This window comes from Alnus glutinosa, chromosome 3 (assembly GCF_958979055.1).
Source record: "Alnus glutinosa chromosome 3, dhAlnGlut1.1, whole genome shotgun sequence".
Lineage (NCBI taxonomy): Eukaryota > Viridiplantae > Streptophyta > Magnoliopsida > Fagales > Betulaceae > Alnus > Alnus glutinosa.
The window spans coordinates 1580522-1652610 of NC_084888.1; the positions used below are offsets into that span (position 1 = coordinate 1580522).

The 72089-nt window shown below is 36.9% G+C and overlaps 6 protein-coding genes across 7 annotated transcripts; 2 read left to right on the top strand and 4 right to left on the bottom strand.

Moving 5' to 3' along the window:
- Positions 1–3997: 3997 nt before the first annotated feature.
- Positions 3998–8617, bottom strand: LOC133864486 (serine/threonine-protein kinase STY13-like). Its single transcript, XM_062300834.1, has 6 exons — positions 8312–8617; positions 6241–6373; positions 5698–5893; positions 5033–5154; positions 4794–4949; positions 3998–4536 (listed from the first exon to the last, which is right to left on the bottom strand). The coding sequence occupies exons 1-6, from the start codon at positions 8572–8574 to the stop codon at positions 4237–4239; spliced, it is 1170 nt and encodes a 389-aa protein (XP_062156818.1). The 5' UTR covers positions 8575–8617; the 3' UTR covers positions 3998–4236.
- A 3283-nt stretch (positions 8618–11900) lies between these two features.
- LOC133863707 (probable NAD(P)H dehydrogenase (quinone) FQR1-like 2) lies at positions 11901–15247 on the top strand. Its single transcript, XM_062299762.1, has 2 exons — positions 11901–12620; positions 14809–15247. The coding sequence occupies exons 1-2, from the start codon at positions 12073–12075 to the stop codon at positions 15035–15037; spliced, it is 777 nt and encodes a 258-aa protein (XP_062155746.1). The 5' UTR covers positions 11901–12072; the 3' UTR covers positions 15038–15247.
- A 1177-nt stretch (positions 15248–16424) lies between these two features.
- Positions 16425–27152, top strand: LOC133863511 (aminopeptidase P1). 2 transcript variants are annotated; one of them, XM_062299474.1, is made up of 16 exons: positions 16425–16656; positions 16937–17000; positions 17365–17504; positions 17818–18102; positions 18256–18378; positions 18643–18942; positions 19851–19937; positions 20091–20158; positions 20805–20895; positions 21982–22116; positions 22280–22360; positions 24353–24407; positions 24550–24654; positions 24745–24816; positions 25340–25464; positions 26871–27152. In XM_062299474.1, exons 1-16 carry the CDS (start codon positions 16564–16566, stop codon positions 27030–27032), a joined length of 1986 nt encoding a protein of 661 aa, XP_062155458.1. In that variant the 5' UTR covers positions 16425–16563; the 3' UTR covers positions 27033–27152. The 2 variants fall into 2 exon arrangements, with proteins under 2 accessions (XP_062155458.1, XP_062155459.1); XM_062299475.1 differs by having other exon boundaries at positions 16426–16656; positions 20829–20895.
- Positions 27153–27490: 338 nt separating this feature from the next.
- On the bottom strand, positions 27491–29398 carry LOC133863512 (anthocyanidin 3-O-glucosyltransferase 5-like). Its single transcript, XM_062299476.1, has one exon. It carries the CDS (start codon positions 29228–29230, stop codon positions 27830–27832), a length of 1401 nt encoding a protein of 466 aa, XP_062155460.1. The 5' UTR covers positions 29231–29398; the 3' UTR covers positions 27491–27829.
- Positions 29399–41989: 12591 nt separating this feature from the next.
- LOC133862451 (anthocyanidin 3-O-glucosyltransferase 5-like) lies at positions 41990–43918 on the bottom strand. The gene has a single exon (XM_062298270.1). It carries the CDS (start codon positions 43805–43807, stop codon positions 42377–42379), a length of 1431 nt encoding a protein of 476 aa, XP_062154254.1. The 5' UTR covers positions 43808–43918; the 3' UTR covers positions 41990–42376.
- A 22199-nt stretch (positions 43919–66117) lies between these two features.
- Positions 66118–68566, bottom strand: LOC133862646 (anthocyanidin 3-O-glucosyltransferase 5-like). The gene has a single exon (XM_062298493.1). The coding sequence runs from the start codon at positions 67723–67725 to the stop codon at positions 66283–66285; it is 1443 nt and encodes a 480-aa protein (XP_062154477.1). The 5' UTR covers positions 67726–68566; the 3' UTR covers positions 66118–66282.
- Between the last annotated feature and the right edge of the window lie 3523 nt (positions 68567–72089).

A 72089-nucleotide genomic window follows, 5' to 3' on the forward strand; every position in this document is an offset into this window, starting at 1 on the left:
TTTTTATTTTTTATGAACAATATTACGTGGATTTACTAAAATAAAGGGGTCATAATTTTTTTTTTTTTAAAAAAAAACAAAGATGTATAAACAAATAGGTTTTTTTATTTTATTTTTTATGGAACAGTTACGTGGCTTTACTAAAATAAAAGGGCCAGTACTTTTGACTTTTGAATACATAGAAAAATAAAAAATAAAAACGTGTGCGCTGGGATTTAATTAAATTTGTTTTTTTTATAACAAAGCAAATTTAAAATTTGATTGATAGTGTCACCTTAATAAGGTGAGATAGAGAGAGAAACTCTTATTTCCTCAAGAGAGAAAGTTCTTTTTTGGTTTGATGTTCACCCTACGCCTCCATTTCCTCCTGGTGGTGTCTCTTAGCTTTCTAGGGCTGTGGAGTATTTTGTTCCTTCATGGTGTGTACCAATGGAGGTAGATTTCTCCTAGTCATTAGAGCTGTAGAGCTTTTGTTTTTCCGAGTCTTTACTAGGCTCTAGAGTTTGTGTTGGTTTTTCTTCTTCTTCTTCTTCTTGTTTCTCTGATAGGAGGTTCATCTTAAGTCGTCCGGTGGGGAGATATTGTTATCGTTCGTGTCGTTGGTGGAGCGTTTCTGGACTTTATTTGTTTTAGCTAATTTTGATGCTAGATCTACACTTATCCATCGACTTCTAAGAGACACGCACCACTCAGATGGGTCCACCGGTATTTTCTGGTTCTACCGTTGATTGCTTCAACTGTGTGGGTTACCGATGACCGGCGCGTGGCAATCACGCGCCAGGGAAATCTTATCTTTTAGTAGCCCATGACGATCACGCTCCGCCTCTTTTCGTTGTGCAAAGGTGACGCCTGGACGCAGGGAAGCCGATCTGTTGTTTGGTAACTCCGGGAGAGGCGTGTGCCGTACACGCGCCGGACTTCGGCGATGACAGTGCCCCTTTCCGCCGACTTGGGTTAATTTTTCTGTTTGATGTGTTTGTATATTCCTTAATTTCTATGTACAGTTTGTTTATGTATGGCTCAAATTTTATTGAAATTTTCATTGTAAGGGGGAGCTTAATTGTAATTTTAGTAAAATTTGAGATTCTGCATAGGTAGCTGTTTTTTAAGTTAGATCCTTCTGGCTTAAGAGTGTGGGGGGTCTGTCCCTCATTTCTCAAGACGTAAGCCTTTGAGCTTTTATAATTTATAATAGCACATGCTATTAGTTAAAAAAATAATAATAATAAGGTAAGATAATTAATGATGAAATAAAAGTATAATTTTTAAAATTGATTAACAAGTAATTTTAATAGTACATTAAGTGTTCATTAAAAAATAATATAACTTTTAAAATTACTATTTAATCAAAATTATTATTTGATCAACCACATGTTCAATGGTGATTTTAAAAATCACATCATTCTTTAATGGACATTTGATGAATATTTAATGTGCACGTAGAATTACTCCTTATTAACACTACCACACTAATAAAGTAAATAATAAGGTAAAAGTGTTATTTCGAACATAAATCTCTAATTAATTAAGATAGAATTCCTTTCAATCTGATTACATGCCAAGACAAAGTAATCAAGATTTGTCAATCAAACATACAAGCAAAACGTAGTGAAGGCTAAACCTTAACCAACACAATAGCTTTGATCCCTCTCTTTGCATCTTTTATTTTCTTTTTGATAGGCGTATGTGCTTTGTTCTAATTGAATTTTTGTATCAAATTTTGGGCATATATAACTTATATAATTATTTGTGATAGGCCCGAACCTGGAAGCCTGATGCTCAGATAGGATGATAAGGCTCAAATCGAAAGTTCTAGCAGACCATGAATATCAACCCAAGGGAATAAAACAAAAAATAAGCGACAAAAATAAACCAAAGCAGAAAACTTAAACTACCCAACCGGACATGTCAGCATAACAATTACTTGAAGGATATCAAGATTGTAGCTTTAAGAAGAACTATTCCACTCGTGATTTCAAGTACAGAGCTTGACTGAGGCCATAACCTGCCGAGTGCCGACTATCTCCACTTATTTTGCAAGTATCCATCGACCGAACTGAGCCGTTCAATCAAACTGCATTATCAACGTGTGTGATAATTGTGCATTGATTCCTACATATAATTGTTTTGTGCACGAAATCTACGGTCTATTGTGTGACTTAGCTTATCAATTCCCATGTAATAATGGCACCGCGAGTGTAAAGCAGATTGGAAGTGGAGGGTGGAAAAAGACTGGAAAAAAGGCTAACCCATTCCTCCAAAGTCCAACCACGCCCACGGTATCAAGCTAATTTTCTTGACAAATTTTCCACCATGTATGCCAAATTGCCTTTTAATCCCACCAACTCTCCAAGCTATGTACCCAGTGCACTTGAATCCATTAGGTAGACTGTTACCATCTTTTACCTCTTCTATATAATTTAAGTGTAATCTTAATTATGAACATATAAGATCTTGTATATTTTTTTGTATCTTTCTGGTAAGCCAGACTTTAAGAATGAATTTTACATAAAATTTATCTCATTTGGTATCAGAGTCAGCCACCACATTAAATATGGAATCGAACGCAGCTCATCGAACATACAATTAAATAAGTTGCAACTTTGTGATTAAGTTACGGAAAGGATAACCTATAAATTGAATTAAAATATATTATTAAGTCATTAAATACTAATAAATAAGTAGAGTTTTAGTATAAAAATAATAATAATAATAAAATCGAGTTGTAGTCTATCCAATCCCTCGTGCATGTCACTTCCATACAATGACGTTTCAACGATTTTAGCATAATGTTCGCGTAGTGCCCAACAAAAAAGGCAGTGCGGAGCTACTCAGGAGGTTGGAGTGCCATCCTTATTCCTTTCTGATCCATTTATGGAGTAGAGATAGAAAATAAATCCTTCTAGTGATGTGATGTTTAACCAACAATCTCAAGCCTTATGGTTTCGGTCGGTAAGGAGATATAGCAAGAATTCAACTTATCCCTCTATTGATACGGAAATAAATAATTAAGGCTCATCAATTAAAATGCTATAAAAGTCTAGAGCCATCTGCCCATTAGACTGCTAAATATTGAATTAAATATTATTTAGTTTTATGAACTAAAAGTTGTTTGTGATGTAGCATCATGAATTGACAACTCACATGATATGGTCTTCTAAACTACCAATTTGAGATGATTTAGACATTCCGTTAGGAGATTTTATCTTTTTAGACGGAAGACTGGTCACGCGGGTAGCATGTGACAAATTTGATCAAATTCCACCCAAAACGGGGTCAAGGGAGGTACGTGGCCACCCTCGTGTGCTAGGGGTGGTTGCGAGTCACCCAGAGATGGCTTGCCACATATGGGGGTAGCCCACAGGCCACCTCCAACCCCCTTGCTTTTATTTTTATTTTTAAAAAATAAAAATAAAATTAGCTTTTAATTTTTAGTTTTCCTATATTATATTTTTAATATGTTAATATATTTTTTTATTAAGAGTGACACATATCATCATTATATTGGTAATGACGAGATACACTAACAGAATCCGTTAAGTGTTTTCATTGATATTGACTACAGGGACTAAATTGTTATTTTGGCCTACCCCGATAACATTGAAATTATTTTTTATACCTCAAGAAGTTATTTGTAATTTATGCCAACTACAAATATTGATTTTGCATTTATCTCAAAAATTAATTTTTTAATTCGTTAAGTTTTTAATTTTTTATTTTTTATTAAAAAAAAAAGTGACGTGCCATTATTCTATCGGTGACGACACGTTGTGTTTAATGACAGTGGACTATGACCTGTATGTTTTTGGTTGCTGTAATTCTTTTTGTTGTTTGGTTTATGTAAGTTAAGGCAACTTTGTAATTGTATTTTTTTTTTTGGTTTCTGTAAGTTTATGTAATTAACTGTCTGCAAATTAAGAATATCTCACAATTTGTAACATACTAGGATAGTGATTGCAATCCCAATTTAATGATATCATCATATTACTAACATTAATTTGATCAAAAGCTTTATATTACTAATCCCCTTTTCTTTAATTTCCTATTTCTCTTTGTATCCTGAGTTCTGTACAATGTTTGACCCAAAATGGCAGTTCTGTTGAGAATCCATCTGGCTTTGAAGGTGTACAATACAAAGGAGACAGATATAATCAAACCATGCACATCCATTCCAAGCCTGAGCCGAGTCCCTCAGACCTTACAAAAACCCAGAACAGGATTCATCACGCCATTCAGTCAATCAGAAAAGCAATCTTCAAAGCAAGGGAAAAGGCTGGGCAACAAACTCTTACGCTTATTGCCCTTTTCTTCATACTTCTTTATCGAATGGCCAGTGCTTGCAGGCTCTACCTTCTTGCTGCTCTTGCGATCTTCAATCTCAACCACCTTGGGAGGCTTGGCTAGCGTCAAGCAAAAGCTGTGGAGGAAGTCTGTGATTTCCATGAATTCCGGCCGGCATTTCGGGTCTTCTGCCCAACAAGACTCTAAGAGGGGGATAAGAGCTTTTGGAACGTCCTGCACGCTAGGCCTTTCATTCTGAGAGTAAGAGTCAAAGTCAATCAAATGTCGTAACATAGTCAAGCAATCAACAGATATTTGCTTCAATAGCAAAGCATAAATGACTCCAAAACATTATTTTCATGTTATACTTGGACAGTCCGGAAACAAGAGCAGTTTCTATTAGTCCAGAAATTTTGGCATATTACATGGAATTCCACTGTAATAATTCATGGAGGTTGGCAGAAGTTTAAGAAAGAAATAGCATGTGAATGGGCAAAAAATTTATGACATACATTTGCTGTCGCATATGCAACCATTACGTTATTCCTTCCCTTGAATGGAGTTTTGTTTGTGAGCAACTCCCAGAGAACTATTGAGAAGCTGTACACATCTACCTTGTGATCATAGTGTTTCATTGCTCCACTTGGAAGAGGGTCTAGGCTGAATAGCTGTTTCAGAAAAAGGAAAACCTAGACGTAATTGGATATTTTGTGGCAACAGAAATTGCTGAACCAGGGAAAAAAAAAATTACCTCAGGAGCCATCCATCTAAAGGTACCAGCCTCAATAGTCATTTTGCCGGATATCTCCTCTCTAGCTACCCCAAAGTCAGCCAGCTTAATTTGTTTCTTGTCCTCAGTGAGAAGTAGATTGCCTGGAGTAAACATAAAGAGTTTCTATGAGGAGTAAATTTTCTGTAATAAACACAGAAAAAAATAAAAAAAAATCTGTAATAAACAATGTTTGAACCATTTCGACAATTGCTGAACGACTAAAATTGAGGTTGTCAAGCATATAGTAATAACAACAACAACAAGAACAACATTTTTGATAAGTAACAACAAGAACAACATTGGCGACAGTACAATAGTAACAAAAACATCATAAACAGAATGAAACTACGATTATGTCCTAGTAAATGTTGGAAATCAACAATTGTAAAATCCTTAATTACATTCATTCATGAGCTAATTACTTTAAATAAAATGTTACAAAGTCCCTCTCATTCACAAATTTTCAGCTACTTTTGCTTAGCCTTACAGGATAAGGACACAAGAGCGTCATCCAAACAGCAAGTATATTTTGTTTCCATGAACAGAAAGGGTATCTTTTAAAACCAAATTGGTTTCCCTGCCTGACCAGATTGCTTCTCATTGAAATGCACCAAAACCATTTGAATGAGAAGAAAATAAATTACTGGGCTTCAGATCACGGTGGATGATGCCATTTGCATGCAAGTATTCCATCGCTCGTGATATATCCAGTGCGAAACTCATAGAAAGCTTCAGATCAAGAATATTTGGACGGATGCTCAACAAGTACTTGTGAAGAGTACCACCTCTCATAAGCTCAGTAATAATTACCATAGAAGGTTCCACAGAGGCCCCAATAAACTGTTTCAACAAAGCAGCTTATATCAGCATCAGAATTAGGTGCATGGACATAAATAAATATTTATATGGTGTGTCAACTCTTAGAGAATTATAAGGAGCTAAGTATTTTTAAAATGAGCGTAAAAAAAATGTAGATTAATTTGTCTGAGGTCAAAATAACCAAAATGAACGTAGGTGAGATTAAAAGGTGAACAAGCACATTAATAAACTACATAATTTAGAAGTCAAGCAAACAAAAAAAAAAAAAAAAATCTTTCCTTGATATATAATTCTTGTAATTCACTGTCATCACCATAAAAATCCAACCATTATTGTCCGGCTGTATAAGAGAAAATAAAGTAGATCACCTTCACAATATTTTCATGTTTCACCCTTGATAGCAAGGTAACCTCTCTCTGAAATTTTTCCTTAGACTCAGGACTTGCATCTGATGTTCTGCTTGGCTGTATAACCTTTACAGCTACGACCTTCGATTTGTACCTAAATTAAATTACCATCATTATTAAAACAGCCAGATCCGTAATTCCTAGTTGCAGCATGGAATAACAGTCAATATTTAAACAAAAAGCCCTATAAAATGTATACGTAATGAAAAGTAAAACATAAATTTGAACAATTAGAACCCATTGATCATTTTCAAACAGGAATTGAATTGTAATTCCTCAATACATATCAATTCCCCCCCACCACACACACACACACACACACCAAACTTTTTTTTTAAAAAAAAAAAAAAATATCAAGCACCCCGACAAAATGATAGAGCAGTACCTCCTAATTAAGATAGGTTATATGTGTACCATATATAACCCGCAGTATCCTATTTAAAATCTACCATATAGGAGCACAAGGTTTTCAAGCCCAACTATTTTGCAAATTGATTAGTGTTTAATAATTTAAGCTGGTAGAATTAGTCATAGAGATATCTACCTTAAAAAACCAGACAAGCTGTTTGTCTTCACATCTTTTGTACTGAGAATTTTCAAGAAGCAGGACTTTTGGAATGACATTTCCATATAAATTTTGTCACTTGAGATCGAATTACTTGTCAAAAAACTAAAAAGACATCTTTGTCTTGTGGTTGTGAATTCTTATAGACAATTTATCACTGCAAAGTGCAGAATACTGCAAACCCCCTATTATCATGCTAGAAGGTGCTCTCTTCTTTACTCCTAGACAGTGGGGGGGGGGGGGGGGGGGGGGGGGGGGGGGGTGGGGTGCCCTTTGTTGACCTTTTTCAGAAGCATAAGTAACAATGACAGGAACAAACCAAGCTTACAAACGACTTGCTATATTTCCAGTTTGCCGGAAAAGATATTAATTAATTCTTGCCTGCTAGTGATAATCACTTTCAAATTTGGAATGACTAGCTTTAGGACTCTTTCTTTCATCCTCCAAATTGGATCGGGGACCTAAAAGCCCCATAAATTCCTCCCATTAGATAACTATAACCAATGTTGTTTCTTATGTGTCCTCTAGTGCACAAATATAGATTTTAATCCCACCCACAGTGACATATTGACATTATACCACGTGTGAGCAGGCACATGCAGAAACAGACAAGCACTCACATTAGAAATTCATTTAATCCAAGTTCCATGGAGGTTTAAAAGCCTTTTTTTTATTATAAGAAAGTGAGATTCCTCGGGTACACACGAAGTATACAAGATAAAATACCTAATTAGTAGGAGCAAAAAGAACAAAGAAATCATGATAATTAATCACCAACGGAGAAACAAGAGCAGCTGTCCAAACATACAAGGTATTGAAAAATAAAGACTTAATCTCTTTCAATATCTCCTCACCGTCTTTAAAACTTTTGTCATTCATTTCCTTCTATAGACACCACAAAACTTTTGTCGTTTCAAAGCAATAAGTTGCATACAAAAAGTTTAGTCTGTGCAACACAGCAAATTGTCCCTGCTTCTTTCTCTAATGCAAGAATCCAACAATTGTTTTCTTTTCAAACCAGAACAGATTGCACATCTAATTGTTCACTATTAAATATATTATAATAGACCCAAAAAGCAGGGCACATTGTTCTTGAAAATTAATTAGCACTAAAATCAATACGAAGCACCCGACAGGCTCCTAACTCAGAGAACCTACAAAGCATTATACACCACTTCAAGACGGAAATAAACAAAATTACACTAACCAATATTTAGCACCCCACACTCAAACCCTCATTAACCCATGAAGCATTGAAACCCACAAAGGGTTTTTCGTAAAGCAAAACCCACAAAATCCCAAGATTGAAATCAGTTCCAAATCATAGCAAAACATGATAATTCAAGAACATGCACACAATGTAAGCGACCTAATATAAAACAAAGACTAATAACCATAAAAATGAAAATATTAATAATAAATAAATAAAAAGGCAAAGTTTTTGAGTTGGCAAGAAGAGACACCCACAATCCTTCATAGACAATGGAGTAAGGCCCTTCACCGATCTCGCGGCCAAATGTTATTCCGCGTGGGTCAATGAGCAAACTGCGGTCGATCTCGAAGATAAATTCGTTGCCCGAGCCGTCGTTTTCCTCGTAGTTTGTGAGGCCAAAGTAAGCGTTTATGTGGGCCAGCGACAACTCGTTGCTTATGGGCACCACGTGCTCCGCCATTGCTGAAACTTCTTCTTCTTCTTCTTCTCCTCCTCCTTGGTATTGTATTTGTTGCATTGCACAAAAATATAGAGTTGGGTTTTAAGAAATAAAATTAAAAACAAAAAAAAAAAAAACTAAAGGAAATAAAATATCCTGGGTCAATAAGAGGGTTTTGGAAGCATTTAAAAATGAGAGAGTGAATGAGAATGAGAGGGAAAATAAATTAAGGAAACTTTTTCCGTACACTTTTGGAAATATTTCCTCCTCGAGTGAGGTTAGGATAAGCATTAAGAAATTGAGTAACGTTTAGTACTACAGTTAATCTCACTTTTACTTTACTTTGTTGACGTGGTAAAAAAATATATTTTACGGCTAAACTTTTGTTTTGTTACATCTAATAAGTACATGGTGTTGCTTTATTTAAAAATTAAGTGGAGTAATGTTTTTCTTACAATTATTTTTACAACTTTTAATATTTGTTGGCATGTAATTAGAGTTACGTTAATTACTAAAAAAAATAAAATTTTAATATCCTTCGATCAGACATTGATACATGTCAAAAATTGACAAAATAATTATAAGTCTACTTATTTTTTTTAAATGATATGACAATATCTTCATCGCACAATAACATATACTTCATTGAATCCATAAAATTTAATGTTTTTTTTTTGTTTGTTTTTTTTTGAACAAAGAAGCATGTGCTCCTTACAAATCTGAAAGCCTTGAGGCATTACAGAGATAGAATGAGAGGTACAAGACACCCCTACATCCAAAGTCAGAAACAAATCTGACAAAGCAGTTGTCTACAACAATACACAAATATTACATGAATATCTCTTAAAGCTCCACACTACAAATAAATTCAGAAAATATTTGTGCATTGCAAAGACACTGTGAAACACACAGACAACTAGGGAATATACAATCAGCACAGAAAACACTCAAGACAAACAGAGCCACCATCGGGGAGGAATTCCGTCGCCGGAGAGACGCCACGCGCCATCCCCGGAAATATCCTTGCTCAAACCGACCACCAGCGAACACCGGACAGCACCGAACGCAGCCTGAAAAACGGAAACGTGGCCCACACGCGCGGCCCAAGGAGGAAACCTCCCAGACACGTGCAAGCCACGCGCCGAGCATGGAGGACCAACACGGCCGAGGAAGGCGGCGACTGAACCATAAGAAGACTGGGAAACCAGTGGAAGGGCGCGTGTCGTATAGAACCCGGCAACAAGACGTAGATCTGACTAGGAACGCCGGAGACACAAGAAGGAATCTTCCCCAAAAGACAACTCGTGATGAGCTTTTCTGCCAAACAACAAACAAGAAGAAACAAAGAAAGACAAGAACCAAAGAAAGCTCCATAGTCCCAAGGGACTAGGAGAAGATCAGCTCCACTGGAGACAAAGCCAAGGAGAACAAAACTCCCCTGGATCAACCAGGAGAGAACAAAAAACCTCCATAGCCAGAAGGGCTAGGAGGAAAAAAAACGTCAGGGAGGAGGGAGGCGTGACGCCCCCCTCCTCCAACACTGTAAAACAAAGGTCTCTTCCCCTCTGGAGTAAGCTTCTCGAGAGTTTCTCTCTCTTCAGCAGAGAGAGATTTTGGAGTTACACGATTCCCATAAAATTTAATGTTGATCAAATAGAATGAAAAGATTTCCAAAATAATGGGGTTCACACTTCACAGTGCAACGTAATAGCGCCATGCTATGAAAAGTAAAAATTCAAAATTTACCACATTTTCAGACGGATTCCATTTAAACCATGGGTACAATACAATTTTACCGAGTTAAATCATTCATTATATATATAATGAATAATTATCGGTATGGCTGTTGTAAAAGTGAAAGAAACTGTGACCGTGTGATGGTCTAATAATAATAATTATTATTATCATCTTTTTTTCTTTCTTTCTTTCTCTTTTTTTCTTTTTTTTTTTTTTTTGTCTTTTTTAACCAAACACTGACTTTTTTAACATTTTAAAAACTGAAATTTGATATGAAAGATATTCACTCGACTAGCCTGAGCCGATCGAGCCCTGATACACGGGGTCAGAAACTGTCCCTCACTTCTCTCTTTTTATTAAACAAACATTTTTTAAATAAAAAGTATCATTTAATATCTTTTTATTAAACAAACAATTTTTAAAGAAAAAATGTCATTTAATATCATATTAAATGACATTTTTTCTTTAAAAATTGTTTGTTTAATAAAAAGAGGGAAGTGAGGGGCGGTTTTCCGTCCCTCACAAATCATTTTCCGAGTTGAGAATGCCGGGCGAGCTAGGTTGGTTGAGTCCAAACTAGGAGCCCTCATCATGGCATAAAAATAATTGCATAATTAAAAAGGTGCAAAAAATAATTTATCTCATGTCTACTCCAAGGGTTGTAAAAACTCGAAATTCTTGCCCATTAAGTGGCTATTCGTTAGTTACACAACTATGAACTATGTATTCAATATATGGCAAAAAAAAAAAAAAAAAAATAAAAGAAAAAATAAAAAATAAAAGAAACACCATTGACCATTAAGACCACCTCCAAATTTTATTTTGCGTAAAAGAGATCACAAAACTCTAGAAATAATATAACATAAAAGACCCTAAAACTCTAGGGAGATTAGTTCAATTTTTTTTATTTTTTTTAAAAAAATGAAATTATCAGACTTAACCATTCATGCATCATTCTAAAAAAAAAAAGTGTATGATATATATTACATACCAAACAAATTATCTTCAATATGCTGTTGTCGAGTAATTCTATACATTATGGCCATGTCTTTTTTGTGTCTCTTTAATAATGACGTGACTTTTATAATTACAATTTGATCAAATTTTAATAATGATCAATCATAAATTTAATGGTAATTTTAAAACCAAGACACATGAGGAATATAAATGTGATGTTTAAAATTATTCGTTGTTGTCTCTTTGTCCTTTTTTAATGATATTCACTAGACTTTTATGTCAAATAGCCTTTGATTTTTTTTTTTTTTAAAAAAAAAAGCAATAGCTGATTTAATGGATAATTAATTACAATGTCACATTAACAAAATAAAATAAAATAGTGATTTTTTTTTTTAATTTTTAATTTTTTTTTTTTCAGTTTTTGCTGAATTATAATGGGCTCATCTGGTAATATTAGCAAAAGATTTATTCTAAAGGAAAGAGAGACAGAGCCCAGACTTTGAACAAAGATAAGCCCATTGGACAAAATCAGGAGCCGCCCTGCCACATTACCTTTTGAACGCGTACTTTGTCCTCAGCTAAGGACTTCGCCGTCAAAATGATTCCGCTTTTGTAAAAGAGACCAGACGACGTCGTTCCCATTATCCGAGGCGCGTATCCAATTAGAGAATAATCCACTGACTCCGATATATTATTAATATATACACCAAAGAACCAGCCAGTCCTACTTGGAAGTTCGTCAAACTTGGATTCCACAATTCAGATCGCAAGCTCAACATCTCCAAACACGCAAACCTCATTCTTAATTTCTCCGAGAAATTGGATTGGAGTTGTCCACGTTTGGTTGTTATCTGTCCTCATTGAAGAATTCCTTAATTCTCGATGGGCAAAGGAGGCGGCTGTGTCCCAAGCAAGAAGAGAGTCCCCTCAACCGCCGCCGTTGAAGCCCAGCGCGGCGAGAAGAACGCGCCGATCCCTGTGGAAGACGAGTCCCACGTCGCGGAGCCAAACTCTGCATCTGAAACCACCACGCCCTTGCGTCCGGTGGCGAAGCTGAAAATCTTCGTGGTTTTCTACTCGATGTACGGACACGTGGAGGGCCTGGCGCGGAGGATGAAGAAGGGCGTGGACGGAGTGGAGGGGATGGAGGGATTTCTGTACAGGGTGCCGGAGACGCTACCGAGCGAGGTGTTGGAGCAGATGAATGCGCCGCCGAAGGAGGAAGGGATCCCGGAGATCAAGGCGGCGGATCTGGCGGAGGCGGACGGGTTGCTGTTCGGGTTCCCGACGAGGTACGGGTGTATGGCCGCGCAGATGAAGGCGTTCTTCGACTCCACGGGGCAGCTCTGGAGGGAGCAGAAGCTGGCGGGCAAGCCGGCCGGGTTTTTCGTCAGCACCGGCACCCAAGGAGGCGGTCAGGAAACCACTGCGTAAGCGTACTCTAACAAGTACTGGATGGTTGTGTTTGTGCCTATAACCTGTTTGAGGATCGCTCCCGTGGCGTGTGTCATTAATAAGCTACATAGTAATTGTTCTCTAACTCATAATGGGATGGTTCTGTGTTTATGTGACGAAATCTTTGTGTATGTGATGTTCGACGATGCTTCTAGTACAAAATGACTGTTAGTCATAGTACAATTGATAGCTAAAAGATTTTAGGAAAACAAAGAATGTGTGTCTGTGTCATAGTTCCAAGTGCGGGAAGTTGGTGGAGGATATGATACGAGAGAGGAAAATGGGAGAAGTCAGCTGACTGAGCTTATGGAAAATCCTTTAGAATGAGTTTGTTGATACGCTGTGGAAATGTGAAATCGTTTGCAGTGAACCTTGGGATTTAGATTTGCTGTCATGAAAATGAGGCTTGAAAAGCTGTCAAAGTAGATTAGCATGTTATGGGTATAGAATTTTACTTCTCTGTGAGAGAGCTACTACTCCCAGAAGTGGGCACTCGCATAACTCTTTCAGAAAGGTTTCCGGTTAGATTTAGAAGCAGGAAATTAGGAAGCACTTTTTCCATTGCAGGTGATTATCTAGTATGCGTGATTTGCTCCATGTAGTGGAATTATGAAATCTGTACGTAAGGAGACATGGGAGTGTGATTGATAGTGCTAAGAAAATGGATGTGTCCTATGAGGTTAACCCTGATATCTGCTCTTTGAATGTAGTGTGATTGTCTTTTCTAAAGAGATATGTTAAGCAAAAGGGAAATTACTTACATGATTAATTTTTGTATAATTAGGCTCAGTAAGATTGGCTATTTTTCGTTACGGAGATATAAACTGGTTTTTATTTATATGCTTAGTTTTTCTAGCCCACCTCCTGTGAAGAAGAGGTTAACCTGAATTTCCATCACACTAATGACATATGGGTTTAAGTAAAGCTTGGTAGACACTGTACAACATTTTGAATAAAATGCCTAACTTTCATCTTTGAGCCAGTAAGTGCCGTTCTGTTTTATGGCCCTAATCATACTGTTACTGGCTGGCGTAGAAATGCTAGAGAGCTGCAAACTTGATATATATCCACACGTGATATATATATATATATATATATATATATATATATATATATGTGGTCCATGCACGCATATGTCACATATATGTACTCATCTACATGCATAGACATGGGCTAAATCCATATCTTTTTGTGCATTTGTATGTCAACAACATTCTGTCACCTAGAGCATTCATTTCTTGTCTCATACCCATGTTGATACGGCATGGTATGGACAAGGGTATGGCTACCTTATAGGAAAAAGAAGGACCTAGCTAAACGTCCCTATTGCTGGAAAATCTTTGCAAAAAATACAAATCCAACAGAGCGTTACCGGCTCCTGACACCCTTAACCAAGTCCATCTAACACGGGGGACATGTACCTAAGAGAACTGTTTTATATAATGTCTTATATAATGTCTTGACAATAATTTTTCTTTCTTTCTTCAAATGGGTTTCTATTTTGGCCATCAATGATATTAGATGGATTGTGGCATTCATCATAAAGATGAAATTTCCTATGAGACCTCAAGTTTGAAAAACAAAAACTCCACGATCTTGAAAAATTTGGAGGGTATTTATTTGTCCTCATGTTTATTCTTGAGGTTTTGGAGGTTGGTGTATCAATTGTTTCTGCTTCACGTGAGGAGTGGATGGAAATTCATGCTAAATACAGGTAGTTGCAAACATTGAAGCTAACTAAAAACTGAAGTTCCTGCGAGGGCTATGCTTTCTCTTATTTAGCACACTTGGCAGCAGCTCTACTGGAGTCATTTAGACTCAGACCACCCAATCTTGAGGATTTTAGGTGGTGTTCTTTACAATATGGTTTGGTTTTGGTTTTTCCTTGACCGATTGTGTGCTTAAAGTTGTGGGTCATATATAAATTTTGCTTGTCAAAGTGTTTCTGCAGATAAAATTGAAAGATTGTTTCTGTGTTAATAATTGCATCTGTGCACACTCTCCTTACTTTTGATGATTGTTATAGACCAGCAGAAACAGTTTGAATGGAATGTGTAGAAAAAGATTGGATGTTTCTTTACAATGAGAAAATCAAAGATTGTATTAGTTTCTATCATTTGAAAGGATACATTTATATAGTCTCCATTCTGCTATTGGCTGCAGTTGGACAGCAATCACCCAGTTAGCGCACCATGGAATGCTGTTTGTTCCCATTGGGTACACCTTTGGAGCGGGTATGTTCAAGATGGACTCCATTCGAGGAGGTTCTCCATATGGTGCTGGAGTTTTTGCTGGGGATGGCTCAAGAGAGCCAAGTGACATGGAGCTGGCACTTGCAGAGCATCAAGGCAAGTACATGGCTGCAGTAGTCAAGAGGCTCAACGTAGCATGATGGTCCATACCACAATTCTTATGTATACATTAATTTCAGTTCATAAATGTTTGTTTTATGATTTGTCCTTGAAATTTCGCCTATTGCAGTCAGTTCTTTTTCCTACTTCTCCCCACCCTGTTCTCTCCGTTGATTCTACCCTTTAAAAGGTTGTACATGGATTGAAATTCTTCTGCTTGATTCATCAAATAATAATGTGAACTTGTGGGATGTCTTGTCATGTATACATTATTTCTGTGACATGTAATTGAAATGAGTAGCTTATTGCTAAAGCTTCACTTCTTTGGTAGTAACCAAAACCAGTTTTGATCCATTTAGATCCTCATACCTTCAATGAGCTATGAACAAAAACAGGGAAGCGCTCAATATATTGTAAATTGAACCTTGACAGAAGCAGGTAGCATGGTGGAAGTAGGGATGGCATTATGGCATGAGAAATATGACGCACCTCATCACTATCTTATTATGCTGATGTGATATTGTCAGTTTATTATTGATTTGAAAGAAAAAAAAATGAAAGAAGGAAAAGAGACATGTTGAGCTTATGCAATTGGAATCTTTACATGACGGTGTCAATCAGCCATTGTTAAAAAAATAATAATCAATGGTTGATTAACACTTTCAGGTTAATAGAGAAGGATAGTAGCAAGATAAAAATGTGGTTTATAATGAGATAAAAATACTATTTCTCATTTTAATAGATTAATACTAGAAAAGTAATACTAAAATCAGACTTTTATCTTATCATTATTTTATTCTACTTGCGTATTAATGCTAAATGACCCTTGTTAAAAAAAAATAAAAATAAAAATCTGTTGACGCTGCCAAACAACCAAATGGAATAGTGATAAGATAATTACTCTTTTAATATAAACTGACATGAAATCTATGATCTATCCTTCGAGTTACCGAGTAGAACCTTAAAACGGAATTTGTGCGGCTCAGTTAAAAGTTTAAAATAAAAAAATTCATAAATCGTTTCGTACTCCCACTTGGGAGCGTTAAATGCCTTTATATATATATATATATATATATATATATTAAAAGGAATGCTAGTTCTCTGATTATTATACATTATAACAACATTTTTAAAAAAATAAAAAAATAAATTAATCATATATATAAGAATCTGCAGGTAGAACATTAATTTGAAAAAAAAAAAAAATTAAATAAGAGGCGAACAGAAATTGAAGAAATAACACGTTTTTTTTAATAAAAAAATAAAAATAAAAATAAAAATTCACCAAGTTAACGAAAACTGACGCGAAAGAAAAGGACAATTGGGGCAATTAAGGAATAGAGCGCATCCCATTTTTTTTTCTCGAACAAATGCTCTGAATAGAGCGCATCCCATTTTTTTTTCTCGAACAAATGCTCTGAATAGAGCGCGTCCCATTTAAGCAACGAATCCATAAACAGTGGCCTCCAAGTAGTATATAAGTCTGTCTGGGGTCTCTCCAACTCTCTCTCTCTATCCGATACTCAAAACTCGTGAAAATCACAGAGAGCAAGAAAGAAAGAAAGAAATGGAGGACACTCTTGGTGCTTTGAGGTCTCTAATGGCTTCTCACTCGCCAAAGCTCGACGCTTTGGTTGTACCTTCCGAAGACTATCATCAGGTTCTCCCTCTTTTCTCGTTAGTCTATTATTTTCTTTTCTTTTTTCGCTTTCTTATGATTTGAACATTATATTTAATTAATTAATTTTCTGCATCAAACGCATCCTGATTCCTGATTAGTCATAAACGCTGTGCATATATAATTTGAAAACGATGTTTAACAATTTTGATCCATATTTCTTTTAAAACTCTTTCTTGGAATTGCCTTTTCGTCTGAAATTCTCGATTCAATTTGGCTTATTGAAATGATGTGTTAATGTGTGATTTGTTTGTTGTGGCAGAGCGAGTATGTGTCTGCTCGGGACAAGAGACGTGAATTTGTTTCTGGCTTCACGGGAAGTGCTGGTCAGTTTTAGTTCTAAGAAGCAACTTTAAAACCATTACGAGTGGGCTTGTTTCGAAATGAATGTAGGAATCATATAATATCGTATTCTCTTAAGGCAATAATTTATCGTAAGACTAGCTTCTTGTTACATTGGACTCCTTGGGGCTGACTTTTTCTATCTTTTGTTGACACACCATTGGTGAAAGTGCTTGATTAGATGATAATAATATGACTTTGGGGCACTTTGGTTACATAATATGATGGGTTGTCTTCATCCGCACCCAAAAAAAAGATACAATGTTGATAGCCCAGTCCAATCATTGATTCAATTTTACTTTGCATGTGTACATTTGTAATTGATTTCCTTATCTGGGTTTCGTTCAGGTTTGGCACTTATAACAATGAAGGAAGCACTTCTGTGGACCGATGGAAGATACTTTTTGCAGGCAACAAAAGAACTTAGTGATAAATGGAAGCTCATGCGTATTGGAGAGGACCTGGCTGTAGATGTCTGGATGGCAGATGTGAGTCACTACCTTTGCAAAATTTCCTATGTATTATGTGCTTCAAGATTAAGGTTCTGATAATCCTCCGTGTTGAAAAATGGATCAATGTAAATTTTCTAGAGAGAGCTTAATTTTTCTGGAAATTATGCAAGTAAAACCTTCTTCTTTGAGTGGATCTTCCGTTTTTTCTTTCTGCTTGGCTCTAGAGGGGGCTAGTTTTGATGGTTCTACAACTACTATAAACTTAGTTGTTGTAAAAATGCATTTTGTTATATATTAGATGACAAGTTTTTGGCTATATTAAGTGGATTTTATGGTTTGTTTCTATTAGAATCTGCCAAAGGAAGCAGCAATTGGTGTTGATCCTTGGTGTGTGTCAGTGGACACTGCACAAAGATGGGAGCGTGCTTTTGCCAAAAAAGGGCAGAAGATAGTGGAAACTACTAGAGATTTGGTGGATGAAGTTTGGAAAAATCGACCACCACTGGAAATTAATCCTGTTATTATACATCCATTGGAATTTGCTGGTCGTTCTGTCGTGGACAAGTTGAATGATTTGAGAGAAAAGCTCATACAAGAGAAAGCTCGCGGAATAATCATTGCAACTCTTGATGAGGTGAGTTTATAAATTCCTAACCTTATATTCTTTCTGCTCTTATTATCTTCTGGTCGAGAATTTATTTCTTGGAATTTGTACTTCGGATCTCCATTCAGATACTTTATCTTTGATTCTTGCATGCAAAACTTCAGTATATTTCCTGTTGTGCAGGTTGCTTGGTTATATAACATCCGTGGGACTGATGTATCCTACTGTCCAGTTGTTCATGCATTTGCTATAGTAACATCCAACTCAGCTTTTATTTATGTGGACAGGAGGAAGGTGTCTTCTGAGGTAAGTGACATTGTATAATTCAATTTCTAATATCTTTTTAGACCGTCTTTAAAGGGTAAGTAATGGAGCAAACTTATGACACCAGCAGTTAATTATTTTCCCGTACTAGGATCAAGTTTAACCAATACTGTATCTGATAGTGGCTGTTGCAACCATGCAGTCCTTCATGTTCCAATTGTTTTTTTTTTTAAAAATCCGAATTTGGTCTCAAAGTGTTGACTTAATTATACTGGGAGTCTTTTATGACAAATGTGTTGTACGCAGGTAAATTCTTATATGGAGGAGAATGGGATTGAAGTTCGGGAGTATGCAGCAGTGAGCTCAGATGTGGCCTTGCTTGCATCTAATCAACTCAACGGAACCCAAGTTGAACTTAAGAATGACATGGAAATCAATCCTAGTGAGATTGACATAACACGAAATGGTGCAGAGGAAACAGAAGAAAATACTTTTGACCTCATATGGGCTGACCCTGGTTCATGCTGCTATGCTTTGTATTCAAAACTGGACACTGATAAGGTTCTTCTGCAGCCATCACCTTTGGCCCTTGCAAAAGCTATTAAGGTAGCATATGTCCTTTCTATAATGATTTGGCCACTATTGGACGTTGTTTTTGTAGTTATAACTTTTGCGGTTATATAATGCCTTTATAGTTGAATTGTATGATTTGTATGTTGGCATGCAGTCTTGCGCTTTGCTAATTCATTTTGGATGCTAAAAAAATATCTCCAACTTGGGGGTTTTGGGGGCGGTGCGGGCCCTTGGGGGTGGGGGGGGGGTGGACTTTTTGAATTTCCTAGTTGTTGCAAAATTCATGCCTTGCGATTTTATAAAGTTTTCTTAAATTATGTATTTATTATGAATTTGAATTTTGTCCCCGCTTTTAAGCATTGAAGTCAAACAATGGTTACCTCTAGAAGAGACTTCAGATTTTAGATTTAGAGAGGCTTTGGAGGCTACATTAAAGGAGAAAAGTGAAGCCTACTGAACTTCTTCCATAAGGAGGATGAATTCAAGTGTAGCAACTCACCTTATGTAAGTAGTGGTCTGGAATTTCTTAGCTTATCCCAATTGGTGGTAGAGATTATTTTTGCTGGGGATGCCAGCGGAGTCTGATATACGTTTCCCAGGGTCCTAAATAGAAATATATCCTATAGATACACACAGACACTAGATCGGCCTGACCCACATAGTTACTTGGACCGGTATGAAGGCTGCAAGACCAAAAAGTGTTGGGGTTGAGAGTTTTTGGTATCTAGACATGGGATTATGCAATTATTGGTAACTTTGTAATCCAAAAATAAAAGGATTCTTGTCTTGTTTGTGGGCATTAAAAATCATAAGCATCATTAGAACAGCAAGCAGTCAGATTATTTTATTTATTCATGGAAATATTTTTGTATTTATACCTGTTTAGGACCATCTCTACCAAATTCTTGTTTACTTATTGACTGATTGTTATAACATCTCAGAACCCGGTTGAGTTGGAAGGCCTGAAAAACGCACACATTCGGGATGGTGCAGCAGTTGTGCAATATCTTGTCTGGTTAGATAATCAGGTATACCATGAAATCTATGAGCCTTGAACATATATTCTCTGGACAATATAGACATACACTAGGTTTTTCATGCATTTAGTTTTCTGTTTGCCTACTGTATGGTACAAGTTCCAAGGCCTGAAAATGATGCCTAATCTTATTTCATATTTGCAGGTGCAGGAGATTTATGGTGCTTCTGGTTACTTTTTGGAGGGGGTTGGAGCGAATAAGAAAAAGCATTCGTGAGTTTGTTCTCCTGATTGATTTTCATAGTCAATCATTCTGATGGTTACTTTAAGTCAGTCGCCGATAGTGGGATTTATCATTCTGATATATTACTTCAGTAAAGGTGGCATATCATATGACTTGTTGGTACTAAAAATGCATGATATGCTGACACGGTTAGATGAACCAAACTGCACCTTGTAACTGTGAATTTTATGACTATAGTGCATAGGAAATGCTATCTTTTATGTACTTACTGCACTAGCCTCCGTTAAAATAATCATGCATTATGCAAGTAATTATCCAAGATATGTAAGAAGGATATGTGCAAAACTTTGTAACAATCAATTGTGCCCACAGATGTACAGAACTCTCGGCACAGTTTATCACATATATATAATATACCTATGAGGAGAAAATTATGGTCTGCTTGACATGAATTAGTTGACTACTAAATGTTCTTCACATGGCATAATGAGTAGAGCTCATGCTTTTGATTCCCATCAACTCATTAACCACCTTTTTTTTTTCTTTTTATGTTTTTGTTTTCAGAAACAAAATTTGTTGGCTCTCTCTGTTGGTTTTATTGGTTGTAGCACAAAATGTGCTGAACATATTCACAGTGACAGGAGCTTACATGTTATTGATCCCCATTTTGTTAAGGTTTTTTGCAATGAACTATGGCAGGGAGTCCAGGAAGCTAACAGAGGTGACTGCAAGTGATAAGCTGGAGGGTTTTAGGGCATCAAAAGAGGTAATGTTAACTTCATATGGCAATTTATATGTAGTATTGATGAGACAATTAAAGTATCAGCTAAGACGCATCACATGGAATCAAAATTTGTGGCATACCCTTACCTGAAGCGTACAGACCTGCCCTGCATGTTCACGACAAGAAATACTTCATGTTATTGTCTTCTTTAGACTAATTTTTCCTTATGGCGTAATTGGGGTCTTGAGATTTCTCCTATTATAGATTTTTTTTTTTTTTTTTTTTTTTTACACTCTCTTTCCCATTACCTCCTTTTTATTCCAGGTGGTCCTGTAAAGGCTTATAAGTTATAACCTAATAGATTATGGACACAAATTTCCTATAAACTGGTTTGAAGGATATTCATACAAACCAGTCTCTAAAAGCGACGTGTGTATTTTAAGCTATTGAAAAAGCATGAGAGAAGCACATGCAATTAAAAAAAACAAATGTTTCTCACATACAATGGACACATGTCAATATTTGAAGTTAGTTTATAGGAAATTTCTTACAAACTTGTTTGTAGGAAATTTTTGTCCATAGATTATAGCTTTTGAAATAAAAATCATTTATGACATGCTTTAAAGAAAGCAGCAAATCTATGCTCATCTCCCTCAGTAGCGTAAAGCCCACCCGGCCCACCACTCCACCTGTCCCGTCAGGGGAGGTGGGTATTCTGTTGTCACCATATCTTGCATGGGTTATTTGTAATTGGTCTTCCCCCTGGGAAGTTAGTAGTTAGACTAATCATCTGGCATCCTTATTTTATTATGATACCTAATCATATAAATTGGACTGCAATTGTCTCAAGTGATATCCCAATTTCAGTAATTATTTTGTTATTAAATTCCGTTATCTGGTTATTGGACGATTTTCTCTTTTCATTTTATTTGAAAGCATGGTTTAAATGTGAAATGTTCTTAGTAAATTGAAGCTAACTGAGGTAAAGAATACCTTAGATATTCAAGGATAGAAGGTAAGAAGAAAGACCTAGAGTTGGTTGCTGGAAAATGAACCGTGTAATGCAGTTTAATTGATCTGCCTGTGTTCTTTTACATTATAGGGATTCTTTTTGTGTTATGCATGCAGAATTTCAGAGGCTTAAGTTTTCCTACTATTTCATCAGTTGGTCCAAATGCAGCAATCATTCATTACTCACCACATGCAGAGACATGTGCTGAGTTTGATCCAGACAAAATCTATCTTTTTGATTCGGGAGCACAGGTTTGTCAACTATCGAACATAGTTTACTTTTTAAATATGAACATAAAAAATAGTTTGAAATATCCATAAGTAAAGTTCCGATAAATGTTCTATTATGTATTTTAGTGTGCTGAAATAATCTTGAAGCTTCTTGTTATTGATAATGTTGATGGTGTATTTGAAGTATCTAGATGGAACAACTGATATAACACGAACAGTTCATTTTGGAAAGCCTTCAGAACATGAGAGAGCATCCTATACTGCAGTAAGTGTCTTCCATTGCTTGCTTTGAAGATTTTATGTTCATTTGATAGTTGATTATATTCCAACTTTAATCATATCTGTTTAAAATATGATTGATCTGTTTAAATATGCTTTGGATTGGCAAAATCTATTCCTGGTGGGAGATGTGAGTCTAACGTGTGGAACATTTTACTGAGTTGTTTTAGGGTTTCCTTTTGTTTGGCCTACTAATGGAAAATTTTGAGGAACATTTTGTGCATTAGAAACCACTCAATAGTTTTAAAATGCTTTTCCATTTGAAAAAATAAATATATTTTGTTGGGAGAATTATGCATATAGTTTAGTTGCAAGAATAAGCCAAGTAAATAATTGTTGATGGTGGAATACCATATTGCCACCTTTTTAAATAAATCTAGTTTGGGATTAGGAAAATGTACTGCTCATAAGCAAAACTTGTAAAAACTTGTTGGTTTTGTTGATCATTACTTTCTAGGATGATAAACCACTGTACGACCCATGATCACTGCGCTACCAGCTGCAACAGTTTTGTCTCCATGACCACCGTCACCACCATTATAGCCACTTACACCATGACCTCAACCACTATATGAAGTTTAGCACTGCGCACCACCACCCCAAACTACTACTAGCGCTCATAAATGCTGCTGCAGATGTTGCCCATTACCAGCACTCTGCACCAAATCACCAACCCGACAACCCATAGTAGCTGAACAATATTTAGTAATCAATCAACAGAATTGTTTTACTTCTCCCTCACCATGAACCTTCAATAATCTTTCCATAATGATTCTTGTTCCATTTGAAAATTAGAATTTTAATTTTCATCAGAACATTTTTTTTCCCCATTCAAATAGTAGTTATTAACGTGTGTGTTGTATCTTGTATCCCTTTTGATCACGTGTTGCACATGGAAAATAGTGGTTTCAAAAGGTACTTATCCAATTAATACAAGATTTTCTGATCTTTTTAAATCATTAAAAGTATGCAAAAAGGAAAAAATAAAACAAATATGTTGGTGAGGGAAAAAAAAGGCACTCTCAGATGTCATTTGTCTATAATTGATTATCAGAAGAAAATAAACTTGAATTTAAATAAGTCCAATCTGGAAGACCTTAATTTAAGTAGGAAGGTCTCGCTAGGCTTCTTTAAGACTCTCTTTCTTTGTGCTACTGCCTCAGATTGTAGTATTTTGAACTTTTAAGCTTTTCTTGGATCTCTTCTCGGCTACTAGCTAGGATTCTCTCTTGTATGCTTCTTGTGAACTTGGGTTGCGCCTTTACACTTTTTAATGAATTTGTGGTTACTTATAAATAATAATAATAATATATATATATATATATATATATATATATATATATATATATAGGAAGGCTTGCCTTTTTATTTTAAATAAATCACAGAGAGAGAGAGAGAGAGAGAGAGAGAGAGAGAGAGAGAGAGAGATCTTATAGGAAAGCAACTCAAGTGATAAAAATAGAAGCAAGCCATAAGGATCGCCCCTAGTAGGTTATTTCAGTATTTTTAAAGATTTATCTGATTATATCATCCGATGGATGTTTCATCATTATTTGTACTTTATCTGCTGTATAAATTTATAGTATGTAACAAATAATCGATAATGAATGCGTCATACTTGATTCATAAGAAATAAAAATAAAAAAATGAATGCATAATATGTGGCAAAGTTTTGACAATTCTGTTTCCAGTAAGTTCAGTTGTTTGAGTTGTAGTTATAATGACAAATTCTAATCCTCTGAACCATCTATTTAGGATAAAAAAATTTTGGGGTAGGTTTTTTGCCCTTAGAGAGAATTTTTTTTAAACATATTTGCTATTTGTAGGAAGTTTAAATTCTTTTCTTACCTTGTTTTTTTCCCCATGTATTGATATTATATACATACGGTATGTATGTGCATATGTATTTATATATTCTTTTAGGTGACCCATGTGTTCGGTTCTTAAGAAGTTGCTTAATTTGATAAATTTTGAGCAGGTCCTCAAGGGTCATATTGATCTGGGAAATGCTCGATTTCCTGATGGAACGAATGGTATTGCAAGCTTTTTTTCCCCCCTTTTTAATTTAATTTAATTTTTTTTTCATATTTACGTGAGCATCTTTTTTTTAGTGTGTTTGTATATCTGCCCAATTTGAAGATAAATGGAAATGTTTACATCTGATTACTTTTTCAGGTCAAGCCCTGGACATTCTTGCTCGACTTCCTTTGTGGAAGGATGGTCTTGATTACCGACATGGTACTGGTCATGGAATTGGGTCTTACCTAAATGTTCATGAAGGTAATTGATGAATGACAACTTCTGCCTTTCTGCTATTCTATACCCAGTTTAATTTAAGTGCTTTTTTTTGTTTGTCCCTTTATTGTGCAGGACCTCATATGATTAGTTTCAGACCTCAGGCTCGAAATGTGCCACTACAAGCATCCATGACTGTAACAGATGGTTAGTGTCATTGCCATCTATTGTCGTTCTGTTACTAAAACAACAATGCATTAAAGACTATACTTGGGACCACTAGACTGCCCATCTTATTTTGTTCGTTCCATCTAGGAAATCTAGGCAGAGTGCAGACATAGGTGTTCATGCTTAGAAAGGTTATATGTAGTAACTTCCTTGTTTTACTATTATCCCTTTCAGCAACAATGCAAAAATGCTCAGAAATCTCAAATATCTGTACTTGTTCTTTGAGTTCTCAACTTGTGTTTTTCTGGGGCAAGTTTGGTCCGAGAGCTTTTGGGACAATTAATCCACACTAGTGGATTGATCAAATGCTCCCAAGATAAGGAGTCAGTTGACTTCTTGTTATCGTTTAAACTAAATCAGAAATTTGGTATCTCTTCATTATATGCTGGTTCTGGATTTGTTTCTCCAACTCAGTTCTTTTAGTTTTTCCTGAAAACTGAAATTTTTTTCTTACTACACCATTGCAAGTTTTATAACTATGCATTGGAATTGCAATTTTTAGAACCTGGATACTATGAGGAGGGAAATTTCGGTATAAGATTGGAGAATGTGCTTATAGTCAAGAAGGCCAACACAAAATTCAACTTCGGAGACAAGGATTACTTGTCCTTTGAGCACATAACATGGGTAAGTTTGTGATACATTCCTATTGAAAATCATCTTATTTTTCATGTGTTTGTTAATTTTTTACACTTGTTATTTGTTAATTTCAATCTCTCTCTTGTTTAAAAAATTCTTATGTTGTCTGGTTTTGAATTGGAAATGATGAAGAAATATGCAGAAATTGATTTGGCTCAATCAGCCATGTCAAGTTGATTTTGCTGGTTTCACCTCACAGCCTCTTGTGGCGCTCTTTAAATTCCTTCTTATATTTTATTCTTGTTATTCTTAATTTTTCTGATCATGCATAGATGCATTGTATGTAACTCATTCCAGATGTTAATAATTTATTTAACTGGCAGTCCTTTGCCAAGTTGCTGTTTTTTTTTTTTTCTTTCTTTCCAGTTTATGAATAATAATTTATTAAATGGAGAGGAAAGCTCACGTACACAAAAGTATACAAGAGAAGCAACAGTCCTACAGTCCTTTTCTGAGTTTCTGCTGTTTTCATGTCGATTGTTATGTAGAATAAGATATGTGTTCAATGCTTTAGCAGATATTGCTTTTAGGATAAATTGCATTTTCCCACTTTAAACTAGAGGGTCATTTGCAAAGTTCCCCTTAAACTTTAAATTTGAGCCGAGTCAACATCCTAGACCATGCGATTAGTTAGTAGTATAGCGTTAATTTCTATATGCTTATCATGTAATCACAGAAAATAAAGAAAAATAAATGTTTAATCATATGATGATGTGATAAGCACATGAATTTTGAAGTTTAGGAAGACATAGGAAGTGACCGCATAGTTGAAGGTGGGAAAAAGCATTACCCATGCTTTTAAATTCTCTTTACACCCTTTCATTTCATAGCTCATCAATTTGAAAGGAGTGCTGACTTGCTTTTGCAAGAGTATTCAAGTTTACTGTAATATGATTTGCGCGTCATGTTACTCCTACATTTGTGTGTAAAAGACAAGAATGTAAATTTATGATTCGAAAGCGTACTTGAAAAGTTTAGAGTTATGCTATTTGCACAGTGGTTTGTGCACAAGCCATACGGGATACAGATATGCACTATGTGGCCAAAGATTGTGAAGTATTAATTGTTATTTATTTTTCACTCTATACACAAAGATTTTCAGATCCGGATCCCCAATAATTTGTTGTCCGGATTGCTAGAGAGAACCCTTATGGGGCCGACTTGTCCGAGTAGATCCCATAAGGACTATCACATTTGCTGCTCAAATTGCAACAAACTTGCTGGAATCTCTATCCAAGATTTTAACTATCTACACAACTGTGAATTTTTTTTAGTGTTAGAAGCAGTGGATCTTCTCTGAAGTTGAGCAGTTTGATGTGATGTTTGCATGGCAATGGCAGATTGTAGTTTGCTACGCTTTCTACTAACTTTCTGATGATTCATTTTATTTCCAGGCACCGTACCAGAGAAAACTGATTGACTTGAGCCTTTTAACTCCTGAAGAGATAGATTGGCTTAATAGCTACAATTTGAAGTGTAGGGATATTCTTGCCCCCTACTTGACTGAATCTGAGAAGGCATGGCTGAACAAAGCCACCGAGCCTATAAGCGTTTAGGCTATATGGAAAAGTGATCGGTGCTAAAGCTTGCCATGTACGCATTGATTTTAAAAATTTGCTTGATGTACTTGTCAAAAAATAATTTGCTTGATATCTTATGGACCCTAGTATTCCTTATGCTTGAGTCAATCTACATGCTGTTTATGATTTAGAAGCTTTGATGGGAAGAAATTATTATTATTATTATTTTTTGGGATGAATAAAATTTTTCATTCTACACAGAATTACACAGACCTCTCCAGCAAGAGTAAAACCCCACTGGACCTCAAGTTGCATGCATCTTTACAACAAATACAATCAAACAACCATTGAGAAAGCAAGCAAACAAAACTCAGCAACTTATACAAAGAAACCCCACCAATCTACACAAAAAATACTCACTGTCAAGAAACCTTTACACAGAAACAAAACTACAGAAGCAAAATCCAAAGCCTCACACCATAACACAGCAGCAGTTCAAAAGCAAAGAGCAGAAATCTATACAAAGAATCAACTCATAAAGAAGCAAAAAAACCACCGGAGCACAGCAACATTACAAAATACAAAGCAGCCTCTAAGAAAACCAACAGGAATACCCCTATTTTTACACAGGAGAACATTCGCATCAGAAGCTTTGAACTTGCCTAAGCCTTTCCCAACAACCCAGCAGGGGCAGACCTGCATGGGGGAAAGGGCCCTGGCCCCCACAAGCCCCAAAATTTTCCCCTCCCAGGAACTACCATCACAACAAATTTGCAACTAATTTAGACTCTAGTTGTGTTTTCATTACACATATAACATCAGTCTGAAAACCATTAGCGTTGCGAGTTCATCACGCATTGCTTTGCCAACTGAGACACGGCATTGAAAGAAGAACCACCCTCCGTCAAAGCCTTTTCCCCACTTATTTTAAGCTCCTTAATTCTAGCCCTCATAGCCTTCCCTTCCAGGTCCTCCATAACTTTCCTCACCATCATCTCAATCTCCTCCCTTCCTACCACTCCTCTAGTTGGTGCAACTTTAGGGCGGACGGCCACTCCAACCTCCTCAGCCAGCTTCGTAGCATTCATTTTCTGCTCCGCATAAAGAGGCCATGCTATCATCGGCACGCCACTTAGTATACTCTCCAGGGACGAGTTCCACCCACAGTGAGATAAGAACCCTCCCGTTGATCGGTGCCCCAGGATCTCCGATTGCGGCGCCCACTGCGTGACCACCAATCCTAAACTGTGGGTCTGCTCCAAGAACCCATCAGGCAGGTAGTCTAACGCGTTATCGCCTCGGTCCGCCGACGCGTCCCTCTTGCTGGGTGGGCGTAGCACCCACATAAATCTCTGCTGGCTCAGCTTCAACCCCCAAGCTAGCTCAGTTATTTGTTGCGCCGAAAGAACCCCAAGACTCCCAAACGAAATATAAAGCACGGACTCAACTGGTTGCTCGTCTAGCCAATCCAACAAGTGGCTCCTTGAAGCGGGCGGTCCAACGGCCCTGATCAGCGGCCCCACAGCGTAAACTGGTGCCGATCCGTAGCTCTCTTCCTCTCTCATGGCCTTAAGCGTCGAGGCATCGAGATCCTCCCACGTGTTAACCAAAACCCCATCACTCTTACGCATCTCTGACCCCACCTGTAGGAAGAAATTGTATTCCAGCTTTGTCCGGTCCATCATCGGATCAACCAAATCTTCTGGCCGAACCGGCATGCAACCAGGGAGCCTTATCGGTTCTTTCTGATCGACGTACTCTCCTTCCACCTCCTTGTCGAGGATCGGCGCATATAACATTAACGCAAGGGGCCACGCAGAGGTAACAAATACGTACTTTAACATGTGAAATTCCTCGGCGACATCCAGTGCCGGAGTTCCAAAAACATCGACGACGAGGGCGCTCGGGCTGGGCTTCAGGGCGGAAATTGCATACCGGAGAGTTGGCCTGATTTCGCGCATAACGGCAGTTAGGCGTGTGAAGATTGGAGTATTGGGTTCGACTTGGCCGGAGAGGTCCACGGGGGGTAGTTCGATGATGTCTAGGAGTTTCTGGGTCTTAGCTGATTGGATGAGTTGGGATTCACCGGCTGTGGCCTGATATTCAAGGACTACGAAGAAGGTGACTTGGAAGTTGTGATCGGCGACGAGTCGATTGCCGAGCTCAAGGTCACAGACAAGGTGGCCAACGCCGGGGCTAGAGACTATTACTACATGGGGCTTCGAGTTCTCCATGGAAGCTGCTTGGCTTTGGTATGTAGCAAATTAAAACTCACCAGCTGGCGGTTATATTGAGGACAGTGGCAATGCCCCACAACCAGTTTTTTTCCACGGTTGACTAAGAGTGTTGGGGCTATCTACCAGCCTACCCTTCGTTAGGTGCATTCAGAGAACTACAGCTATGATAATGGCTTCAGAGAGAAAGGTCGCCATGCGATACCGTGATACTGTGATAGTACTGGTGCTGACAGCAGATGCTTCTTTCATAATTTTTTATAATTCCAACAACTTTTTTAGGATTAGAATGTTAGATGTTTAGGACCTACACGATGAAAAATAAAATTAAATAAAAAAGCAGAAAATATATTTTATCCTTGATGTATCTATTTATTGATAATTTCACGTCCGATGTTTAATTTTTTATAAATGACCTTTCTGATGTTAATCAGGTGTGTCAATCTAGACCTTCCATCCACTTAGTCTGTCAAAAGTAACGGACAAAAGGTCACATACCGTGCATATGACTTTTTAAAGCCTAACTTTTCAAAATCACCCCTGTTTCATTCAAAACACACCGTTTCATTTGCACTTCAATTTTTTTTAATACAGAAAACAAATGGTCGGTGTACATGTAAGCTTCGTCTCCCAACAGAACTGAACAACCTTCGTTTCTTCGCTCATTGAACATCCTTCACTTCTTTTTCTTCCTGTGAGTGGATTCCATCCTCTTTGGTGAAACAAATAGGGATATCTCTTTTTCCAGCCCCACTTATGTGTGCAGATGGCCTAACACTACCTTTGATACTACCCTAGCAATGCACAGGCCTTCTCCACTCATTCATGTCGTGTCCACTCTTGACAATGCCTTGTACCCATTAGTTCCTTTTTTGGTGTTTTCTTTTTTTGGTTGTTCCAAGACCAACAGGGTCACCAAGTAGCCACATCCATTGGCAGAGACAAGTGCAACTACTTGAGTTCTTGCTAACGTAGCACCTTCTGTGTACAAGGTTGGATTTTACTCTTCTCTATCACCACCCAAGTTTTATTTGTTTTCTTTTTTGTTGGATAAAATGACATGTAACTTATTTGAAGATTATTGCCTTTCTTGGTGATATGGGTATATGATTATTTGGTTCAAACTGCTGCTTCTAAGCAAACCAGCGAGAATATCAATGAATTCTCGGAAAGGTGTAAAAAGTATGACCTTGCGAAGGCTGAGGTTCTAAATATCATCAACATTAGGCCGACTTCTGCAGTTTGGATTTATCCGGTAAATTCTAGAAAAATATCTTTGTCAGTGTCCTTTTTCTTTTTGTTTTCCTCTTTCTCTTTTATTTCTATTGTTTGTAGCCAGAGAACATCAATTCGTATCTCGGCATAAGCTTTATGTTTTGTGTTTATATACTCAAGCCATATATACAGCAAGTTGTGCCACCCTTCTCCTCATTTCAAGCTTACAGTTCCTGGTCTTTGTCTCACAACCAACTGCTGCACAACCTCACTAGTTCCTGCCAGCAGTAGCTAGGATTTCCTTTATTGTAGTTCCAGTTCTTTGCTTTGTTTTTCTCACTTGTAAAGTCTCTCTCACAGTTTCCTTTTTCACCTTGTATTGCACAGATTCGTTTGTAACCATTGTACAAAACTCTGATCTCTTGTTATTATATATACACATGAAACTACTCTGCTTTGGCAAGTTTTCCAAAACAGAGAATTCTCTAAACTCTTTTAACTTGTTTCCAAACTCTTAAAACTGTAATATCCGCCCTCTTGCCAAGCGCAATGCAGATAACCGTGTGGCATAAATGAAACTCTGTTCACCTCTGTTTTAGAACATGAAAACAGAGGTGAACAGAGGAGCTTGTCCCGGTGAAAAAAAAAAAAAAAAACACAAGCTAGAAGCTACAAGCGGTGGCAAGCAAAAGGAAGCTACTCATGGCATACAAGTGGGGATGGTTGCTGCAACAGATTGAATAAGCTCTGATCTGCCTGCTTGAAAGAGTCCTTTAATTTTGCTCCGGACTTCATCAATGGCTTCTTAAAATGCAGCCTTCTTAGATTTGTCAAAGAGGATAGGCAGCCCCAGGTATTTAGCTTCAGACGGGTCTCATTTGGTAGAGAAAAAAAGGTTACCACGTGAAAAGTAGTTCCATGAAATGCATCAAAAAAGTTAAACAAAACTATAAAAACTCATTGAAGATGAAATGAAAAATAGAAATCATAGTCTGCATCTTTATTCCTTCTCAACGTCTTTATTCTTCTTTTTCTTCTTCTTCTTCTCGCTGGTATCAGCCTCACCATTAGCAACGCTGGTAGGCGATGCAGCACCACCGTCCTCAGCCTTTTTGCTCTTTTTCTTCTTCTTCTCAGACTTTGTAAGGGGCGTGTGTTTCTTTAGGGCTTTTTTAGAGAATTTGGGGAAGGAAGAGAGGAAATCAAATGGATAATAGACTGGAATTCATTAAAAGATAGGGAGCATTCGAGAGCTCTAGCCTCCTGGATACAATTTAGCAACTTAGGATTCTTTTTCATATCCATTCTTCTCCTCTAGCTCGCCTTAAATAGCCGTTGCATTCTGTTAGGAAATCCAACAGAATGAACAGCTGTGATATTCCTTCTAGAAATCTAAGGAATTACATAAAATGTAATAAGGAAGAAAGATGCTAAACGACAAGCTAAAAAATACTGGAAAAGAAATAACATAGATTCGGCAAACATTCTAGACTATTCCTTGCCACGTGTGAATAGATGAGCTGGCTCAGTGATCCTACCACCATACTCGCCCTCTACCTCTAGCCAGGGCACTCCTTCAGTAACAGACTTCTCTGATTCAGGTGAACCAGCTTCAACCTTATCTTTATGCTTCTTCTTCTCCTTCTCAGCCTTCTCGTGACCTAATGACTCTGCATTACCATCCTCTTTGTCCTTCTTTTTCTTCTCCTTCTTCTCAACATCAACCTCCACGTCATCTTCCTTGGCCTTCTTAACCTTCACACTCGCTTCCTTCTCAACTCCTTGGACCTCAGCACCTTTAGCTTTCTTCGAAGAAACGGGAACAGGGCTATCAGTGCTTTCATCCATCTTTCGCTTACGCCCCTCCCCCCCATCTTCATTATCCTTCTTCCTCTGTTTCTTCTCCTTCTCCGCTAAAGCCGGTTCAGTAGCAGCCGCAAGGCTTGCAACCACAGAATCCCCACCAGTTGGTAAACCAGATTCCTCACCCATTCTTGCGGGGTATTCTGATTTGGCTTCCCATGCTTATCCAACTTCCCATCTGCTATCAATTTCTTCTTCATCGACGCCCTCGGCCCCAATCCCCACTTCCTTGGGTACATATCCCGGTCCATCACCACCCTCTTAATCCTCACCACCACACCATGATCACAAGTTGCCATCACCGCGGTCGTCATCTCCGCAATTCCCAGCGCAATTGCTTCTCCTTTGGTAGTCATTAGCACAATCTCCTCCCCAGCCTCGATATCATTCTCAAACCTCAACAACCCCGGAATCATCAACTTGGCACCATAACAAATAGCATTCACAGCCGAATCCTTCACAACCAACCTCTTATAACTCGTCAAAATCACTTTGAGCGGCATAATCACCCTCCTCAAATAACTCTCATCCCTGTAATTATCATAACTCCATTGCCCATCCAACACATCATGCATCGTAACCATGTTATCTTTCTCGCCCAAAATCCCGGACCTCACCCTCCTCAGCTCCTGCATATGCCCTCCAACCCCAAGAATCAGACCCAAATGCATGCACAACGTCCTCACATAAGTCCCCACCTCACAAGAAATCCAGAAAGCAACCAGATGCTTATCTGGGTCATGCTCAAGAAGCTTACTTTCATATATAACTTAGTAGATGCAATTAGATGGTTACTCATGCTAAGATATATAGACGTTTCTCTGTCATGTTGTAAATGTTAGGAGGGACAATAGAATTTGATCAACCTTCAGGCTCTGGGAGTTCAGATGAGAGTGGATGCCCTCTCAGGAAGCGTGCTAGAAAGGATGGTCTTGGAGATGGCCTTTTCGATCTAAACTTGCCAGCAGAGGTCGTTGACAGGAACTGAACTTGGAAGTTGTAGGCGCATAAATACAGCAGTTGTACAGCTCTAACCTAAGCCCATGCTTACTTAAATGAGATCGATCATTTCTGGATCATAATATCCAAGAACTTCCACCTTTTTTGACATTCTTCTCTGTTCTCTGACTTGGGCCTTATAAATATTTTGATATTCTCGAAGAGAAACTTTAAGATACTTATGCCTATATCTTTCCTTTCCTCTTCGAAAATCCAACAATGTATATAGCCTTTTATTGGGCTTTCCTGGGCAATAGATATGTCAATTTTCTACCTGAGACTTGAGGGTGGAACCCTCTTATACACCTTCTCAGATATCTTGGTATTTTTCGATGCTGGAAGTAAAGGTAACTTTACAAAATCTAATTGTTTTCTGCTTAGTTTAATTAATGTTGTGTTCTTCCTGGAAGTAAAGGATGCTGGCCACGACCAGCTTTTGGCTCAAGGACATGAAGTATTCGAACAACCTCTTCGAAGTGGACAGAAGGTGCATGACGTGGTTTGTGGAGAGAAATGGAACGTACATAGACTACATGTTTTGCATGGGCCTAGTTTTCTACACTTGTGCACGTTCTTTTTAGTGTTTTGTAAACTTTTAAGTTAAACGGTGCGTTTTGTGTTGTCTTCTACCTTCCTTCTTCAACTTTGCTGCCAATGGCTATGGCTATGCACAGACCACTACCGTGAGTTCCTGGAATACTGGTCACGCTGGTCTGCGCCGGTAACAGACGCAAAGAGCTTCATGATGAAGCAAACCATCGGACTGTAACAAGCGTTTGGCTAGGTCAATGGAAATAGACCTAGCACTGCAGCCCATCCCACCAAGGCTATAGCTCAAAACATTCCCCCTTGTAGCGTTTGCTATCTCGTAATCACACTAGCGAGAAAGTTTAGAAAGAGAGAGTGAGAGACAGAGAGAGAAAGAGTTTGAAGAAGGTGGTGTTGTGGTGGTGGTGGTGTTCGGGTTGGAGAGAGAGGACGATGAGAAAGGAAGACATAGAGGAGTGAGAAGGAAGCATTCAGAGTCCACGTTGGAAACAGGGCAAATGGAAGGGTAAAATAGTCTTGATTTTTGTTTAAAAGGTCACGTGAGTTGCATGTGACCTATTTTCCATCCAAAATGATGGGTGGATGGACGGAATGTCCACGTTGCCACAAGTAGCTAACATCAAGGAGGTTATCTACCAAAAATTAAACATTGAGCGTCAGATTGCCAATGGGTGGATACATTAGGGGGGTAGAGTGTACTTTCCCCAATAAAAAATAAAATCTAATAATTAATCATTTCTCATTTCTCATTTCTCATACATCGTAGATGTCCGGTAGTGTATTTAAGGCTCCGGACACATTACTTACAAAAATAAATAAATAAGAAGAAAAAAAAAAAAAAGAAGCTTAGGGCATATGCGTGAGTGAACTATGAATGGTTTGTGTAAAAATATTTCAAATGTTATTATGACAAATCATTATAATATAATGAGACCAAAATGAGCTACTTTTAGATGTGAACAAAAAAAAAATGTTTTTAAAAAATTCAAATATTCTTTATCCTTTCGATAAAAAATAAAGAAATCATCAAAAAATAATATTTAAATAGAATAATGAAACTATATAGTTAAAATAGAGTCGTATGTAGGTGCTTTGAAAAAGTAGATAGATAATATACATAAATGTGATTTTTTAAACTAAGAAAATAAATTTTTAATTTGAGCCGAATGTGAATGCTCTAAGAGGTGGATTGGAATAATCTCAAATAATTTAAGTACAAATTGCTAGCAATTTTGACAGTAACTATGGGAAAGCCAGTATAGAAATCCTTAATGGATTCCATCTTTGAAACACTTTTCCTGAATTTCAAGTGAAAAAAAAGGTTGGGTCCAGATGCCTTAGAGAAGTGAGAATCCTTTAAAATTTCTTGCATTCGAGCTGTTCAGAGCACCCAAGCCTCCCAACCCCCTCATTCCCTACACAAATTTTATTTGGTAAAATTTCCACAAAAAATCGAGGAGATGCCCATTGTGTAGTTATCAATTATTTTAATGCTTTCGAAAATATTTTGGACAATTTTCCGAAATTTATCTTCATTGATAGGGATTATCTTGTCATATGGGCCATCATATGGAGATCAGTTGATGCTGCAAAATATTTTAGACAGTTACAAGAATTATCTTATCATATGATAGAAAAACCCTCTCCATTTCTACAAACAAACAATTGACTTAAAACAATGCATTATTGACACACATAGATATCTACAACAGTTATCTCTTTAGAAGACGGTGAACAACTCAAACTCTATTGTTACAGTGTAAAGGATAATTCAAATATTATAATTATCTCCATGAATTGATTGTAAATAATTGTAATTATCTCTTAAATTGATAGAGTTCATCCTAGAAATATTCTCTGAACTGAATTGAGTTCATCCTGTAATCACTTTCATTATATATACAACACAGAGACCCAAAGAAACAATTGAGCTGATTAAACATATATATATATATATATATATACCTTTGTAGTTATTATATATATGCATGACCCAAAATTCCACTCTATTTCTACAATAGAAATGGAGAGGAGTTTTCTATCATTCATCGTTTTAAGAAAATCCCTTTTCTTTTATTCATATGATATAACCTGCAAAAATGGCACCGTACGGCGGTACGGGATAGAAAACAGAAAATCCATACAAGAGGCCGGCATGCATCATGAATGCATGTACACGTACAAAACCTTATTTTACATATCTTTTTTTTTTTTTTGTACAACAAAAGGCTTACAACCCAAACAACAGAAACAAAACTACTAGAAAACCTATAGGAATATCCATGCTACACTCATGGAACTAAACCAAAAACACAAAAAAAAAAACAGCCCTGCCCACAATGGAACAACTAACTCAAAATACAAGTATCAATGTTCCATTTGTGACAAAGAATAATATTCTCCATAGTTTTTGGGAATTTGCCCTTTCCAGAAACTCTACACCGAACTGTCCAAAAAATTTGCTTCAAAACCTGCTCTTCAGTGAGAGGTTGTCCACCAACTTTTAACTCATTTCGGGCTCGCCATATCCAATACACAGCAGAGCTCAAGATGAGTCTACAAATTGTCCCCATCAAACTCTTACTCTTCCAGGTTCTACATCCTTCATCAATCACTTCACTCCAACTTGTATAATAATTCAGCAAGCCACATTGCTGTAAACAAGTTTTCCAAACTCGGGAGCTAAAACTACAAGAAAAGAAAAGGTGGTTTCGGCTCTCAACATCAGCCTTGCAGAAACCACAATTAACATCCCCTTTAAAACTCCAAGCAAGCAACCGGTCCCCAGTAGTTAGCCTATTAAGAAGATTTAACCATAGGATAAAAGCTTGTTTGGGAATAGCAAAAGAATGCCAAACCAACGGCCACCACCTCACATCCTCCTTTTTCTTCCTCAGGTGATTCCAAGTTTCTGCACAAGTGAACACACCAGACTTGGCAAGACTCCAAACAGGTTTGTCAATTCCACCAATTGGCACATCCATCAATCTACTTTGAATGGCTACAAGATCTTCAGAACGCGCTGGCCTCCAACACCAATTACCCTGCTTAAGGATAGTATCTAGCTTAGCATCCAGTCTACTATTGGAGTCATAGATAACTCTAAAGCCAAATCTGTCAAAGAGAGCTCCATAGGGGTGCCAATTATCCACCCATAAGTGAATATTGGAACCATTCCCAACATCAAATCTGAGAAAACCCCAAGCTAAGCTCCTGATTTTTAGTAACTTCCTCCAACACCAAGAGCTGTTATTAGGGATGCTCACATTCCAAAAGCTTCTCCCTTTTAGCAGGTACTCATGAACCCAAGCAACTCATATGGAGCCAAATTTAGCAAATATACTCCAAATGTGCCTCATCATGGAAGAGATATTCCAAATCTCAACATCTTTTAGCCCCAAACCCCCTTCCTTTTTAGGGAAACAAATATCATTCCAAGAAATTTTTGCCTTGGCAGTATTACTATCACTACCATTCCAAAGGAAACGGCTAAAATTTCTGACTAATATCTTTAAGAATGCTCTTATGAAGAATGAAGATACTGGACCAATAAACCTGGATGCTATAGAGTATAGAAGAAATGAGTTGCAACCTTCCTGCAAAAGACAGCTTTTTGGAGGGCCAAGAATTAATGCGACCTGCAATTTTTTCTACCAAAACTCTGCAATCCCCAGCAGACAATTTTGAAGAAATGAGAGGGACCCCCAGGTATCGAACAGGCAACTTCCCCTCCTGCATCTGAAGATCCTGCAGCAAGGAAGCCTTCAGCCTATCCGAGACTCCAGAGCAGAAAAAGGAGCTCATAGAAGGATTGGCTCTTAAACCCGACAAACCCTAAAATTCCAATAAAGCTGCCTTAATGACTGAGATAGAAGATAAGCTGGCCTCAGAAAACAACAACAAATCATCTGCAAAGCAGAGGTGAGTGATATTCATTCTGGAGCACCTAGGATGATATTTAAACCCCGACCCCTCTCTAGTATACTCTTGCATCAATCTAGAGAAAACCTCTATGGCTAGGACAAACAAATAAGGGGATAAATGGTCACCCTGTCTTAAACCTTTTTCACCTCTAAAATACCCCACCAAAGTTCCATTAATAGAAATAGAAAACCTTGGAGAAGTAATGCACACCTTGATCCATTTGGTGAAAACGAGCAGGGAACCCGAAACAGGAAAGACAATGCACCAAAAAATCTCAATCCACAGAGTTATACGCCTTCATGAGGTCTACCTTCATTGTGCATTGAGGATTACCCCCAGGTCGATGATAGTTTCGGACCAATTCTTGAGCCAGAAGAACATTCTCAGATATGCTTCTCCCCGGGATGAAAGCAAATTGAGATCTACTTATCAAAGGATCCAGAAATGGCAGCATCCTGTTAGAGAGAATCTTGGTTATACATTTGTAAAGGACATTGCAACATGCAATAGGTCTAAAATCTCCCATTACCGAAGCATTGACATTCTTAGGAACCAAGGTTAAGATTGTGGCATTAACCTCTTTCAGAAGAAGGCCAGTACTAAAAAAATTTTGAATGGCAACAACCACATCTTCACCCACAATGTGCCAAGAAGACTTATAAAATTCCACTGTGAAGCCATCTGGGCCTGGGGCCTTATTATCTTTCATGCTAAATATAATATTTTTTATCTCTTCTGCCATGACATCTCTATCCAACATAGAAGCTTTCTCAGCCGGCACAATAGGAGAAATCAACTGCTTAACCCTATCAGCACAGGCAGTAGAAAAATGAGTACTCTTAGTACCTAACAGTTTCTTGTAAAAATCCACAGCCATCTCCTTCACCTTAGCAATATCTTCCACCCGTTGACCATCCTCATCATACAAGTAGGAAATGAAATTTCTAGCCTGTCTGCCTTTAAGGAGACGGTGAAAGTATGAATTATTTTGGTCTCCAAGCTGCAACCATTGATTGCGAGTTTTCTGTTTTAAAAGAGCTTCTTCAACTTTCATGATAGACAGGTAAGCATGAAGGCATTCCCTTTCCTTCTGCAAACAATCAACTCTACCCCTAGAATCAAGCACAGCCTTTTGAGCCATGTCAAGGGACTCACGAGCCTGTAAAACTCTGTTCCTAAAATTACCAAAACATTTGGGAGTCTGAGCCTTCAACACGGCTTTAAAAGCTTTCAACTTCCTGCAAAGCCTATACATAGGCACTCCATGAATCTCCTAAGCCCAACAGGGGGCCAGCTAATCCGAATAATCAGCATGCTCCAACCAAAAACTACAAAATTTGAAAGGTTTAGGGCCATAACTCACCATACTACCCATAGTAATAAAGGCAGGAGAGTGATCTGAGATACCAGCAGATTAAAAATTAACTAGGTACCCCCAAATCTACCCAGCCATTCCTCATTTACCATAACACGATCTAGCTTCCTTGCCACAAAACTAGATCCTTCACTCCTATTATTCCAGGTGTAAAAACAACCACTAAATTTTAAATCCACCACCTCCAAATCATCTAGACATTCCCCAAATTCCAGATCATAAGAATTAAGGCTATCCGAACCCCATTTCTCTTCCAAATGTCTCACAACATTGAAGTTGCCACACAGTATCCAGGGATTAAGAAACACCCTATTCTTGATGGTAGACAAGTGTTTCCATAAAGGCCTCCTATCAAGAGGCTTGTTAACCCCATAGACAAAAGACTGGAACCACCGAGACCCATCTTTCAGATAGTACACACAACAACTAATACACTGATCAATCTTGTCAAGGGTACAGACATCAAAATCCAGCTTATCCCAACAAACCCAAATCCGGCCCAAATAATGTTGCTCATAATTGAAACAAAAACCCCAATTAGGAGAAAGAGATTCCATGAGCACATCAGCCTTATTACACTTTACTCTAGTCTCAATAATGCAGATGAGTTTTATCTTCTCTCCCTTACAATTCTTTGAACCTCTTTTTGCTTGGAGGGATGGTTCAAACCCCTCACATTCCAAACTAAGAGGTTCATGAATGTGGAGATAACCACCCCCCCCCCCCCCCCCCCCCCCCCCCCCCCCCCCCTTGTATCCACATCCATATCCACCAATTTACCCTTTCCTCTGTCCTCATGCACAGGAGTCTCCATAGCATCCAATTCCTAGTGCAAAGCCAGGTTAGACTTCCTAATTTCAGCATCATCAAACACCTAACCATCCACCCTAGCTAGAAGACGAAAAGAGTTGGACCAATGCCGGCTATTGTCTGACGATATAGACCGAGGCTTTGGGGTCTTTCTAGACTTCACCACTGTCCACTGATCAGGACACGAAGGACCTGACTTGTCAACCCCAATAGCTTTTTCTTTAACCTTGTCAGGCTCAACCTTAGCACGTTGCTGCACAAGATCTTTTTTCTTAGGTATCCACACAGGTTTACCAGGCTTGGTACATGTATGAGTAGCATGACCAAACAACCTACACGTCTTGCATCTAATTGGTAGCCAGGGGTATTCCACACCAATTTTAAGTATATTACCATCAATCCCAAGAACATCTATTTCTTTAGGAAATTCATCATCTACATTCACCTCAACAAGGACTCTAGCAAACCCAAGCCTCAAGTGTTGTTCAGTCACAGAATCAGCACAAATAGGTTTCCCTACCCCACTAGCAATATGACTCAAACAAACTGTATTCCAATACTCCAAAGGCAGGTTATGCAATTTAATCCATATAGGAACAGAATTTAAAGAGAGATTCATCATCTGCATACCTGGAGTCCATCTTCGAAGAATGATGGGCTTGTTAGCAAAGTACCAAATCTTCTCTTCAAGGACAGTATCTCTGGTTGTTCATCCACAAAACGGAACAAATACAAGCTATTGTCCAGAAGGGACACTTCCACCTTTCCATACATGGCCCAAAGGCTATCCACAGACCTCTTTACATATCACTATTTTTTTTTTTTTTTTTTTTTTGAGTGATTACATATTACTAATTGAGCGATGACTTGGAGCCATTTGGGAAGACTATAATATATTAAAGAGATGAATCACAAACAATATATGAGTTTTTGTAGAGTGCTTTTTTGTTAATTATTTTCATCGGTGTTTGACGTTATCTACCAATTTTGAGTTGGTTTTCAATTACAGTGAAAAAATATTTTCCATACTAACCAAACATCGAAAAATATTTTTGGAGTTTCAACCAAACAGTTAAAAATTATTTTTTCTCAATTATATTTTTGACGGAAAATATTTTACCTTAAAAAGCCATTTCATATCAAAACAAACATAGCCTAAAATTCGTAACATATATAGCTCTAAAACACAGCCTCTTTTCGTGGTCTTGGTCTACCTTAACCATTACAAACCAAACCTACTGCTAGCCCATCTCCATCTGTTGGGCTAAGCCCACCTCACCAACATATCAACCCATCAACCTAATTTCACCAAAGTCACTGTATTCTTAGTAGCCTCACATAATTTTAATACCCAAAACAGCTAAAAATCTTTTTTTTTTTGGTTTTAGCCATCAACTTTTTTAAAGCACCCACAGCAGTCTTACCATTTTAGCTATCCACTATCACTATTAGATTTAAATAATATTTTTTCAAATTTCTTTATTCCTTTTCTATAATTTTTTTTTTTAATGTTTATCTTTTCCTAATGGCCATATTTTTTTAAAAAAATTTCTCGTAACGGTCATATTTATGAATACAAAAATGTACACTCATATTAGAATTTCACAATGTGTTTGGATGCTAAGAAAAAATAGGAAAAACCACCCAACTAAATAAAACGACCCAAGACCTCAAAAACCGTAAGATTAAAAAATATATTCAAGTCTTTCATCAATTTTCTCATCAAGCCATTACTCAGCGATGAGCATTAATTACAAGAGAGAGGACCGAAAAGAATGGACAGTGTGGGAGAGAAAAAAATAATAATAATAATTAAAAGGGAGTGAGAGAAAACGAATTTAATGATATTTTAATCATTTGGTGAGCGAATAATACTCTACTCACTACTATTGGTGAGTAGTACTATCCACTTACCAAAACTTTTTTATTATAATAATGAGGCTATTGAAGTGTATTTTTATATGTTTTCACTCAATTATTTCACCAAAATAACTAAAAGAAGAGGCGGCTAAGAATGCTCGAACTTTGGAAATTGCGGTCTATATATGTAAAAGATTACTTGATACCTGTGTAAAGCCGCCACAACAGGCTTTCAAATTCGGAGTGAAAGTTGCCATATTTGACATATTTATGAAATAAAAACATTGTTTCTAGTTTTACTCTGAATGTGAGAGTGACATGCCCAAAGTCAGTGGAGTTAATTTTGTTTCAACCGACGTCGCATAACCCTAGCACATCTACTTCTCGGAATCTTATTACAGATGACAACGACAGGAACATTCAGATTATTACAAATGACAACGACAACCACATTCCATAACATAATTACGAGTGGAAAAGAAACAGAACGAAACGAAGTAGGAAACATAACCAAGAGGAGTTAGTCTGTGGACCCTCACGGAGCCTGTGCTTTAATTCTGGCTTTGCATTCTAACCTCACATTGATTTGCCAGCTCGGAAAGTGCATGGAATGACGAACCACCCATTGACAAAGCTTTCTCTGCACTCTGCTTTAGCTCCTTCACCCTTGCTCTTATCGCATTCCCTTCTTTGTCTTCCATGATCGTCCTCACCATCTTCTCTATCTCTTGTCTTCCCACCACTTTCTTCGACGGCAACACCTTCGACCGTACGGCCACGCCGAGCTCTTCCGTCAGTAACGTGGCGTTCATCTTCTGCTCCGCGTAGAGCGGCCACGCAATCATTGGCACTCCGTTGGTGATGCTCTCTAGGGTGGAGTTCCACCCACAATGCGACAGGAACCCACCAACTGATGGGTGGCGCAGGACGTCCGCTTGCGGGGCCCACAGGGGTAGCACAAGCCCCACGTTCCTCGTTCGTGTCAAGAATCCATCGGGCAAGTAGTTCAATGGGTCATCACCTGATGCGTTCCCTGCCGTGAAAAAACCGGCGTCCGCAGCTCTTATGGTGGGTGGGCGTACCACCCAAATGAACCTCTGCTGGCTCAGCTCCAACCCCCAGGCTATCTCGGTCGTTTGCTCGTATGAAAGGGTTCCACCGCTTCCAAACGACACGTAAATCACTGACTCGCTGGGTTGCTTGTCTAGCCAGTCAAACAACTGGCCCTTCGAAGCGGAGACCGTTCTTGTTAAAGGACCAACAGGGTAAACCGGGCTCGTAATGACCCGACCCAAGAGACCGTCATCTCTCAGCGCAGCAAGTGTTGTGGGATGCAGTTCCGCCCACGTATTCAATAAAATCCCGTCGCTCATTGGGATCTCAGACCCCATTCTTACGTACTCAACATACTGCTGGTTAGTTCGGTCAAGCATCATGTCAACCACGTCTTCAGGCCGCACCGACTTGCAACCGGGGAGTCTCAGCGACTCTACTTGGTGAACATACTCTCCTTCCACCTCTTTGTCGAGGAACGGCACATATATGGTCAAAGCAAGGAACCATGCGTTCGTAGGGAAGTAGACATACTTGAGCATATCAAGTTCATCAGCTATGGGAAAAGATTCGGTTCCAAATAGGTCGACGATAAGCACGGTTGGACGGGGCTTCAAGGCAGAGATTGCGGAACGAATGTCTGGCCGGGCTTCACGCATCATTACCGAGAGTTGTGTTACAATCGGAGAGTTTGCATCAACTAGGCCGGAGATGTCAACCGGTGGGAGTTGGACGATGTCGAAGAGTTTCGGGCTCATGGAGGACTGGATAACATGAGACTCTGCCGGCGACATGGGAGAAGTGACGGCCAAGATTGTGAGGGTGAAGTTGTGGTGGGTCACGAGGCGTTTGCCGAGCTCCACGACGGGAATGAGGTGACCCATCCCGGGGCTAGACAGCAGTGCTGCATGTGGCTTTGAGATATCCATGGTTGATATGACGTAATCAAAGGACAAAAATTGGGGAACCTTAATTTAAGGCTAAGAGCTCACTTTGCACAGGTGTGTATTTAAGCCTTTGGGCACAGGTAGCTAGGTTTCTGATTGGGGCATAAGAAAAGGAAAATGGGGAACTTTAATCGTGCGGACCAGTTTTATTAGTTTTTGGTAATGTTCATTTTTTTTTTAAAAAGCATATATATATATATATTTTTTTTATTTTGATATCGTATTGATATATATAAAAATTATATCTTTTATTCCGACGTCGGATTGATATATACTTGGTCGCGTTGAAAAACTAATCAAAGGACTATAACTTTATATTTAATAAAATTTTTGTAATTTCAAAATAAGACATTAGTTATTGTTTTGTATTATTTATATTGCAAAGTATTTTTATTTTATTTTTTATTTTAATTATTTTTTAGTATTTCGATTTTAGACTCTATATAATCTTATTAAGATAGCTTATGTATTTTTAATAGTTTAACAATGTAAAATACGCAATAAGTAATTTTATATCCCCGTTGTAATTTTATTGTTTGCTATTATTGGAACTCATTGCGCCAACCTGCATCACTTTAATTTGATATTTTTTGTATACACGACTTGACAGAATGGACAACCGGGGATTTTGGACCTTTTGGTGGCATCTGATGACTATTTGCCAAACCTTCGACTAAATATCGAGTAGTTCAGTTTGACACGTACTCGTGAATGATTTAGTCAAACTCGGGATGATACTGAATGCCTGAATGTTTGTTTTTTTCTGTGTTTTTCTCTCTTTTTTTCTTTTTTTTTTTTTAAAAAGGTAAAATTCACAAAAGTCCAGCTCATAAGAAGGCCGTTGCAAGTTTAATCGTGGTCAAAAATTTGACAATTTCCACTTAGGCCGTCAAAAAAGAACAAAGAAAAAAAAGTCTAATGTAAAGGGTGAGAGTCAAGACACGCAAAAGAGATATTACCTTCAGGCTTCAGCACTTAAATACTCTCTTTATTAAACCATAAAAAATAAAAAATCCTCACTTACAATCTTTCACATTCAAGAATAAACTGTCTCCACTTACCGTATTTCTTTCTCCAAATTTGTGTTACCCACATTGTGAATCAAGAGAGAGTACCTTTTATTGTCACGTCAGCCGCTCCTTACTTGAGAGGTATATTCACATTGCGATTAGGGCTATTCACGGTGTAAAAACACTAACAACAGTTTCTTTTAAAAAAAATTTAAATGTAAGAAATTAAACTATTTTTTATTTTTCTATTCAAATAAACTTTATAATAATTTTTATTATTCTTACCCTATACTATTTAAATACTCAAATCTTTCTTTAAAAAAAATTAAAAAAAAAATGTAGAGAACATTTGCGGTCAATCTAGAATATCCTAGATTGAAAGACGGGCTACGCCCTGCTAGACGCGACAAACGCCGGTTCAAGCGGATTCTCAGCCCCTGAAGAGTCTTTTTTTTTAAAAAGAAATAGTATAATAACAAGTAAGGCCCAGGAGAAACTCTTCAGGATTTGTCCCTCCCTAGTCCCTCCCAATCCACATGCCTCCTCTAAACCATGAAAAATAGGCCACAGTTGCAATTTGGACCCATATTCTCTAAACATACAAAATAGCTCTGTATGTAGTGAAAAAAAATCCCTTCAATTATGACAAATTTAGCCGGGTTTTTTTTTGGTGTTATGAAGGGTGTTTTTTTCTATTATTATTATTATTATTATTGATTTTAAAAAAAAATATATTCTGATTAGACATAAAAGTGAAGTTTTTTTTTTTTTTTTTTTGTTATTTTTGTTAATACTTTTGTTTAGAGAACAAAAAAAACTAAAACATTAAAGCCTCAGGTTCACAGAATAGATCCTTTGAATGGAATGATTATTCATATGGAATAGATATTACTTTGTTTGGAAGGGTCACAGAGATGAATACATATTTCTCTAAAAAAATGAGTTAAATAGGCGAATAACTATTCCAAAAGGAATAGACTACATTTTTCAAAAAAAAAAAAAAAAATACCACTCATTATTTTCTATTTTCTTTCAATTTAAAAAAAGAAAAAGAAAAAACCAAAACCCCCCTTTAAAGTGGCTAGCCGACCACCCCCGGAGACCACTCCGGGAGTGGTTGCGGCCACCCACTAGTTTTCAATTTTTTTTATATATATTTTAACTTTTTATAAAAAAAATATAAAAAATAAAAAATAAATTAATAATAATGTAGGGTTTTTTTTAATTAATTTTAATTGGATTCCAATTAAAGTATATGAGTTGTTGTCAAACTAGAGATATGAATTCTCAACCTAGTTATGTGGATTTAGCCCCTTTCCCCATTATTCCCAATTTATCAAAAAAAAAAAAAAATAAAGAATATGAATAGTTAATTCATTCCACTATCTTTTATTTTCAATAATAATTATTCTATTTTTCAATGGAATATTTATTTCGCAAACCAAATGATACCTAAAAAACAAATCACGAAGTCTTTGAACTAATTTAGTTCTAAAAATTGTATGAAACTAATTATATAAGGAATAATGCTTCTGTGTTAAATGGTTTACATAATCGGACGAGAATCTTTCATTATTAAGTTATCCGAATAATACAAAAATTTAAAATGTTTAAGAAATAAGCATTGGAGGCCCACCTACTTTGAGTAGGTAAGTTTTACGTCCTAAACTGCCCGGGGCAAGTTGGATTAGTTGGTGAATTACGTACAACACCAGGCATGAAATTGGTCACATGCTCCCAGTAACACACATATCACAAGTAAGGATGAAATAACCGCCCCCTAATAACCGTCTGCTAACCACAAAACCGTTAAACCGTTAATTGCAAACCGCCCAATTGGGGCGGTTAATAGTTATAACATGGCGTTCATCTTCTGATATTCTTTTATATCAGAATATCCTAAGTCGATCGGCTAGTAGTGGTGGAGAAGAGAGATGATCGACAAAGTGAAAGCAATGTCGACTCAAAAGTGCCCCATCCCTTGTTTGTAGCCCCTTTTCCTATCTTGATTGCACCCAAAAAAATAAAAAAATATCCATCTCTGAAATTTGGTGTGGTTTTTCTATGACTAATATCATTCATAGCATTTTTCTTGTTCTTTTTCTTTTTTAAATTTAGGAAACAAAACTGCTTTTACTTCTCTATTTAAATACACTGTACAATAGCTTTATTTGTATTTCCATATATGATTAATTAAATATTCTTTCATTACAAATGTAAGTTTCTAACATTGTTTACAAAATTCTAACACAATCTCCAATAAAAGTCAAAGACATGATACATGAGAGAGGAAAGAGAAATATTTTGTATTAAAATAATAAATATGAAACTCTTTTGATTCCCTACACATTTGATAGAACTGTAGCATTTCTAATGTTTAAGGAACAAATAGGGTACATCTGTTGTGGGTGGTTTTTTGTGTTTTGTGTGTGCGTGTGTTTGTTATTTATTTTTTTTTATTTTTTATATGTAGTGAATGAAAAGGGATATAAAGAAGTTGTTGGGAATGCTTAAGTGGAGAGACAGAGGAGCCCATGTCTAGTCCTCACCTCCAACGCACCACTATCCAATCCAACTTATAATGCATCAGGAGTTGAAAATTTTAATTTTAATTTTTTTTAAAGGAAAAGATAAATCTTTCATTAATCAAAAGAATGGTACATAACAAATCCCCATATAGGTGTACACAAGACACCACCAACCAAGTGTATACCCCACCTGAGCCACAAGACTCAGACCATTACAGACATAAATGCTACAAATAAGACCTAACCAAACAGAATGATGCTACTACATTAACATAAATCTTTCCTTGAACAGGGAGTCAGTCATACATTCTGGACAAAAAGCAATGACTAGGTTGATCAGCACAAAGCAAACTGTCAAAACACACCAACAAACAAACTGTCACGCCCCCGTTTTGGGATATAAGGGGAAACGCGAACTTGAGTGCTAAAAACATTTAAATGAAAACGTACATTTACAACATATAGATTGTAACTTCCTATTTTATTATTTATGCCTATTAATAATTCCTTACAATGCCATGAACTCCAAAAAAAATACATACTATACAAAGTAAATGTTTGGTCGATCCACAATGATCTATTGCTCTTAGCGAGGTCTACGTCAATACCAAGAAAATGATTTCGTCTTACTAGGTAATCTGAAAAGATTTGGGAGAAAAGGGGTGAGTTCGACAACTCAGTAAGGAAATTACAACACCAGAGAAATAAAACATGCTATAAAATCTTCATGCCATAATCTTTAGTCATGCATATTAACAGTATTATGCAAATGAACAATTAAACAGAATTTATGAGTATAATTAATAATTAAAACAGAAATTAAAATAAATGAATAAGGAAATAGTGTAAGAATTTATAAATGAACGAGTGAATTCTTTAGATCTATTTTCTCTTAAAACTGTAACTATGGTTTAACCCCTTATAGACTCTACACCGCTATTACCCGTGAGCGAAGCACATTGGCTTTTGTCCCAATGACCTATGGACTCAGCCTGTCGTCACAGAGAAGAACCATCGGGTTGGGGATCTTCCCTAGGTGAAGGCCAACCCCAACCGGTAGCACACACAATCTTTCAATATGCTTGCCTTGCTACCCTATATGGTACCCATCATAACTGTAATAGTTCCTCAGAGTTGAATAATTACTACACATGAACGTTTTTCTGTAATTCTGTAGGCTCTGCTATAACTGTACACTTTATTTTAAAACTGTATGAGCCGCTTTCATAACTATAGTCATGTGCAGAATTTAAACTTTAGATCCTCTTTTCATTCAAAACTGTATTTATGTATAAATCATAAACTTTGGAATGCTCTATAATCATAACTTTCAAATGCTCTATAATCATAGCTTTGAAATGCTCTTATTCATAACTATAAGTATGCATAATCCATAACTTTGAAGTGCTCTTGATCATAACTTTAGAATGCTCTTAATCATAACTGTAATTTATGCACAAAATTCTTGAATAATAACATGAGTAATAAACGCTTGACATTGAAATATTAAAATCTTGTAAGTAAATGCTTCGTAAAATTTCCCTACACTTTCTCAAAAAATTTGTAATAAAATCTTGTTATGGGTTTTTCGGTGTTGTATCCCCTTACCTGGACTTGCCATTAGCGTCGGAGTCGAGCTTTTACCTAAATAAAACACAAGGATAAACTTAGCGGTGCGTTCTGAAATTTAAATTCTAAGACTTAAACTAAATTATCCTATATATATATTCTATATACAAAATCTCTATCCCAATTTCCAACATATAAGTATACAGTATTTCTATTCGACTAAAACTTTCCTAGATAGAAATTCAATTTGGCCAAAACATACCATTTAACCATTCAACCATTATTCTCAAAAAAAATTGTAATAATTTTTTGGGATAATTACCTTTTCCCCCCATGAACTACCAAAAAATGCGCGATGCCCCCATGAACTACCAACTCGACCAAAATAGAGCATTCAACTACCAAAGACAACCATTTTCCCCCCATCCGTCAGTCAAAGGGGTTAAAACTAACAGTCAACGCGTCACGTGACCGTCACACGCCGTTTTATCCTCATTTTCTTTCTCTTTCCCCCCCCCATGAACTACCACCGTCTTCCTCTTTCCCCCCATGAACTACCACTATCTTTCAACATGCCCCCATGTAAAACGGCACATGACCCGTTGACTTTTTTTTTAACCCCTCTAACTGACAGAAGAGGGAAAAATGGTTGTCTTTAGTAGTTGAATACTCTATTTTGGTCGAGTTGGTAGTTCATGGGGGCATCGCGTATTTTTTGGTAGTTCATAGGGAGAAAAGGTAATTACCCATAATTTTTTTGATCGCTCTTCTCACCCAAAATCCCACAATAACCAAAATTTATTTACAATTTAACCAATAAAATCTACAATTTTCAGCATAATTTAATTATCCAAAATCTTCAATATCCATTCTGTTTTCTACATAATATCCTTCACAACATTCCCAATTCAAATCTTAAGTCAGCCCTCCATCCACAACCAATTTCAATCAACATAATTCAAGAAAATCATCAAAGAATCACAAATTCTCAACACCTCAACCTAAAATTTCCCAAAAATTGTCCTCAATTTAACCAAAAGAAATCAAAATTTTCAATATTGATATCCAACCTAAAAATCCTCAAAATAACACTTTACAGTATAACTTCTCTCAACAATTCTTCCCCCAGAATATTAACCGGCCATCAAAAGAAAACTCAACAATTTCCGACACTGATATCCAAAATACATTTTTCTTACACATTAAAATCATCTTAATTATAATTCATTACTATAAAACAGACCATCAAAACATTTAGCCTATATAACCAACACCTTATTATAAAAAAGTACTCTACATATCTTCAAAATCCCAACAATCTCAAATATGTGTATTCAACCACTACAGTAAATATACCAATATTTCTAACAAACCCCAACATTACAGTTTACAATTAAAACCCAAAAATCATCATAAATCCAAACACTACACAATCGGTTAAGCCACACAAGAAACCCGAATCTGCCTAAACATTCATACACCCACTGAATCAGCCAAGAACAAAAAATTTACAAGCACAAAACACCTATCCGGCCAGCACAAAAACAGGAGATCCAATTTTAGTTCTACCCGGTTCTACCAAGAACAACCAAACAACACAAATCCAACAAAACCCAATGATCAAACATAAATCATTTCCCAAAATAATCAAAGTGGATTATAAGAATTTACCCTGGAAATTTCACATAAAATCCACTAGAAATCGCCGTAAATCCCTCACTGGACCGTCGGAAAAATCGCCATGGAGGACCGGGTTTCACACTGTAAAGAACTTACTTTCTTTCACTGTAATTTCGTATGAGAATGGAAGTGTATATGGAAAAGATTAGAGAATATAATGGATTGAATATTGCGAATAGCTATATTGAACAGAATCAAGAGACATATGTATGAGCAATTCGAGAAGCTCACTTTCTCCAAAGTCACTAGGTTACAAAACAGGAATAAACTTTCAATGCCTTCTTACAATGCTCCGTAAAAACTACTTAAAGCCCAAACAAAAATGACAGGTTGACAGCTAACAATTTGGCCCTAAAATTTCGGCTAAATTTCATGCCCACGCACGTTCCTGTTTAACAGCAACGTGCGTGATATTCTCTCCCCCAAAACGCACCGGTTTTGCTTCACTAGCTTTAATCTTCCTTCAATCCTCGCCAGCTATAATCCACCTTCTAAATAATTGTTCACCAGCTGTAATTCACTTCCTACTTGAGTGCACAAGAAGTTGCCACGTCTCCTCCAGAATCATCTATCTACAAGCCTTCATTTATCTTCTCAAACCTCAACAAGCTTCTAGCAGCTAACGGCTATGTCTGATACGCACATACAAATGCCCCTCCTTTAAAACACCTTGCCCACAAGGTGTGGGTAGGTGTCTCGCAACTTGTACAGAAGTTCCCAAGTACTGTCTTCTTTCGGTGCTCCACACCACTGGACCAACACCTCAGTTGCTGGCCGGGTTCCAATCTTTCGCATCCGGCGCTCCAAGATGGCTTCAGGTTCAGGTTTCAACTCCCCATTCCGATCAACCGGCGGCAAAGTAGGGAAAGGTAGGACCTGTTGCCCTAATTTCTTCTTTAAACATGACACATGAAATATTGGGCGTATTTTTTATTCTAGGGGTAAATCAAGCTTGTAAGCTACTGATGCCACTTTCTGAATGATCTGATAGGGACCAAAGAACCGGGGAGCAAGCTTCAGATTTCTGCGCAGGGCCACTAATTTTCGATGGTAAGGTTGAAGGCGCAGGTATACCCAGTCACCGATCTCAAAACTCTTTTCTGTTCTGAGTTTGTCAGCATAAACCTTCATCCTGCTCTGTGCTTTCTGTAAATTTTCCTTCAATAGTTGAATAATCTATTGTCTGCAATTTAATTGATTGTCAACTGCTGCAATGGCCGTAGTTCCTGAAACATAGGATAACAACCTAGGGGGAGGATAACCATATAAAGCTTCAAAGGGAGTGAACCCAGTAGAAGAATGGTGGTTAGTGTTATACCACCATTAGGAAGCCATAATGTCCAAGATGTAGGCTTCATCCCAACATAACATCTGAGATATCCTTCCAAACATTTAGTCAAAGCCTCTATTTGACCATCTGACTATGGATGGTAGGCTGAACTAAAGGATAGGGTAGTTCCCTGCAACCTAAATAATTATTTCCAAAAAGAACTAGTAAATACAGCATCTCTATCTGATACAATAGTCTGAGGAAGACCATGTAACTTGAAGACTTGAGTGAAGAATAGATTGGCCACTGTGATTGCTGTATAAGGGTGAGAGAGAGATAAGAAATGCCCATATTTGGTTAGTCTATCCACCACAACCAATATGACAATGTGGCCATGAGAGATAAGTAGTCCCTCAATAAAGTCCATAGAGATATCTGTCCAACTCTGATCCGGAATTGGCAAAGGTTGTAATAACCCTGCAGGATGTATATTTTCTACTTTAGAAGCTTGACACACTGAACACTCCTTAATCAACTTCCGAATGTCCTTTCTCATTCCAGACCAATAAAAATATGCTTTGGCCCTATGCACTGTCTTATGGTACCCTGAATGACCAGCCTGTGGATTAGAGTGAATGTAATGCAGGATTCTCTCCTTAAAAGGGGAGGATTTCACAATATAAAGTCTACCCTTCTTCAAAATTAAATCATGTTGCATAGTATACCCCTTAGGAATATCAGAGCCGTCTTTGAGTTTATGCAATAGGATCATAGTGTCAGGATCTACAGTATAGCTCAGCTTAAGTTCCTGCAACCAATCAGGGGTGGGAAAGGAAATTAGAGAGCAAGTAGGCCCTGGGAGACCCGGATCTTCAAATACTCGAGACATGGCATCCGCAACCTTATTTTCCTTGCCTTTTTTATACTCAATGGTAAAGTCATAGCCCAATAGCTTAGACATCCATCTCTGCTGAGTTGTACTCACTTTCTGTTCTAACAAAAACTTCAAGGACTGCTGGCCAGTTTTGATGATAAAGGACTGACCTAGGAGATATGGCCTCCATTTCTGAACTGCAAAAACTAAAGAAAGTAACTCATTTTCATAGGTAGAATAAAAAAGAGCTTTTCCTTTTAAAGCCTGGCTCATAAAAGCAATCGGCTGGCCTTCCTGCATTAGAACAGCACCTATGCCCAGCCCACTTGCATCACATTCAATTGTAAAGGGTTTAGTAAAATCCGGCAATCTCAAAACTGGTGGGTGTGTGACAGCATGCTTAAGTGCTTGGAAGGCGTTACTAGCATCCTCACTCCACTTGAAAGCATTTTTTCTTAGCAAAGCCGTTTGAGGGGCAGCAATAACTCCATAGCCTCTAATAATTTTTCTGTAATAACCCGTAAGGCCCAAAAAACCTCTGAAGGACTTGATGGTTGAGGGTGTTGGCCATTGAGACATGGCTGCAATTTTTAAAGGATCAGTACTCACTCCCTGTTCTGAAATGAAATGGCCCAAGTACTCAATAACATTGACCCCAAAACTGCACTTCGACTTCTTAGCATACAATTGATGATTTTGCAAAACTAAGAGGACTTGCTTCAAATGATCCTCATGCACCTCTGCTGTTTTGTTGTATACTAATATATCATCAAAGAAAACTAGGACAAACTTCCTTATGAAAGGCTTGAAAACTTCATTCATTAAACCTTGAAAAGTAGAAGGAGCGTTGGTTAGCCCAAAAGGCATAACCAAGAACTCGTAATGACCCTCATGGGTTCTGAATGCTGTTTTAGGTATATCTTCCTCATGAACTCTAATTTGATGGTAGCCCGATCGGAGATCCAACTTAGAGAAAATTCTAGCTCCAAATAGTTCATCCAGCAATTCATCAATGACTAGAATAGGAAACTTATCCTTGATTGTTTCCTGATTTAGAGCCCTATAATCCATACACATTCTCCAACTCCCGTCCGCCTTCCTAACCAATAAAACGGGTGAAGAAAAGGGGATTTGGCTTGATTGGATGACCCCTGAATTCAGCAACTCCTGAACAATTTTTTCAATTTCTGTGATCATGTGAGCGCATAGGAGGCAACCCTTTTGGTTCTTCAAAAATGCCTTTAAACTCAGTCAATAAATCCTCAAACAAAGGATTAATGGTTGCTACAGAATTAGGACTCATTTCTCCAAGTAATTGGAGCATAACACCCTTATTAGAGGACCTTATGAACTTAGGACCCTCCTCCACAGAAATTTCAGTAGGGGTTAACCCTTGCAACAAAATATGCTCACCCTTCCAGCTAAAAACCATAGTTAACTTAAAAAAATCCCATATAATAGGACCTAAAGTTCTCAACCACTGAATGCCCAAAACCAAATCACACCCTCCCAAAGTAAGGACATAAAATTCTGTGCAAAAAATATTACCTTGCACCTTCATAGACACGGCTGGACATTTCCCTTCACTAGTCATGAGTTGACCATTAGCAATCTCCACTCCAATCCTCTCAGATGAAAACTTAGGCAGCTTTGCTTTAGTGACAATTTCTGGATCCAGGAAATTATGTGTGCTGCCAGAGTCCACAAGAATCACCACTAATTGGTGCTGGATAGTCCCCACAATCCGCATAGTATTAGGGCTAGGAGACCCTGAAATAGCATGAATAGAAATTTCTGGTTGTTGGCTGCTTTCTATAGGTTGATGGTCTTCAACCAACATGACACCCTCAAAAGAATTAAAAAAAACTTCTTCATTCAGTTCCCCTTGCTGAATTTCTACTCCCTGCATAAGATACAACTTGGGTGTTTTGCAAATATGAGCAGAATTTCACTTCTCATCACAAGTACAACACAAGCCTTTAGCTCTCCTATCTTTCATTTGGGCAGAGGAAATTCTCTGAACCAATAGGTTATTGGAAACTTTCTTAACAAAAGTATTAGAATTTTCCTCTCTCCTAGGAACCAAATTATGTTCTCCAACATTACCCGAATGACCATATTGATACTGTCTGCCATAAGTTGAATAAGTGGGTGTACCAAACTGTTTAAAACCCCTTATAGAGCTTAAAACATACTCTTCTTGAATTTTTGCTAAACCAAAAGCTTGGCCAAGGCTAGTGGGTGCCAGCATTCGAACGGGTAGCCGAATCTCATCTTTAAGACCACTCAAGAAGCAACTCAGCTTATATGGTTCAGTTAAGCCTCTTAGCCTATTAGACAGAGCTTCAAATTGGGCTTTATAGGCTGCCACAGTATTAGTTTGTCTTAATCGGGTTAGGGACTCCATAGGGTCATCATAGGCCGTAGGTCCAAACCTAACTAGGCATGCCTTAGCAAATGTATCCCAAGTATTGATCAACCCACTAAACTCTGCATCTTGAAACCAAATTAAGGCTTCACCCTCCATATGAAAAGATGCAATAGGAATTTTATCCATACTTTGAGTTTGATGAAAATCAAAATATTGGGTTGCTTTGTAAAGCCAATTTGCAGGATTCTCCCCATCAAACTTTGGGAAATCCATCCTGTTGAACCAGTTCTGGTAAGGCCTTCCATTTCCTGAACTTTCTCCTTTATGGTAATCCTGTAAATGCCTTCTGTCTTCATTATCTGATCGCATAGTTTTCTCTTGCAATAGGGCATTCATGGTTGCTGTTAATGTTGCCATTTGTTGTTTGATTTCTGCAAGATCTCCAACCTGTTTCTGCATGGACTCAATTTCACGTTGCATTTGCACCATCCTTGTGCCGTCTGCCATTGTAGGATCGTATGAATTTGATACCACTTGTAAAGAACTTACTTTCTTTCACTGTAATTTCGTATGAGAATGGAAGTGTATATGGAAAAGATTAGAGAATAGAATGGATTGGATATTGCGAATAGCTATATTGAACAGAATCAAGAGACATATGTATGAGCAATTCGAAAAGCCCACTTTCTCCAAAGTCACCAGGTTACAAAACAGGAATAAACTCTCAATGCCTTCTTACAATGCTCCGTAAAAACTACTTAAAGCCCAAACAAAAATGACAGGTTGACAGCTAACAATTTGGCCCTAAAATTCCGACTAAATTTCAGGCCCACGCACGTTCCTGTTTAACAGCAACGTGCGTGATATTCTCTCCCCCAAAACGCACCGGTTTTGCTTCACTAGCTTTAATCTTCCTTCAATCCTAGCCAGCTGTAATCCACCTTCTAGATAATTGTTCACCAGCTGTAATTCACTTCCTACTTGAGTGCACAAGAGGTTGCCACGTCTCCTCCAGAATCATCTATCTACAAGCCTTCATTTATCTTCTCAAACCTCAACAAGCTTCTAGTAACTAACGGCTATGTCTGATACGCACATAACACACACATCTCGGGTCAACAGCCACTGGGTCACGGGTTTCTCCCTCGGGTTTAACAGGTTTCGGGTTTTCCAATGGTTCTTGGGTCAACGAGTCGCTAGAAATCGCTACTGGGACCGTCGGATTTCAATTATGGCCGCCGGTCATGGAGGATCTGACCTCCCTGAGCTATAGGCTGCATCGGGTATACGGGTCACGGGCTTCACGATCGAAGCTCCTCCCGGGTTACGGGCTCGATGGATCGCGGGTCTTCCTCCGAGTTTCACCAAAAATTGTGTTGCCGACGACAACCCAGCTCGCCCACTGGAAGATCGGGTCCGATCTTCTTCTCCTTCGGCTCCCTCTCTCTCTCTGTATCTCATCTCTCACTCTTTCTCATTCTCTCTCTGTCTCACATCTCTCAATCTCATGATCTCTCTCTCCCTGTCTCACTGTGTTCGTGCGAGAAGAGGAAGAAAGAAGACGAAGAAAGAAGAAGTCAATTTGTTGTGCAAGTTGTGAGATTTTTTTTTTTTTTTTTCAACTTGTTGATTAAGTTAACTTAACTTACTTAATAAGTTTTATTTATTTATTATTATTATTAATATTTTGTGTCTAATAAAATCTGGGGCATTACACAAACCCCATCGGATCAACACTGAGGGGACTACAACTCCACATAACCTTAGGAGTTGGGAGTGTAATGTCCCAGATTTTATTAGACACAATATTATAATAATAATAATAAAATAGGAAGTTAAAATCTAGAGGTTGTAAATGCACGCTTCCATTTAAAATGTTTTTAGCACTCAAGTTCGCGTTTCCCCTATATCCCAAAATGGGGGCGTGACAACATGGTATCAGAGCATTTTGCTCTATGAACTGTAGGATTAGATCTTTTTAGAGTCTAACTTCTATAAGATCTAGGGACCGGATAGGATTTTGCATCATAGCAAATTGACTTTGTGAACCATAGGATTGATCTTATTAAGGTTGAAGTCTCTAAATTGGAATTAATACCAAGGTATAAGTTATGATCAGTATCAGAGTAGGATAGGTTACAAGATCTGTTTACCTAAGTGTTAAGTTGTACAATCTTTTTGAAGAGTAGCAATTGTTTTAGATTGCATTGGTTATAGGCCAACTTGTTTTGGATGGATTGGTATCTAGGATCATGTTTCGAGGTATAGACATGATTCATGAAATGCTTTTAGAGATATAGATTATAAAAATTCGGATGCTTAATATCTTGGTAGATTTATGGATATTAAGTCAATAAATGTATTAAGCATCATATAGATATTTCATGTGCTTAGAGATAAATATTGAAGTTTTGAGATTACTTGATTTACTTTAGGATGTAAGCAAAGATATATCTTAAATGATGAGATATATTGTCTTGGATCTGGTATCCTTTTGAATATGGAAATTTAATCTATAGGTTGTTGATTCATGTGTTGTAAGGACATACAAGGAAATAAGTTGATTAAACAAATTGATGATCTTTGGAGCGATTATATTCTTATGATCAGATAACTTTAGTGAAGTTAGAATCTATTAATTGAGAAATTATTGGGGTTTTCTAGAGGATAAGATAATGTATATGACTAATTTGATATGTGATTCAAATAAGATGAATCTTTCTGAAGATCCTAATGTTGAGAAATACTCTAATTATCATATTTGAGGATTGATCAACTGCATAGTCAAATTGGATTGATTATAGGCTTGAATTTATTGACCTATGAGGATAATAGTATTTATGCGGGAATAAGAAAAGATTATAGTACCTAAGTAAAGAACCAAAGGAATAAAAGTTCAAGGAATATGATAGTCTTAGAAGATCTTTGATAAGATTGATTTAATTGAGATTCAGAATTATAATGGACTCACAAAGAAGACTGCAATGCTTCGAGGTATGGATTATTAATCATTCGGGTATTCTAAATTATAGGGCTTGATAAAATCTGATGATTCGGTCTGTGAATTTTGAGGTTATGCAAGCAGTGAATTTGCTAATTAAGAGTTTGGAGATGAGAATTTTGGATCAATCAAAGAATCGATCATTTGGGTAAATATCAATACCCAAGAATTGTCTATTAAGATATTGGTTGATACTTTGGGCATAATGTTTAAGATCGGTTAGATCATAGTTTGAATAAGTGAAATGATAAGTTTCATGTTTATTACCAACATTTGATCATCTATTTTCGCTTGATTGACTAATTGGATTAAGAATTTCTACACTTGAGAAGTTCATTATTAGCATGATAATTGTGTTCATGTGGAGATAAGATACAATGAGACTTTTAGAGTAAAATTGAGTTATTTTCAGAAGCTTGTGATTTCCTTATTTAGTAATCTAGTTTTTCCTAGTTTTAGTTTTAATAAAGTTTGTGGAGGAGTTAGCATTTGCTTCGATGGTTAGTGGATTAAACTGATGCTTAGCCTTAGGAATGGATTTCAGTTGCTCAGGTTGTTAGGTAAGACTGTGGTGTTATAAACCTTAGCCATGACTTGAGAATCTTGATAAGGAGATATATAATTTTTGAATGAGGATTTCTTAAATGAAGTCTAGATTATCAATTATGATGAACTGTCGGAATTTTAAATAAGGATTTTCAACTTGATTTATATTGGCTAAGTTTGAGGTTGAAAAGATCAATATCAATTTTATGATAGCAACCAGTGATTACGGATTTTGATGATAAGTTTATATTTTAAGGTGATTCTAAATCATGGAACTGAAAATATATGATTTTTGTTATTGGAAGAATTTTTGGTGTTATAGAAATATGATTTGCATAATTACTGTTGGAAAACAATATGTTATGATTAAATCCCATTTTGAGGTTCATTTGGATTAGAAGAATGTTTATGGGATAATACTGTTAATATTATTTTGACTAGAATCATGATGAATGGTAATGACAAATATGGAGACTAGGTTTCGATGCATTACTGATATTGATGCTTAGTTGATTTTAGGAAAGTGAAAAATACTACATGGTAGCCAATGAAATCGTTTCTATATCCGATAATATGATCAAGGAAACTGATTATGTCATTTGAGGTTTAAGCCTTAGATTTTGAAATTTGCTGATTTACAGACTTGATGTTTATACTTGATGATCTTAGAATTTCTGCATCTCTATTAGATATTAAGTATACCTTTGATGATTAACTGATCTATACTTCGAGGTTAAATCTTGCAATGGAATGCAAGGATATTGCTTGATTTATAATTTGAGGCTTACCTATGAATTGGAGGCAAGATTTGAAAATATTATTGTGTTATACTCTTTTGATGATAAAGGAAATAACGATTATATTATAAGACATGATCTTAAGCCCTTATACCTTTGTCATGATAATAAGGATAGTTATGATTGATTTGATTTACGTGTTTATGATATATTGCAAATTTATGATCGAGGTAAAACAAAACTATTTGGTGTTATCGTTGGAGAATCTTATGGATTAAGAAAATTATATTTTGAGGTCAACATCTTAGCCTTTCGTAAAACCATTTGAGGTTAATCAAGGTAGACACTATCTTGGTTTTTAAATCTTGCTGCTTGTGTTTATTATGATATGGTTTATGTTTTTGAGGTCTGAAAAATCATAGACTGTCTTACTTGAGGATAGAAGCAGTTGGATTCAGAAATAAAGATTTTCTTAATGGATAGAAACTCCAATTCTTAAGGATTAATTAAGCACGGTCTTTTTATCGGAACGTTGGACTTTAAATAAGTTTCTTCCCTAGAATTGGGCGTTGGAATTTCAATAACATGAGATGGAAGATTCTTTCTTGGGAAGCATCGAATAACAAAGTCAGAGCTATGTATTCTAATGCAGAAGACCTAATTTAAGTTAGGTGAGACCTTACCGGCTGAGTGTATTTAACAAGTATGTGGCACTCGCTCAAACGCGAGTATATTCTCTTGTTTTCAACGAGGCTTATGAAGAAGTATATGCAAACCTGCCAGTTCATATTGAATAAAGGTTGGTACCCCCGCCTTAGATGGTGAATTGACACATAGAATAGATTATGGTACTATATAAAATATTATTTTCTTATACTCTTTTTGAAAGGATAAGAACAGCCACTTATCATGGTCGAGGTTTTCGTCTATAATAAGTTTATTTCTAAAAAGAAGTAGATGGAATTTTAACAATAGCAGATAAGGTGAAATTTTAAGATATTACTTAAGGTATTTTTGAATACAATGATCTGATCAAGTATTGCTGACACAGACAAACAAATAGACGAGGTTTACAATAAGAGCAGACATTTACGTTGAAGCAGAGGAATGGAAATGGAAACGATGTGGATGGTGAAGGTTACATAGAAAGCCATATAAGTTAAGGAGTTATGGCAAGATGTTATAAAATATGCTTTATTTTCTTTGTTAAGAAAAATTTTATAGTTTTTGAATTTCGAGGACGAAATTTTGTTAAGGGGGGAAGATTGTAATGTCCCAGATTTTATTAGACACAATATTATAATAATAATAATAATAAAATAGGAAGTTAAAATCTAGAGGTTGTAAATGCACACTTCCATTTAAAATGTTTTTAGCACTCAAGTTCGCGTTTCCCCTATATCCCAAAACGGGGGCGTGACAGGGAGACTCTAAGAAACAACAACAAAACACAAACAAAAAAATAAAGACAACAACAAATGCAATGGCCAGACCATTTCCTCCACTTCCGCATTTTACGCAAACGGTTGGATACACCTTCTGAGACTCCAGAAGAATCCGGATTCCTTCCATGAAAATCGCCCCTTATCCACACCCAAAAATCACCCTCAAGCAAAAACACGGCTGGTTCAGATTTAGTACCACACGTCACCCCTCTGGCGAAATAACCGGTGAATCCAAACCGCCAGAACCGCCGTTCCCCCTTTGCGCCCGAGACCGCCGTTCCAGTAAAGGAACCCAGGCCTCCTCTGCTACAAGCAACCACGGACAGACCCTAAGCGAGTATTGTTTCCGGCGTGGGCATCTAGACCATCAGCGGCATAGCAAAATTTCCAAAGCAATTTTCAGTACTAGGCACCACGAAAGACCGGAAAATCCATGAAAGAAGCCCCAATCTTGGAAGTGTGAGAAAACTTCCACCATTACACCCCACTAATTGAAAGAAAACCACAAGAAAAAACAAACCCTTCACTTCTACGAGGCCGACAACGCCGGAAAAGAAGAAAGGAAACAATTATTTATATACAGACCTAACACCAAAGAACTAGGAAGGAGGGAAGCGTCATCCATTAACACGCTCCCACAAGGTTTCTGCAGATAGAGGAAATAATTGCCAGAGCCCTGTGCTCTCTTTTTTTCAAATCTTTTTTAAAGAGTTATAGAGATTTTTTTTTTTTTAAAAAAAAAAAAACATAATCATATATATATATATATATATATATTATATAATAGAGGAATCAGTAAAAAGATTGCATAACATTCAGACAAGTGGCATCTTAAAATGCTTCCAAGTGTTCATTTTAAGTTAAACGGTGAGTTTAAGTTTGTGTTAAAATGTGAGAATAAACTCAATATTCCCTATTTCACTACAAAAAAACTAGCATTTAATGACGGTTTTTTTTTAGACGGTTTTAAAAACCGTCTAGAAAAATAAAATTTACTGACGGTTTTTTGAAAACCGTCTGTAAAATCAAAAATTACGACGGTTTTACTTAAACCGTCCGAAAATTTTCAGACGGTTTTGAAAAACCGTCTGTAAATTTAAATTTCCAGACGGTTTAAAAAAAAGGTCTGAATTTTTTTTCTTTGCTTTTTTTTTTTTTTTTTTTTTTCAGACGGTTTTCCTAAAACCGTCACTAAATTTATAGACAGTTTTTTTTAAAAAAAAAAAACCGTTTGAATTTTTTTTCTTTCATTTTTTTCGGATGGTTTTAGGAAAACCGTCTGGAAATTTCCATACGGTTTTCCTAAAACCGTCTCTGAACTTCTTTTTTTTTCTTCTGTTTTCTTTTTATTTTTTTCCTTTATTTTTTTTCTTTTTCTTTCTTTTAAAAGAAAGACCCAGATCCCTTCGGAAAGATCCAGATCCCTTCTTTTTTCGTCCGACCTCATCTCTCCCTCTCCCTCTCCCTCTCGTTCTTCTTCTTGTCTCTCCGGTCGGCGACTGAGACGGGCGATGGGAACGGGACGACGAGATCTGGACACGGCCGGAGTCAGTGACGTTGCTGAGGTCGAATCTGAAGCGGAAGGTCAAATATCCGGCCGGATCCGACTGATTCCCATGCCCGACCGGATCTCTGTCCGGATCAGAGACAGATCCGGCCGAAATACGTGGATTTCCGGCTGGTTCTCCCTTCCTCTCTCTTTCTCTCCCCCCCTCCGGCCTCCTCGACCGACGACACCACTTTCTCCAAACCACCGGATGGATGTTTGATTTTTTTTTTTAGGTAAGTGAAATTCTTAGGTTAGATTTGCATTAATTTTGTGTTGTATTGAGTTTGGATTGTGATTCTTGGGTTTGGATTGTGAAGGATTGTTTGATTTGTGAAGGATTTTTCCTCTGTTTTGGATTTGGATTGTGAAAGATTGTTTGATTTGTGAAGGATTTTTCCTCTGTTTTGTGATTCTTGGGTTTGACCGATGGATTTCCGGCAGTGACCAGAGAAGCTGAAGAAGGACTGGTGGAACCCGAAGGAGACCGGCAGTGACCGAAGAAGGACCGGTGGAACGTCTCTCCGATGGATTTCCGGTAGAACCGGAGCTGATTTACGCCCACCGGACATAAAAATAAAAATAAGAACAATAATTATATTAAAATAATAATTATAATTATAATTTTAACAAAAAAAAAAAAAAGAAAGAAAGAAGAAGACAAATTCTGGACGGTTTTGCCCAAAATCGTCCAGAACCAGTTCTAGACGGTTTGGGCCAAACCGTCTGGAATTGCGGACGGTTTGACCCAAACCGTCCCGAACCTTAATTAGCGACGCATATTGCTAGACGGTTTTAAACCGTCTAAAAAAAACCGTCTGGAATTAATTTCAGACGGTTTTTTTTGCATTTCTAGACGATTTTAAACCGTCCAGAATATGCTTTTTTTTTATTTGCATGCTAAATAAAAACTGAATCCCTATTTTTTCTTTCAAAAAAAAAAAAAAAAAACTGAACCATATTTTGGTTTTAAACATGCGGTAGCCAACTCATTATGCATCAGTTGTTTTTTCCTACAAATTAAAACTAAAACGTAGTGTTTCATAATAACTGTAACTGTTTACTACACTCTCAAAATCACAACCTTTTATAAAATCGTTCTCTTTACAAAATTCAAAACTATCTACTGCCCCTTAGAGTTCGTCTTCAAATCCGATCAACCAAAAGGTTCTTTCTCTGTAGATTTGTGGGGATCATATGCATTTTATTAGAGTGTATATATATATGAATTTATGGAATGATGTTCTGCTTTTCTTTGCAGTGTTTAATATTATGCATCAACTTTTTCACCTATTTTAATATATGTATGTATGTATGTATAATTACAGAGTTTTTGCGTAGCGATGATTTACGAATTGTTTAAAATGTCCATTTTTTTGTTTTTATTTTTTATGGTCAAGTTAGTTTGTTATCGTTTTTTTTTTTTTTGTTATAATTTATATATTATTTTTATTTATGTTCTAAAAGTAGTTTATATATATATATATATATATATAACATTATATATGCAAAGGATGATCGTAAGAAAAATCTCTATTTGACAGAACTTATTTCTATAGGTATGAATTTCATTGGAACCAAAGAAGAAGTTTTTTTTTTCCTATTATGAGTATATTTCATTTGGCGTTGGTCGTCTGTTTTCATTTTTTTTTTCTTCCTTATTTGATGTTATAATTTATATACAAAAAATACAGCTATTTTATATTATAGGAGTATTTTTTCCAGTTTTTGTTTATTGTCCGTTTTCATATTTTATCCCTATTTTTTGTTCTAATTTATATATTATTTTTATTTTTGTTATAAAAGTAGTTTTTTTTTTAACGTTATATATGCAAAGGATCGTCGGGAAAAAGAATCTCTATTAAAGATAACTTCTTCCTATACCTATGAGGCTATGAATTTATTGTAATTGGAGAAAATATACAATAAAAGAAAAATAATTATTTTTTTTACACTATACGAGTATTTTCATGTATTTTTTTCGTTTGTCATCTGTTTTCATTTTTTATCCTTATTTTATGTTCCAATTTATATAGTATTGCTTATTTTGTGCTACAAGTATTTTCTTTTATGATATATATGTTAAGGCCAGTGGTCGAAAGAAAGAAGAAAAAAATAAAAATAAAAAAATTTAAAATCTCATTTTGTCGGGACTTCTTCTTATACCTATTAGTTTCATTGAAACCGAGAAAAATATACAAATCTTACGTTTCAATTTTTTGTCCTTATTTTTTGTTCTAAATGTAGTTTATTTTACGTTATACATGCAATACATATATACACCTCTAGAATGTTGTATGAGTTACACTTCATTTCATATTGCCTCAATTTTAAAGGTAATAAGAAAACAATATCTATAAAAATGACAATATAATATTTGGCTTCATGTTTGATGGTTTATAAATTGTTAATTATCCATTATTTGATTATGGTGAGAGTGCGATTTTCTTTAGTTTAAATATGTTAATTGTTAATAAAATTTTCTTTTGGGTTTCTTTTGTAAATATTGAATACAAGTTATAACAATGATGTGAGTACACTATTTTGTTCTTTATTTTTGTAAATTCCTACCTATATTACGTAAAAGGTTTATTGAATTAACGTCTATAAAAATTGAATATATGTGATTTATTTTGATTCCTAACAATATAATTTACAATATACATTTACGTATTTTTTATCATATTCCTAAATTTTTATTTTGTTTCTTAAATGTAACATTCTACTTTGTGATACAGTTTTAACTTTGATTCCTTTCAAAGTTCTTTGTATTACCCACTGATGTGACTTTTTTCAAGTCATTTCATCACGTTAGCTAACATGCCCAAAAAAAAAAAAAAAGATGCACTAATTAATACATACACTGATCTGGCAAAGAAAAAAGATAAAAAATAAAAAAAATAAAAAAAAAAAAAAGGTTCTTTTTGGCCGGGACCCGAGTGTTCTAGACATTATCAGTGAGATTAATTTTAGTGCCCAGTAATTTTGTTGCCATGAAAGGCTTTGGCTATTTTTAATATAATATTCTTTTATATTATATTTTGCAATATTTCAAGACTAACTTTTCGCATTCCAAAAATATTTCTAGAGTTTTTGATGTATTGGTTAAAATACCTAATTATATATTTATATTAATATCAAAGGGAAGAAATTTCCTTCAAATTGATTTGTAAGAAATTTTTTACAATTCACATATAAGAGTGACATATATCTTTTAAGCATGTGAGAATCACATGTTTTTTTAATATACGCTATTAAAATAATATGTGATTCTCACATGTCAAGGGATACATATCACTCTTATATGTGAGTTGTAAAAAATTTCTTACAAATCGATTTGTAAAAGATTTCTATCCATATCAAAGCATGCACCACAACATACATCACGTATTCAAATTTTAGAGATTGCGGTTTATGAAAAAGATTACTTGATACCTGAATAAAGCCGCCCCAAAAGGCTTTCAAATTCGGAGGAAAAGTTGCCATATCAGCATCGTGACATATTTGTGAAATAAAAACGTTGTTTCTAGTTTTACTCTAAATGTGAGAGTGAGATGCCAAAAGTCAGTCAAAAAAATTTAACAGTTTCCAATGTATTATTTACTTGTTATAATTTTAACATGAGCCTTGATTGCTGCACTAAAGTAGCATTACACCTTTCAAATGAAACTAAGTCTCATCCTCGTGTGAGAGGGTGTTGTACATATATTGTGCGTGCCGTAATAAAAATAACATTTCCCTTTTGAGCATTACCCATTTCTCTTCTCTTATTACAGATGACAACGACAAGAACATTAAGATTATTACAAATGACAACGAAAAAAAAAAAAAAACAAAGTAGGAAACATAACCTAGAGGAGTTAAGTCTCTGGACCGACACTCACGGAGCCTGTGCTTTCTGGCTTTGCATTCTAACCTCACATTGATTTGCCAGTTCGGAAAGTGCATGGAATGACGAACCACCCATTGACAAAGCTTTCTCTGCACTCTGCTTTAGCTCCTTCACCCTTGCTCTTATCGCATTCCCTTCTTTGTCTTCCATGATCGTCCTCACCATCTTCTCTATCTCTTGTCTTCCCACCACTTTTTTCGACGGCAACACCTTCGACCGTACGGCCACGCCGAGCTCTTCCGTCAGTAACGTGGCGTTCATCTTCTGCTCCGCGTAGAGCGGCCACGCAATCATTGGCACTCCGTTGGTGATGCTCTCTAGGGTGGAGTTCCACCCACAGTGCGACAGGAACCCACCAACTGATGGGTGGCGCAGGACGTCCGCTTGCGGGGCCCACAGGGGCAGCACAAGCCCCACGTTCCTCGTTCGTGTCAAGAATCCATCGGGCAAGTAGTTCAATGGGTCATCACCTGATGCGTTCCCTGCCGTGAGAAAAGAGGCGTCCGCAGCTCTTATGCTGGGTGGGCGTACCACCCAAATGAATCTCTGCTGGCTCAGCTCCAACCCCCAGGCTATCTCGGTCGTTTGCTCGCATGAAAGGGTTCCACCGCTTCCAAACGACACGTAAATCACTGACTCGCTGGGTTGCTTGTCTAGCCAGTCAAACAACTGGCCCTTCGAAGCGGAGACCGTTCTTGTTAAAGGACCAACAGGGTAAACCGGGCTCTTAGTGACCCGACCCAAGAGACCGTCATCTCTCAGCGCAGCAAGTGTTGTGGGATGCAGATCCGCCCACGTATTCAACAAAATCCCGTCACTCATTGGGATCTCAGACCCCATTCTTACGTACTCAACATACTGCTGGTTAGTTCGGTCAAGCATCGGGTCAACCACGTCTTCAGGCCGCACCGACTTGCAACCGGGGAGTCTCAGCGACTCTACTTGGTGAACATACTCTCCTTCCACCTCTTTGTCGAGGAACGGCACATATATGGTCAAAGCAAGGAACCATGCGTTCGTAGCGACGTAAACGTACTTGAGCATATCAAGTTCATCAGCTATGGGAAAAGATTCGGTTCCAAATAGGTCGACGATAAGCAAGGTTGGCCGGGGCTTCAAGGCAGAGATTGCGGAACGAATGGCTGGCCGGGTTTCACGCATCATTACCGAGAGTTGTGTAACAATCGAAGAGTTTGCATCAACTAGGCCGGAGATGTCAACCGGTGGGAGTTGGACGATGTCGAAGAGTTTCGGGCTCATGGAGGACTGGATAACATGAGACTCTGCCGGCGACATGGGAGAAGTGACGGCGAAGATTGTGAGGGTGAAATTGTGGTGTGTCACGAGGCGTTTGCCGAGCTCCACGATGGGGATGAGGTGGCCCATCCCGGGGCTAGACAGCAGTGCTGCATGTGGCTTTGCCATATCCATGGTTGATTTCAAAAAAAAAAAAAAGAGATCCGTGGTTGATATGATCGACGAGGTACGGGGTACCTTAACATAAGGCTAAGGGGCTCACTTTGCATAGGTCTGTACTTAGGATCCGGCTTGTATGCTGTAGTTTAAACTACAGCACACATGCTGTAAAAACAGTGAACGGCTCAGATTTAACTAAATAATTGAAAGGTTCAGATATCTTCCAAAAATTTTATCCACCTCTCTTCCCTCTATCACTGCTATTCCTTCATTTTCTCCTCTGTAAAACGTCTCTCTCCTCCATCCATCATCAACGGAGCCAGCTGTGATGGTCAAGACCCAAGGAAACCCAGTGTGTACTGTCCCAAGGGCTGAACCATTATTTCCTGCTGAAGTTGAAACCACCACACCCTTCTTCACAGCACAAAATGACGCTATTGCGATTGGATTGGTTTCTAATGGCATATCATCAAATCCCATGGAGATGTTAATCACATCAACGCTGTAAAACTTCTTCAAAAGTCTGGGCCTCAGTCCAAGACTTCTTCAAAAGCTTGAAGAGCCTCTCTCTCATAGACACAATTCTTTACCTCCTTAAAACAGTCTAATCCTCTGTTATTTCACTTCCTCTCTGCAGTTTTCAGTCTTAACCCGAAATTTTGTGATTGTTAGAGTTGATGAAGGCATAAAGATTGGTTGATGAAGGCAAGAACATGGTCCATGGCCGTTAGGGTCACAAAATTTCAAACTTCTTTTTACAAAATCCCATACCCATCTGGTGGTTCTTTGCAAAATCTAATATTTTTTTACTTCATTTTCTTTGGGCTTTGCTAGTGAGGAAAATGATGGACGGAAGAAAGAGAGGTTTTACAGACGAGAAAATGAAGGAGAAGCAGTGATAGTGATAGAGGGAAGAGACGTGGACAGAATTTTTGGAAGAGATCTGAACCCTTCAATTATTTAGTTAAATCTGAACCGTTCACTGTTTTTACAGCATGTGTGCTGTAGTTTAAACTACAGCACACAAGCCGGATCCCTGTACTTAAGGCTAATTGGGGTACAGGTAGCTACTAGCTAGGTTTCTGTTTGGAGCATAAAAAAATAGGGAACTTTAATGTGCGGACCAGTTTTATTAGTTTTTGGTAAAATTCATTTTATTAAAAAATAAAATAAAATAAATAATATTTTTGATTCTAACAGCGAAGCATATCTTTTGATTCTGATTTCCGATTGTTATAAAAATCATATCTTTGGATTGTCTTGGATTAATATAAATTTAGTTACATTGAAAAAATTATTTAAAGGGCTACAATTTTATATTTAATTAAAATTTTATAATTTCAACATGTTTTACGTAAAAATTATTGTTTTGTATTATTTATATGGCAAAGTAGTATTTAGTGTTTTAAATTTGAAATTTATATAAGTTTATTAAGATGACTCTACGGTTTATATATTTTTATCAATTTACCAATATAAAACACTTCTATATGTGATTTTATTTAATTGGATATATTTTGTATACACGACTTGACAGAATTTTGGTGGTATCTGATGACTGCGATTTAGTTTTTGTCTCCACATATGATCACAATGAGACTACTCCAACTAAGCCCGTTCAATCTTTTCTTATTCCCTCGCTAATCCTTCCAGAGTTGGAACAGTTTTTGAAGGATAAATACAAATTTTAGGATCAGTTTTTGAAGGATAAATACAAATTTTATCCCGGCCTGTGAATTATACTTTATTGGGTTAAATGCAAAATTGCTCTGCATGGTTTGCAAATTTTATATTTTACCCTTTTTAATTTTACTTTTTATCGTATGTGATACTTGTGCTATGAAAAAAAAATAAAAATAGTACTTCCGTCTATTTTTTCATCTAAAACTAACATAAATTCACGTCAGCGCTACATGGCACCATTTAAAATGTAACACATGGCCACACTTTTTTCTTTTTTTTTTTTTTTTTAAAAAAAAATTTTGAGACTTTTTTTCTAAAAAAAAATTGTAGGAGTGGCTCAACCACTCCTTTTGGTCCACAAGAGGGTGGCCAGCCACCCCATTTGGTCTGGGGTGGTTCGGCCACCCCCAAAGCAAAACCCTCAATTTTTTTTGCTTCCCGTTTTGCCCTTGGGGTGGCCGATCCACCCCCATGAGCCACGAGGGTGGTTCGGCCACCCCAAGGCAAAACTCTCAAATTTTTTTGCTTCTCGTTTTGCCCTTGCGGTGACCAAACCACCCTCATGGGCCACAGGGGTGGTTCGGCCACCCCAGGACAAAACCCTCAAATTTTTTTGCTTCCCGTTTTGCACTTGAGGGTGGCCGAACCACCCCATGGGCCACGGGGTGGTTCGGCCACCCCCATGTGGCCCAAAAGGGGTGGCTCAACCACCCCAAAAATTATTATTATTATTATTATTTTTTAAAAAAAGGCTTAAAATTAAAATATATATATATATATATATATATATATATATATATATATATATATTATGGCCACGTGTCGTATTTTGAATGGTACCACGTGGCGCTGACGTGGATTTTTGCTAATTTTGGATTAAAAAATAGACGGATGTACCATTTGCATATTTTCCCATAACAGTATAACACAAGTACCACCTATGATAAAAAGTAAAATTGAATGGGCAAAAAATAAAGTTTGCAAACCAAAAGGGGCAAGTATGTATTTAACCTAACTTTATTAAATAAAACGCTCCTTAGGCTTTCAAAAGAATCATTTAGTAACGTGGTTTTCACCTTTAACGAAACGATCATTCTCTTCTCGACAAAAAATAAATCACGTAAGACCGGCTTATTAAAGTTGATGTGATTTTTAAAATAATGAATTAAAATTTAATAGTAGTTTATTTAAAATATAATGATAATTTTAACGGCTACTTCGTAAAAAAATAATCTTTATCATTACTCATATAAGGTCAGCTTATTGCTTAGGCTAATTAGGTGGTCGCATGAGGCCCGAATGGATTAAGGCTTAAAATAGCAATAGTATAATTTAGTTTTCTTAAAATAAAATAAATAAATAAATAAAAAGTGAGAAACCAATTAAATTATTGTAAAATAGTTAGTTAATGCTCTTTAATTAATGATCTAGTTATGGTAAAAAAAAGAAAAAAAATTGCAAAGAATTGAATCCCAGTATATTGAGACTTTGGAGGAAAGAAAGAGAAGAATTGAAAGTGGCAACCCAAAAGCAGCAACCAAACTGGTAATTTTGTCTGAGATAGATGTGTAGCATCTCTCTTGACTAAGTTTGTTCATTTAAAATGAAATAAATTTCATTTTGAGAAAATTAAATTTTATATACGAAGAATTATACATCGATAAAAACAAAATATGTCACTTGTTGAAACTAAATGTCTAGCAGCAAAGATGAATTATACCAAGGGTGGGCAAATTATCCGCCTACCGCCTACCGACCAATTTCGGTTCGGTAGTCGGTATAAAATTTTGTTCCGAAAGCTGGATCGGCAACCGAACCGCTTCTTATTCCGACCGATTAACCGAACCGACATAAAACGAAACGATGTCATTTTAGTAATAACGAAACGTTTGATCTTTAAAAAAAAAAAACGACGTCATTTCATTACCCATTTTAACCGAATGTTAATTGATTTAACCGACTTAACCGACCGCCTATTAACCGCTTAACCGAAATAAATTCACCGACTGTATTCCGACAAAAGTCGGTTAACCGACTTAACCGCCTACCGAACCGACGCCCACCTCTAAATTATACAGGTCGACGTTTGAAAAAAACTTAAACCAAAAAGAGAAGAATCATTTTTAAATTTTAAAAATAAAATAAAATAAAAAACTAAAAAATAATATTAATATTATTTAATCAATCTTTAAAATATATATTAAAAAAAATTGGGTAAATGTATAATAAATCTCTAAGTCGGAGTGAGATTTGAGAATGGTTCTTTACTTTTTAATTTTCAACATTAACTCCTTAACTTTTTCGCGTTTTTGAATTGGGTCGTTTTCTCATTTTTCCGTCCAATTTCGATGTCTCCGTTAGTGTCACGTGTCTATTTTCGCTACGTCACATTAAAATATATATTTTTTTAATAATTTATTTTTAATCAAATTAAAATAAAAAAAAAAAAAAAAAAAAAAAAAAAAAAAAAGAAAAGAAAAAGAAAGGATGGGGTAGCCGCCACCCCCAAGGGCCGGGGGTGGCTGCCATCCCATCTTTTTTTCTCTTTTACGTATAATAACAAGTAAGGCCCAGGAGAAACTCTTTAGGATTTGTGCCTCCCTCCCAATCCATATGCCTCCTCTAAACCATGAAAAATAGGCCACAGTTGCAATTTGGACCCATATTCTTTATGCATACAAATGGCTCTGTATGTA

What these genes read in the sequence shown, in the direction of transcription:
- LOC133862646 (XM_062298493.1), bottom strand. Translation starts at nt 67,725, where the DNA reads ATGGATATGGCAAAGCCACATGCAGCACTGCTGTCTAGCCCCGGGATG.
- LOC133863707 (XM_062299762.1), top strand. Translation starts at nt 12,073, where the DNA reads ATGGGCAAAGGAGGCGGCTGTGTCCCAAGCAAGAAGAGAGTCCCCTCA. An exon ending in GGCGGTCAGGAAACCACTGC is followed by an intron (nt 12,621 to 14,808) that starts GTAAGCGTACTC and finishes TATTGGCTGCAG; the next exon opens with TTGGACAGCAATCACCCAGT.
- LOC133864486 (XM_062300834.1), bottom strand. Translation starts at nt 8,574, where the DNA reads ATGCAACAAATACAATACCAAGGAGGAGGAGAAGAAGAAGAAGAAGAA. An exon ending in TCCATTGTCTATGAAGGATT is followed by an intron (nt 6,374 to 8,311) that starts GTGGGTGTCTCT and finishes AATTTAATTTAG; the next exon opens with GTACAAATCGAAGGTCGTAG. An exon ending in CCACCGTGATCTGAAGCCCA is followed by an intron (nt 5,155 to 5,697) that starts GTAATTTATTTT and finishes TGTTTACTCCAG; the next exon opens with GCAATCTACTTCTCACTGAG.
- LOC133863512 (XM_062299476.1), bottom strand. Translation starts at nt 29,230, where the DNA reads ATGGAGAACTCGAAGCCCCATGTAGTAATAGTCTCTAGCCCCGGCGTT.
- LOC133863511 (XM_062299474.1), top strand. Translation starts at nt 16,564, where the DNA reads ATGGAGGACACTCTTGGTGCTTTGAGGTCTCTAATGGCTTCTCACTCG. An exon ending in CTTCCGAAGACTATCATCAG is followed by an intron (nt 16,657 to 16,936) that starts GTTCTCCCTCTT and finishes TTGTTGTGGCAG; the next exon opens with AGCGAGTATGTGTCTGCTCG. An exon ending in TCATTGCAACTCTTGATGAG is followed by an intron (nt 18,103 to 18,255) that starts GTGAGTTTATAA and finishes CCTGTTGTGCAG; the next exon opens with GTTGCTTGGTTATATAACAT.
- LOC133862451 (XM_062298270.1), bottom strand. Translation starts at nt 43,807, where the DNA reads ATGGATATCTCAAAGCCACATGCAGCACTGCTGTCTAGCCCCGGGATG.